General features: G+C 47.7%; 1 protein-coding gene and 1 non-coding gene across 2 annotated transcripts; one reads left to right on the top strand and one right to left on the bottom strand.

Moving 5' to 3' along the window:
• Positions 1–32,920: 32,920 nt before the first annotated feature.
• Positions 32,921–69,708, bottom strand: GALNT12 (polypeptide N-acetylgalactosaminyltransferase 12). The gene is made up of 10 exons (XM_032418499.1): positions 69,344–69,708; positions 57,804–57,973; positions 52,689–52,878; positions 49,403–49,588; positions 46,343–46,460; positions 44,800–44,976; positions 42,660–42,791; positions 37,171–37,284; positions 36,061–36,207; positions 32,921–34,086 (listed from the first exon to the last, which is right to left on the bottom strand). The coding sequence occupies exons 1-10, from the start codon at positions 69,706–69,708 to the stop codon at positions 33,946–33,948; spliced, it is 1,740 nt and encodes a 579-aa protein (XP_032274390.1). The 3' UTR covers positions 32,921–33,945.
• LOC116641457 lies at positions 39,861–39,965 on the top strand. The gene has a single exon (XR_004301176.1). It is a non-coding gene; the product is annotated as a U6 spliceosomal RNA (small nuclear RNA).
• Positions 69,709–71,743: the final 2,035 nt, after the last annotated feature.

The raw sequence follows: 71,743 nt of genomic DNA, 5'->3' as shown, positions 1-71,743 counted from the left end.
TTCTTTCTTCTAGTTTGGTGCGCATTTCCCTGCTTTTTTGTGTTTCCGGTAATTTTTGTTTATTTGCTCGACACTGTTGATACTATATTGACAGTATGGATTGTTACCTTCCTTTAAAGAGTGTCATGTCTTTTGTTTTGTTTTGTTTGTTTTGTTTTGTCTGGCAGGCAGTTAACTTTATTCTAAAGAGATAAAGGCACAGACTTCCTGGGGTCTCAACTGACAGTCTAGGCTACTGAGTGAGGGCTCTCTAATATAGCTAGTCAGAAATCCAGCATCCATCAGCACTGTGAGTCTACCAAAATCTCTGTTGAGCTCGTGCCCTCCAGGAGCTGTTTCCTGATAGGTTTCTCAGAGTCTCACTCTGTGCATGTACAGCTTACTACTCAGCAAAAAACATAAGAGGACTCCATGAAAATTTCACATCAATATATTTAAACCTCCTTTAGTGATTCCAACGCACAGCGAAGGTTGAGAACATTGACCATAATTCCCTAATTGTGAAGGAACCGGAAAAAAATGCTCTGCTACCAAAGAAAATGCAGAACACCTGCAGAAGTGGTCTGGGACAAAGTCATGAAGGATGTCGATAAAGGAGCGCTACTCTAAAATGACTCTAATCTGGGAAACATAAAGGAACAGAATCTAAGATAAATCAATGAGTGAAGTTTAGTGTACTTCCTGTTTTAATCTGAGGAGCTACAATACTCTTACTTTGCTTGAGTAGTCCCCTTTAGGACTTTCCTATCACCTAAAATGCAGACACTAAAGTGATATCTGGTTGAAAAGAATTCCTGATGCACTAAAGCCATCAGGTAGAGGAATTTAGATCGACCCTTAGTGAATTCCTATCAGTCGTCAGGTTCCAAGCTCAGAGGGCACAGAGAAGTTTAAGAGGTCAGTCCTGCCCCCCAAGTAGCTCCCAATCTAGTTGAAATCCCAGTAGATGGAGAGCTAAGTGAAATACATTTCAGACTGTGATACGTCCGTAGCATGGCAGGGATACATTCAAAGTGCTTTTAGGAGTGTAAGTTTCTAGCTTTGGGTCTGAAAGTCTTCACAAAGGAAAAGCTTTTAATCTGAGTTCCATTAAGGACAAGAAGGGTGAAGAAGGTGGGGAAGTGAGGAAGGGAAGGATATTCTAGGTAAAGAGAACATATTCAAGGAGAATAAATAGAACATTAAGGGAAATTTGGGAAGTTAAGAGTAGAAGCATAGTATATAGAAAGGCAGAAAGAAGATGACATCACCCTCCCCATTGAGTGAAACGAATCAAATTTAGGAAGTCAAAATAACTTAAAACCAGTTCCTGCTGATTTATAATGAATCACACCTCACTTAGTAGATCCTTAGCAGAAGTTTAACAAAGGCCTGTTGTAGTGGGGGACATCTAAACAGACAGTGTACATAGAACCAGAGATGTCTGACCATGTGAATCTAATCTGAAGAATGTAACCTCACTGAAGTCCCACATTGCGTTTTAGCGTAAAACTGTGGAGAGTGATCTTTACACATGGGTGGTGATCCTTCACTTGTTATGTATTGGCCCAGGCAAAATCTCTGGGTGGACTGGGACGCTTGAGGATCAAAGACACTTAGCCAGATGTGTCTTGGAGACCTCCGTGGTCAGTGAATGTGAGTCTGAGGCCTGTGGCTCCCATTTACTACAAACTGTAAAGTCCTGTGATTCCTCCAACCCTCAGTCCCCTCCTCCGTGAAATGGGCACATTAAGGCCTGCTCGCTCTACTCTCTCATGGGATTCTCAGGAAAGACCAAATGACCTACTTTGTGTGGAAAAGCCTTGTAAGGTTTAGAGCCCAATTGTGATGCAAAGGGTTATTATTACTAATAATAAACAAGAAGAATGTGGGACAATGACCAGAACTTCCTGTTGAGACAATAACTCCATGAAACCATTAAGAGAGGTAGGATGTTTGTCAATTCCATAATGAGAGTTATGCACGGGTATTGTTTCAACATCTCCAGGGAACAAAGGGTTTGACAGTAATAAAGAATGAGCCACTTTGTCCTAAAGATTCTTGTTCTCTTTAGAATCATTTCAATAGCTTTCTATGCCTCCCCCAGGCTTTTCCTGCCTATTCTGCCATGACTGATGAGAACTGAGCATTATTCAATTAATTTTTTCCTTAAAAGAATTTGTCTCTCCTTGTGCTAATACTCCCATAATACAAGTCTGTGAATATGCCGCCCTCCCCCCCAACCAGGCAGCCCTCAGGCACAATGCTGGGGCCCTGCAGAACTTGATTTCCTCAATGACTTCAGAAGTTTCTTCTAGTTACCAAGAAGAGGAAAATGCGTGCCTGACACCAAACCAGTAGGCCAGAACCTCTTCATTCCCTTCTATCAGCTCAGGATGAGAGGTTTTCCTGTGGATGCCAGTTGGCATTTTTAATTTGTTAAAGAAAAGAGTGTGGGCAAAGCCTTCTGGGGGATACACCCTGCCCTTCAGAAATGCAACAGAAGGATTCTTTCTTGTTGGTCTAATGATGCCTGGTGGTGATTTTGATGACCTTTGGGATGTCGTTTTCATGTCCTGGCTTCATACACAGCAGCCGACTGCCCCCCTCCCCCATATCGTGTCACAAAGAGCCTGTGGATTCTGGTCCCACATGGTTGATGTGGGAAATAAAGGCAGAAGGAAATGTAGATAAAATTAAATGTCCTTATCACCTGCAGCCCATTGACAAATACTTGAGGCAGGCAGAATATAATGTTCCTCCAGGAAGCTCCCAACTGTCTTAATGTTAATGGCGTGCTAGAGGGAAAACAACCTTGGTTTGACAATAGCAGGGCCTCTGGCATCCTGTGAGTCTTCTTTAGCAGATGAAAATCCTTTTGAAACTTCCCATATCTTTACTTCCCCCAACCCCAAAGTATATAATCAGTTGCCCCTCACAATCCCGGGGCAGCAGCTCCTTCTGAGCATGGGTCTTGTCCCAGTGCTTTAATAAAACCACCTTTTTGCACCGAAGACATCTCAAGAATTCTTTCTTGGCCATCGGCTCCAGACCTCACCCCACCAACACCAACACACCAACATTCAAAATCTACATCATGGTAATCCAAAGCCTCTTCTTGAACTCCTCCAAATTGACACTAAAATAATCAAACTCCTATAATAATGGGGAAAATCAGCATCACCACCAAAACCTGGAAAGCATTCCCTCTGGCTAGAATTTTTAGCACTTCTCAAATTTTAATGGGCCTGCGAATCATCTGGGTATCTTGTTAAAATGCAGATCCTGGGGACGCCTGGGTGGCTCAGTCAGTTAAGTGTCTGCCTTCAGCTCGGTTCAAGATCTCTCAGGGTCCTGGGATCAAGTCCCACGTCGGGCTCTCTGCTCAGCAGGACTGCTTCTCCCTCTCCTTCTGTGTTCTCTCTCTCTCTCAAATTAATAAATAAAATATTTTTTAAAAATGCAGATTCTGATTCAGTAGGCCTGGGATGGGGCCCAAGAAATTGCATTTCTAACAAACTCCTGGATGGTGCTCATACTGCTGGGCCTTGGACCACACTTTGAAGAGCCAGATATCAGAAGACAAATTCTGAGCAGCTCTCTCAGAACTCAAAGGAAGTGGTTAAGGAGATACACATGGAGAAAGAAAAGTTGAAAAGGGAGCCAAGAGCTACAACAGAGCTTCTACATATAGAAAAGAAAAGAACAGGAGTTAGAGAAAAAGGACGGAAGTTGCATGTATGCTTCCACTGCAGAAAAGCTTATTTGTCAAATTCAGCATATTACTCTAGCAAAGCAGAAATGCCACACAATTATTTTGATAAATGACCAAAATCATTTGAGAATATTCAACACTCCATCCTCCTCCTCCTCCTCATTATCACCATCACTGCCATCAGGTGAGAGTAGAATATTTTCTTAAAGTGACAAATGTACTCTAGGTAAAATCAAGTCCAGCAGGATGCTTAGTGGTGAGATCCTAGAGCCATTCCCATTCCCATCAGTAACCAAAGAGATGTCCATGCCTGTCAGTGTGATTAACCCTGTTCTGCAAATCCAGACAGCCAAATACAAAACTGAAATTAGGGGTGATAACAGTGGGGGGTGATGTTCTGTTTCATGTCATCATGGCTTGGACAAAATAGAAGTGTCTTCCACTCTTGCCTAAATTGGACGGAGCAGAGCAGGCTGGCACAGCCGTAATCCCGTGACTCAGGAGACCTAGGCCTATCTGGTTCTCTGTTCAGTCTTCACGGAAAGGGCTCTCCCGCGGCAGCTCTGCACTAGCTGGCACGCGTATCTGGTATCTCAGACCTCATGAATATTTAGTGTTTCCTTGGTCCTTCCAGCTCACAGATGCTCTGCTTACTTTATCTAGAATGTCTCACACAACTATTTGCTCCTATTGCTCTCTAAGGCAGAACACAAATTTTTAAATAATATAGCAATACGCATGACATGAAATCTATTTCCTTAACCAATAAAGCTAAACAAAAATAATGAACATATGATAATAACTAGGCATTTTTAAATGAGTGATAATATAAACTTATCCTAACAAATATGAAATTGTATCATAGAAGGGCAAGAAAGTTAACAGTATGCTAGCAGCTGAAAAGAAAAAAGACAGCTCCATGCAGAAAAGAAAGGTCAGAAATAGTCCTGACTATTTATAGAAAGTAGTAGATGCTAAGGCTATTGTTTCCAAATCAATGAGAAAAAGATGTACTGTGATACAATTTGCTAACTACATGGAAAAAAATAAATCTAGGTGCCTACCTCACACCATTTACAGATTCCAGATGAATGAAAGCTAAAAATGTAAAAATGAAACCATGAAAATATGACAGGAAAAGCTGTATGACTTTAAGTAATCTTGGGTTGGAAAATGACTTTTAAACCTGCCAGCAAGAGGCGCCTGGGTGGCTCAGTCCTTAAGCATCTGCCTCGGGCTCAGGTCATGATCCCAGGGTCCTGGGATGGAGCCCCACATCGGGCTCCGTGCTCGGTGGGAGGCCTGCTTCTCCCTCTCCCACTCCCCCTGCTTGTGTTCCCTCTCTCACTGTGTCTCTCTCTGTCAAATAAATAAATAAAAATCTTTAAAATAAATAAACCTGCCAGCAAAAATGGAAGAAAAAATGAAAATGCCAATCGATTTGATTCTTAATTTTCTTTCTCTCTCTTTTTTTTAAGATTTTATTTTTAAGTAATCTCCACACCCATTGTGGGGCTTGAACTCATGACCCTGAGATCAAGAGTCATGTGCTCCACCAACCAAGCCAGCCAGGCGTCCCAATTCTTTTTCTTTTTTTTAAGATTTTATTTATATATTTGAGAGAGAGAAAGAGCACAAGCAGGGGGTGTGGCAGAGGGAGAGAGAGAAGCAGACTCCCTGCTGAGCAGGGAGCCCTACAAGGGGCTGGATCCCAGGACCCTGAGATCATGACCTGAGCTGAATGCAGACACTTAACCGACTGAGCCACCCAGGTGCCCCTATTCTTAATTTTAAAGGTCTGTATGATTCTTGTAAAAGGCCACAATTGAACTGGAGTAGTGAAGAAAGAAGGATCTGGAACAGGCCTAGCTAGACTAGCCTAGTTCTTCAGCAGGTCCATGAAGAAGCATTGGTAGGTCACACCAAATGGACGCTACAGTTTTGTGTGTATGCTAGCTAAAAGTTGATACACATATATAATTTTTAATTGTTCAAAAAGTATGTGATCAACATGGGTGAACCTTGAAAATAGTATTCTAAATGAAAGTCAGACCTGATAGGCCACATGTCATGGGATTCTTTTTTTAATGAAAATTCCAGAATAAACAAAACCATAGAGACAGAAAGCAGATTAGTTGTTGCTGAGCCTGGGGGGCTGGGGGGCTGGGATGTGACTCTAATGTATATGGGGCATCTTTTGGGGATGATGAAAATGTTCTGGAATTATGGGTGATGATTGCATAACTTTGTGAAGATACTAAAAACCGTAAGTTGTACACTTTAAAAGGGCATGTTTTAGGGGCGCCTGGGTGGCTCAGTTGGTTAAGCGACTGCCTTCGGCTCAGGTCATGATCCTGGAGTCCCTGGATCGAGTCCCGCATCCGGCTCCCTGCTCGGCAAGGAGTCTGCTTCTCCCTCTGACCCTCCCCCCTCTCATGTGCTCTCTCTCTCTCTCATTCTCTCTCTCAAATAAATAAAATCTTTAAAATATATATATATATATTAAAAAAAGGGCATGTTTTATGGTATGAGAATTATATCTCAATAAAAAAGAAGAGAAAAGAGAAGAGTATGCTACAATTCACTACCAAGAGTGGATTCCATTCTTCTCAACTGATCCTACTGCCTCTATAACACAGTGAGTTAAAAGAACTCCCTTAGGTTCATTAAGACTTGGTGCCTGAGCAAGGCTCATTGAAGGGATCTTTTCAGCCTGATGGCCAAGGGGACATGTCTCCTCACTCTATGATGTGGGCCTCATACAGGATGAGCCAATCCATAAACCCCCTACCAGGTTAGATCTAGCCATGCATCCTCTAAACCACTCAAAAAACTCTGCTTTTAGTTTACAAATTAGAGTAAGCATGTCTGAACTTCCAGTGGGTGGATTTGGCCATCTGTGGTTTCAGAGCATTTCTAAGCTTTTGGTTCCAAAACCATGGCCTTGAACTCATGAGGATTGGGATCCTCTCCCAGAACTCCATCCACATCACTTTCCAGCAACTCTGTGTCAGTGGGCCTTTTGTCCATTGGATATCGTGTAAGTTACAGACATGGCTTATCAGAGCAGGAAGGAAACTCAGACATAATCAGTCTGACTACCCTAACTCCCGCCTCCTACAATCACATTTAATGGATGAGGTCCAGAAAGGAGAAGGAGCCATCCACAGTGTACCCGCACAAATAAGTGCGGAAACTAGAATCAAGTTAAATTTCTGTGTCCCAGTCCCCAAAGCCCATGTGGTTGTATATCCAATTATTTCTGTTGCAATATTGGCCTTAGTAACTCCAGTTGCAATTAAATAGTCTCCCACACAGTGAAAAGCAAATGGAAGGGCACAAACCCAGCATGAGGACAAGGGTTTGAACCCTTTCAGGATGCTCCTGACAATACAGCAGTTTGAAAGCCCAGGCCTAAAGCCTTAGGCAGACACTGTGAGAACACATACCTTCTCCAAGTTTCCTAGGACTCAATAAAATTATCCTTATTCATAGCTACAGATGGAACTAATAGGAGGGACCCAAGTACCTGCAAAGCAAATCTGATAGTCTCATAAAATTTCCTCCTCCTCTCCCCTGTCAATGAAGCGGTTTCTCCTACATTGCCAGATACCCATTCATTCATCCATTCCACCAACAAACACTTTCTAAACATCGACAGCGCGCCTGGCCCTGTGTTGGACACTGAGACATGGAAATGGATCAAGCATAAACCTGCCTTCAAGGAGCCCCCAGTCTACTGGGAGATGCTGCTTACAGGACCAGCCCTGACAGAAGGGAAAGGTAAGGGTCAGAGAGTTTACGCAAAGCACCATGGAGACACAGGAGAGGTCATGATTCTGGCTTGCAGGTCAGGAAGGCTTCCTGATGTTGATGACATTTAAGCTGCACCTTGAACATCTTCAAAGGGCAGAGTGTGGGGAAAGCTCTTATGGCACAGGGAACAGATGAGCAAAGGCACAAAGCATGAGGAACATGGCGTGTTCAGGAAAGGTGAGGAGACTGGGGTCCTTGGAGCCGTGTTATGTTGACCTGTTCCCCGTGGGTCTCCATCACTAAAATATAGGTTTCTTGGGTCAGCTAGGGACTGTGCATTATCCCCTTCCGAATCTCCATCACCTGGCACAGTGCCTAGCACCTAGTCAGAACTCAGCAAACTCTTTCCCAGTGAATAAATAAGAGAAAAGGAGAGTTAACAGGCATTAGGCACTAACTCCATGGCAGGCATCGTAGTGCCTAATATACACGACATAAACCTTATGGATTTGGTATTATTATTATTCCTATTGTTATAACACCGCCCCCCCCTTAACAGAGGAGATGACAAAGACACAGAGGCCTCCCACGACTGGCAAGAGGACTCTCTGGTCTTCAGACCCAAGTCTCTGCCAGATGAACGTCCTCTCCTGCTTCGGGTCTGTCTCTCCACTACCCTCGCAGCCAAGGCTACATCTGGTTCCTGGACTTTGCTCTCTTAAATGCTGCTCTCTCACTGTAGTGGGGATGAATGGTGGGCGAGAGAGGCAGGGCCCAGGACGGAAAGAGCCTTGGCCGCTAGGCGTGGTGTCCTGGCCTGAACCTTAAAGATGATGGAAGGTTCAGCACAAGCCAGCACACGTGCCCAGTCCTTTTAGTACCTAGCCTGAGCCTTGCCATGGACTCGGAAGCCAGCACAGATTTCCTAGGAACAGGGAAATGGAACCCTAAATTCCTTTGTTCTGTGTCAACGCAGTACAACCAGATATCTGAGAAGTGGTGAGTGGGACCAAAGCCCCCGTGGGTTAAGGCTTTCTCCGCGTGATAGTCTCAAACATCTGGCTCTTTCCTATGCTCTAAATTTAGAACAACTAGATACCGACTTCCTCCTAATCAAGATAAGCCCAGGGCCGAGAATCCAGACAATTGTGCTAGGTCATTTAATTGCCTTCCTTTTGGAAACCTTGAGCCAGCCATAGGGAAATTCTCCAGCCAAGGCAAAGAATAAAGGTCAACACCATGTCGTATCGTGATGCCTTTTACAGACCCCAGGAGCCACAGGAGAAATCAATTCCAGTCAAACGAGTTGTCATTTTTTTTTTTTTTTTTTTTTTTTTTGAGTAGAGCCAATATTTTAAGATTCTCCAGGTCATGGAAAAATATACACTGAGAACATGAAAACAACATTCAGTGTCTCCAACAGCACAAAACTTACTTCTCATTGTTGTCTAAATAAAACCAGGCCGACTCCATCAGGGGGCTGTGTTCTGTAACCCACATAAAATGATGTGTTATGAAATATTAATGGAAAAAATAGTATTACAAGTTATTCCTACTTTTCCTGGCTGCCCACAGTTTTGTTATTGACCATGCTTTCTTTCTTAAAGCTTTTTTTTCTTATTTTTCTGACTCTGAAAGTATTAGATACTTATTGTTGAAATTCTGGAAAATAAAGAGAAAAACAAAGAAATAAAAATCACTGCAACCCACTATTAACAAGTAATTTCTTAAACAAAAATTGAGGTGACCCTGTATATAAAGTCTGAAGTTCTTTTATCATTTATAAGTAGCATAATTCTATATACCCAGTCTTCTTCAAATATGTCATTTTTATCAGTTATATGACATTGCTCAGTGCGGAAGTGCCATAACTAATTTAACTAATTACCAGCCAAGGGACACTCAGGTTGCTTCCAGTCTTTTGATTTTAGATTAATCAAAATTTAGATGAATTTTAATGAATGTGTGAATGTTCTTATACAACTATCTTTGTCCTTCTCTCTAAGGGTTTCTTTAGGAAGTAGAATTACTAAACCAAGGGATATGAAAAACTTAAGGTCCTTGATACATACTGCCGAACTGCCTTCCATTTGTTCGACAAATATCCACTGGGTGCCTAAATGCGAGGCATAGTTCTGGGCACGCAGTGAACGGGAGACAAACTTTCTGCCCTCTGGAGCTGTATCCTAGCGATGGTATCAACAGCTTCCCACCAGCCATGTATGAGCAGGCCCGGCTCCTCAGCCCCTCACCAGCGTGATGATCTGTTCATGAGTAAACCTTGGGTAATCCAATAGTCTACAAATGTTCTTTTTTAAACTGGATTTCATTTGCTAGCTTTTGATTAACATGCTTTCCCATCTACATAGCAATCATCTCCATTTGTATGTATCAATTGTGTGCTGATGTTCATTTCTGTATGAAGATGTTTGCCTCCTCTCATTGGCCAAAGCTTGTCATACATTCTAGACATTCACTTGCTGCCTGCCATCTTGTACAAATACTTTTCATCTGCATTCTGGATATTTACGGTGCTAATTTTCATTCATTTGGCAAATCCTGAGCACCTACCAGCACGGGCGATGGAGAGGTGGACATAAACAGACATGGTCCCCATGGGGGAGACAAAGTTGCTTCATGAGAGAATATGGCAAAGGACTGAGAGATGGCATGCAAGGGTCCCTCTTATGATCGAGAGCATGAGTCTTGGGGACAACTCCCGAGGAGCAGAGGCTGAGACAGGGAGGTCTTCAGGGAGTGCTCTTTGGGAAAAACCTACAGAGAGTGAGGGAAGCAGAAAGGGAAGGGGGAGCACTGGCAAGAGAATGTGTTCTCCCGTGAAGTCTCTCTCAGTCCTGATCCCTGCCAGCTCCATAGCATAACCTGCACAGCAGAGAGTCTCTCCCTGAGGCGAGGTGGGTGGTCTCTTGTGAACGCAACCACCAAGTCAGACACTGGCCATGAGATGCTTCCGAAGGGAGGGGAATGTGGCCTCCCAGGTAGGTAGCTGCCGAGAAGAGGCAGCTGTGAGTGTCAGCAGTCAAGGCTGCTGCAGCTGGAGATGGGTGTGGGGGGCCTGGCGAGGGGGATGTGGGTGGGGCACCCTGGTGTGTTTCGCATGCGTCAGAGAGGCTGAAAGACTGAGGTGGCAGGAGGGGTGTGAGGGCGGCAACACGTCCAGCACTGCAGTTTGCAGAGATCAGTTTGGCTTCAGTGTGGAGAATGGACAATGGGCAGGGAGAGCAGGCAGAGACGGGCTGCAGGGTGCAGTGAGTTTGGGGTGTGCATAATACCCAATCCCCCTGCCTCGGCTGGAGTCACTGGGCCCATGATTAGCATGCCAAAGCCTCTGAGAAACCCACAATACAGAAACTTGATTAACTTTGCTCAAACCCACAATTCTCAAGAAATCACAGAGGAACAGAAAGGACAGCACGACAATATAAAGGGTCAACCCCAATATAAGGAGAGACTGGGGCTGGACTACAGTAGTCCAGAACTGCGGGGAAGTGGGTGTGGTGACAGCGTATCTAGGAATTAAAGACCACAGGACCTAACTGAAGATTGGATATGGAACGAGAGGGAGGGAAATGTCAAGGACGACTCCTATGTTTCTAATTTGAGCGTCTGGATGGTGACACATCACTCTCAGAGAAGAATCGGGTCTGAGATCAAGCGGTGGGGGAAAGGACCGTGCATTTGCAGATAGATGTTACCCTTAATATTTTGAGTTAGTAAATGCCAGCAAAATGTGGCACATGGGCAGAGCCCTGGATGAAAGACTTGGGTTTTCCATCCAGCTCTACCAGCAAGTGACTCCATAACCGTGAGCAGGCCCCTTCACCCCACTGAGCCTCAGTTTCCCCACCTGGAAAACGGAGACAAGTCCTATTCTAACTACCTCGTCCTGCTGTCATTTTGATCAAATAGAATAATGGAAATAAAAATACATCCTAAATTGTAGAATGCAACCCAAACACACAAGAGTGATGTTATGATTACTACTCACAGTCTTCAGAGGGCACCCCAGCTGTAACACCCCACGGAATCAAGTCAGAGCAAGCCATGAGGCCAACAGACTTGGAGACATACATCGAGGAGGTGGCTATATTATAAAACTAATTACTCAGATTGACTTAGAATCATCCCAACATCTTTTCAGGCAGGGAACAATTTTCTTCTCTGTCATGAATGTCTCTCCTTCTCTCATTCTCACTCAACCAGGCCTTTCAAGCAGGGTCACCCCCACCCCATCAAAAACCTGCTCTCAAGGAATCACCCACTGACTGGCATTAAATACATAGTGCCAGTCAACCCCAAAGTGTGTTCTTCCCTGGGGATGCTTGCCCCTCCTCAGCAGAGAAGCAAATTCTCTGACAAAGTCAGGATTCTGAATGGGGCAGGGGAACCCCGAGCAGCAGTAGTCCAGCACAGGGGATGGAGAGGGGGACAGAAACAGACATGGTCCCCATGGGGTTCTGAGAGGTTCTGAGAGTGCAGGAAGCCGGTCACAAAGGACAAATGCTGGAGGAGTCCCCTTCTATGACACACCTGGAGCAGTCAGATTTGCAGAGACAGAAAGTCAAAGGGGGGCTGTCCGGGGCAGGGCATGGGAAGAATGGAGCATCGGTGTTTAATGGGGACAGGGTTCTGGAGATGGGTGGTGGTGATGTTCGCACAGTAATGCAAATATACTTCACACCGCTGAGCTGTGCACTTAAAAATGGTTAGGATGGTAAATTTTGCGTGTATTTTACCATAATAATGTATTGAGGAGGTTCAGGGTCACATCATTATAAATTCGCCAAACCCCTAGAATGTGCAATAGCAAGAGAGAAGCCTCATGTAAACCATGGACTTTGGGTGATGATGCCCCCACGGAGATCTCTGGGTTGTAACAAATGTCGCACTGCGGTGCGGGATAGTGGGGGAGGCTGTGCCGGTGTGGAGGCAGGAGGTTTATGGGAAATCTCTAGACCTTCTGCTCAACTTGGCTCTGAATCTAAAACTGCTCTAAAAAATAAAACTATTTTTAAAATAATAATAATAACAATAAAAGAGGTACTGAGGAGGTTTGCCCTGGTACTCAAGCAATCATTAGGCAGAGGGAGCCCGTTACCACACACGCGCGCGCGCGCGCACACACACACACACACACACACACACACACACACACCCATGTCAGCCACACGCACACAGCCCTGCCCAGCCTGCTCCCTCAGCTAGGCAAGGAGAACTGGTTGCAGTCATTTGGACTCGTTTGGGGTTCACTCTGGAAATTTTAATATTCAAAGGAATCTTTGTTCTCACCATGGAGCCATTTCTCATCCCATTTAGTGCTTACATAAGACATGCTTTGGATCTGATATATGGGGGGGGGGGGGCATTTCCTATTTTACTCATTTTGAATAAACTAAAAATAACGATCCTCCCCATTTCCTGGAGCCAATAAAGACTGCTTGGAAAGAAGAGAGGAAAGAAAGACATGGAATATGAAAAAGAACCTGAGACTGGGCATACAGAAGCCTGGGTTCAAAACCTGGCTCTGCCCTCATCTGTTGTGTGACTCAGGCACATCCCTGTCCCTCTCCGGGCCTCAGGCACCTCATCTACCAAATGAGGGGTTATGCTGGAACCTCTGGCCTTTGAGATTCCTTCAGCTCTGACATCCTACTTTTCTGTGAAAAGTAAGATGGGGAGTTGAGGCATCTTATTTTGCTAGCCCTCCAGTAGATGAATCATTCTTATTATTCAGAAACTTTTCCAAATTAATTTTGACGTGATCCTGTGTGGTAAGAAACAGCTAATGTCATCTCTCCTCCCATTCCTGTTCAAGTGTCTAGAAATAGTCATTAATACTCACAGTCTCCACTTCCTCGACTCCCGCTACCCACCCTGCAGTCCAGCTTCTGACTCCCCACTCCTTTGAAACTGTTCTTGTCAAGGTCACCATAACCTCCTGTGGTGGAATCAACAGGCATGTGTCCCAGTCCTTCGCTTCCTTCCTTGACTTCTCAGAAACATTCACCATAAAGGACCATCCTCTTTTTCTTGAGACACTCTCTTCCCTGGGGCTGAGAGGGAAAATGACTTTGCCCTCCCAGAGCCCTGAGTGCCAATGCCAGGGTTTGTACCCATGATGTTAGTGCCAAAAGCCTGGGCCTCAATGGGGTAGGTACCACATCAGCATTTGTAGGGATTTGCTTTCCCACTGGGATCATTTTACCACCAGATTCTAGATTCTCCAGGTGATTCATTCATTCATTCATTCATTCATTCATTCATCATTATTTGTCAAGAGCCAACTCTTTACCAGGCGCTGTGTAATACGGTGGGGGTGGAGCAAGACCAGCATGACCCCTGCCCTTTCAGCATTTATAACGCAGTGGAAGAGTCAGGCATTAAACAGCTAAGTACAAGAGACATGTATTAATTCCAAATATGAGGAGTTCTCTGAAGGAAAATGCCAGGTGCTGTGAGAGATGGAACAAGGGGGACCGACAGGATGTAGGCAAGTGCCATTGGGAGAGAGTGACAATGACAGGAGAGAAAGCTGGCAGAAAGGTAGAGAGGGTAGGAGGACTCCAGGCAGAGGAAACCGCACCCCCCCCCTCATTGGGGTCTGGTTGGGGGTGGTATCTTGAAAGGGGGACCCAGGGGACTTGGCCTTGTCATGTACCAACAGCCTCCTGCTTTTACTTAGATGGAGGTTTTTAGAGTGGCTTGGGGAAGCAGATGAAGACTCTGGAGGACCTAAAGGCCCATCCCCACTCCCACCCACCCCTTGGCACCGCCGCTGGGGCCAGGTCCAAAGGAGGCTGTGGCTGGACCATTTTAGGGCCTACAAGGGGCCAGAGTGACTGAGAGGGCAGAGCAATGGGCAGGGGGTCAGGCAGGGCTGGATCCCACAAGGCTCAGAGGACACCCTAAGGAGGGATCCAGTTCATGTTTCAGAAAAAATACTCTGCTGATCTATGGAGAATTGGCTGGGGTGGGGGGCACTGGTGGCAGAAGGGTAACGTGTGGAGGCCAGTTCTTTTATGCTGATCCTGCTTACTTCCAAGAGGTATAGAATCAGAAATACTCTGCCACAGAGGAAGGAATAAAACCCTTTTCCTCAGCTTCCTTATGGAGGGTAAGCATTTGTTCCTTATCCTTAATATTTAAAAAGCCCACAGGACCCTTGGAGGTGACCTGGTCCCACTCCTCACTGCACAGATAAGGAAACTGAGGCCAGCCAGCTGCAGGGACTCCCAGGCAGGATCATACCGCCAGCAAGCAGCACAGGTAGAACTGAAACTTTGTCTGCCTGTCTCCAACATCCTCACCTTGTCCATGCGTCACCTTTGGATGCCACCTGGACCAGCTGGCTTTGTCTTACCGATGAGGAAGTGGACCCTCAAGGGCTGGAACCTGATCCCTAGAAGCCTGCCCCTGCTGCTTCCCGTGCTCCAAGCGGCCTCCTTTTGGGGGGCAGAAGAGAAAGTGTCCCCCGAATAAAGGCCATAACCAGAGGGCTGTGAACAATACAGCGTCCCAAACAGCGGCCCCGTGGCGGGGAGCAGAGCAAGGCCCATGCGGGGAGAGCAGCCTTCCCCGAGCAGCTGGTGTGGGGGCTGGAGCCGCTGCTGCTGCCCCCTCTCCCAGGAACATAAAACTCAGGAACGCGCGTTGGGCAGGAGCCCGTGGGAACCGTCCTGCGCTTCCCTCTCCAGGGCCCGCAGCGGCTGATGAAGCTCCCCGCGAAATTCTGGCCCAACCTCCGCCTGCCACCAGGGGCTCACCGCGAGCCCCCCTCTAAGCCCGCCACCTCTAAGCCCGCAGGGGCCGCGTCTCCCCGGGCCACGCCCCGCCCCTGGAAATCTGGAGCGCGTTAGGGGGATTTAGACAGATGTTGCTCTCTCCAGTTTCCTGGGGAAATTCAGTGAGACCACGCACGAGGCAGCTCACTCGGGGGAGGAGATGAGATATGCAATAAATACAGGAGGTGTCTGTTTGCAAAGCAGTTGTCCCTGCCTTGCCTGGGGCTCCTCCGAAGGAAGTTCAGCTCCAGCAGGGCACTCGGGAGGCAGCGAGCCGCGGGCCAGCCCCACCCCAGGGTGCCCAGCGCGGGGAGCCCGTGGGCGGCACACTTCTGAGCCTTTCCACACGCTGCTGCTGTTTGCAGTGCGCTTCCGTACCTTCTCTCTCTGGAGAACCTCTACTGAACCCTCAGGGCCCAGCCCGGGCTCCCGGCCTCCCACCTTGCCAGGCCCCACGGCGGGCCCCTCCTCTTTCACCCTTCACCCTGGAAACATGTGCACAGCAGCCATCTTGTTACGCTGCGGGGGCTTGGAAGGCCATTAGTTATTGCACCTGTCTCCCCCGTGAGCCTTCGGCGCGTGCTGCACCTCAACCGCCTCGTATCCACAGGGCCAAGCAGAGGGCCTGGCGCACAAGAATCTCGGAGGAGAGATGCGGGGAGAGAGAAATGGAAGGACGGAAGGAAAGACGGAGGAAGAAGAAAGGCGGAAATACGGATTTCTTCAGGATATTTGCAAATCCCTAACGCTTCCTGATCAACTTGAGCCAACACCTGCCTCTCAGAATGAACAGGCCTCCAGAAATCCCTCCATGCGGCTGGGCTGAGCTTGAGCTGAGCTCCGCGAGCCCTAGTGGCTTAAAGGAGACAGGAGATCATGCCTCACTCACGTGGAAGTCGTACTGAGTATGGAGAGGCTGCTTTTTGAAGTCGTCACGAGCCCAAGCCGCTCTGTCTTGTTGCTCCGCTGTTCCAGGGGTGTGGTCCTCATCCTGGTGCTTCAAGATGGTGCACCACCACGTCCCCAGTCGCGGGAGGGGCAAAGGGCAAGGGAAGGCACGCTTCTGCCTCGCAGAGCATGGCTGGATTTTGAGCGCCTCGCGCCCCTCGGCTCCCAGGGCCACGCCCAGCGCCCAGCGCAAGGCAGGCTGGGGTTTGTGGTCTCGCGCCGAGCCTCTGTGTGCCAGGGCGTAAGTTCTATTTCAATGTAAGCGAGGGGAAATGGATTTTTGGAAACAGCCAGAAATCTTTTCCAAAATAAGAACTGACAGAAAGGTTTTTTTTTTACACATTTCAAAAAATGCCCCAGCATGTTCTTTATATATTTGTCCATCCCGACAAACCTGGGAAGAAACCGACGCTCAAGGGTGGAAATGCCTTTGGGTGAAGGCACTATGAGCAGTGAAGGAATGGGACAGATTATATGGTCTAATTTGGCATTTCAGTTTAAAACCGCCCAAATACTAGAAAGAAGAAAAGGAAGTTATGGCTGCGCAGCTACCTGTTTATAAGGAGAAGATCTGGGGGTCTGAGGTGAACCCCAGTTCAGTGCATCTGCTGTTATATGTCTGTCCCCAGAGCTACCTTAATTGAGGCTAATGTCCAGAACAAATGGGTGAGTGGTCACCCTTCCCTGAGCTAGTCGAACTGTACCTGGAATGCTGTGTTCTGGAGGCCAGCCCTTAATGGGAACACTGAGTCACGGAAAGATGTCTGGGGACTAGACAGGCTGGGAAGGGTCTGGACACCATGTCCTGTGAAGAAAGAATCACAGCTGAACGCCGTGGAGAAGGGCAAAATCTGGGGGATTTAATTCCTTATCTTCTCATCCTGTCACAGTGAGGACTAAGTGATCTCTTCAGGGTGGCTGTGAGGAGCAGGACCAGGACCAATGGAGAAAGTCACTGGGAGGCAGAGCCAGTGCCAAGAACAGGAGGTGAAGAGAGTGGAGCAATGGTGCAGGGGTGGGGGCTGTGGCAGGTGTGCCGGGGCGAGGCCTCACTGTCAGAGGGCTCTCAACCGGGCATGGAGATGCTGCAGAAAGGCTTCTTCTAAGGCAGAAGTTTCTACCTGGAAGCTCTGGAGGGCAGGTGCGGTCGGGTGTGTATGTGTGCAGGGCACACATGTGTGCTTGCGTATGGACAGGGGCCACAGCTTCCTTGAGATTCTCTAGTCTGTCAGACCCAGCAAGATTCAGTAGGCTGGACCGCGGGGCACCTCCAGGGCCCCTGCTCGCTCTAAGATGCCCCCGCCCCAATGTAGGTGCACAAACATCCCCAGTGAGGAGGGATAAAGAAAAATTCAGTGGCAGAAGGAAATAGGGGCTCTCCAGGACTGAAGATGGCACTATGAGTCCCCCCTCCCTCCCCTGCCAGGAGATGCCATGAAATCCAATTACGCAAACCTCCACCTGGCAAACTTGGAGCAGACACTCCTCCCCTTCCTGACGCTGGAGTGCTCCAGCCCCCCAACTGCAAGGGATCCAGGGGTCCTACCTTTGTCACACACCAGGTGGGGGGACGGACACAGGACCAGCCACATCATTTGTGGGGCTCAATGCCAAATGAAAATCGAAGCCCCCTCTTTCAAAAAGAATTAAGAATTTCATGATGGTGGGACGCCTGGGTGGCTCAGTCGTTAAGCGTCTGCCTTCGGCTCGGGTCATGGTCCCAGAGTCCTGGGATCGAGCCCCACATCGGGCTCCCTGCTCAGCGGGAAGCCTGCTTCTCCCTCTCCCACTCCCCCTGCTTGTATTCCCTCTCTCGCTGTGTCTCTCTCTGTCAAATAAATAAATAAAATCTTTAAAAAAAAAAAAAAAAGAATTTCATGGTGGTAATGGTAGAGTATTAAACCAAGTGGGCCCCTTTTATGTGTGGCGCCTAGGGAGTAGGTCAGACACCCAAGAAGCTGGCCTGACTGGATCAGAGATGGTTCCACAGTGAATTGGAAGCTCATTCAGTCTAAACCTCAGGCCTCCTGAGCCCTACCCCATCCCCAGCCCCCTTTATCTATCACATCCCAGCCCCTCACCCTTGCCCTCTGAGCTTGGCTGGCTTTGGACATCTAGCTACAGCCAGGGGGTGGGGACCCAGGGGAGGGAAGGCTGGTGAGGGCCTCGTGGCTCCTCACACCCCAAGGTCTCTGGTTCTGTAGTGCTAGGCAAGAGAGGCCTGACCTATCCCAGGCCTGAAAATTCCTCTGGTTCTGTGGGCCTGGTCCACCTGGGCAGTTCTGCACCACGCTCAGCTGATGGTGCACGGGGGGGAGACAGCACCAAGAAGAGGGAAGGAGGCCCCAGAGACAAGCTCTGGCAACCTCACGATTTCACACCCACTCTGCCCAGGGCCACTGGCTGCATTCAGAGCCAGGTCATTCCTTACGAGACTCAGCAGAGCCTGGGGAGTAGTTGAACACTGTCCGGGTCAGATCTGCTTTTAGAAAGACCACACTGCCAAGTGGGGAGAAGGAGAAATTGAGATGGCAAGTCTGGAGAGGAGGCTGCTTGATGGGCGATGCTGTGGGTCAGGGAAGAGAGGATATGGGTTTGAACAGACAACAGACATGGGGAGGGCAGGGAGGAGACTGGCCTGGGAGATGGCTGGCAGGACTGAGAGCCTTTCAGTACTCCCGGGATGTGGGGAGTGAGTCTGGAGGTGACCCCAGTTTTCTGGCTTAAGTGGCTAAATAAATGGTACTCTGCCATTCCGGGAGACAGATGTAGCAGAACACTTGGTTACAACTGGCTGACCTTGGTGACAGTCAAACTGACCTGTATGAAAAGGAACAGGGGAGTGGGCTGGCTCCTACAACTGAACAGTATGAGGGTGGATTTCACTCACTTTAGTCACACCTGGATCCCAGGACCCAACCCATATCATCAGTATATGCTCTCCCCTTCTCTTGGCTCAGGTACTCTGTGCTGACTGTTCTTGATGGCTCTTCTTACATTGCCACAGGATGACCACCAGCCTCATGGTCACAAGGTGGCTGCCAACGCCTCTCTGAGCTATATCCTTCGAGGTTTAAGTCATATAGAAATCAAACATGGGCTGGTGTCTTAGCATCTCCGTGAAAGCACTGAGACTCACTCTGGTTGGACCAGCTTAGATCACATGCTGGCCCCTGAACCAGTCACTGTGGTTGTGCTCACTGGCTTGGACCTGGTCCATGAGCTCTGCTGGAGCCATGTGGACCACAGAGACTAATAGGGGAAGTGGTAGATCCCAAAGACACACTGTGGCTCTTGCCAGAGTAGAGGGAAACAGATGCCAAGGGGACAAACCACATCCTCCAGCTTCGCGGACGGCACGGGAAGAACGGCAGGCTGGGGGAAGACAAGACCCGAGTCCAGGCTCGAATGAGTTATGTAGCAGCTTTGGCACAACCAGAGGGAAATGCTCAGCAGGCAGCAGGGTGGGGAAGACGCGGGCCGCAGAGACCTGCACGTTGCCGGCGTGCAGGGGCTGAGAGACAAGCTTAAGAGGGCAAATAATGCTTCGGACTCTGGAGTAATTCTGGACTCCCTGCCTCGGGAACAGCAAGTCCAGCTGAGTGAGAGCCTCTTCCTCCCTTTGCGTGCCAGGATTTGGCAGTGGAGTAGCCCCGGCCGTCCTGCACTGAGCAACACCCCAGCTCCATCTTCCAACACGAGATTGCTTTGCACCTTCCTCTCCCTTAGTTGCTATCAGGACACGAATATATCTGACAGTGAAATGAGCCACTGATGTTGCAAAGGAACAAGATCCATGCCAGGCCTTGGTGCCAGGCCATGACGTGACAGAGCCAGGGTCCCTCCAGGCTGACGAGCACAGGCCAACCCCTCACTAAGACTCAGAGGGACAGGTAACTCCAAAGGCGGACAGTGTTGGTGACTCCTCTTGCCTCTCTTCAGCCAGCAGGTCTTTTGCTCTCGTCCTTTCTCCTTCTCCTTGAATGAAAACAAACGGAATGCTTGTGGGGGGACGGGGGCAGCCATCTTGCAATCACAGTGTGACAAGAACGTATGGAAAGACAGAATGAGCCTCCCTCCCTCAGGGCACTGTGAAGCCACCATATCAGCCCTGAAATGCCTAACTCTGAGCATCCTTCTACATAGGACTAATAAGACCTGGAATTTTATTAAGTCACTGTTTTTCAGCTCGCAGCTGCATACAAGTCCTAACTGATAGACCCAAGTAACTGTTGGCATTAAAGCCATGCCTATGGGCCCCTCGCAAGAGGATCCTGGGAAATGTGGGTCAAGAATGTGGAGAGAAAACCCATAGAAGCAATTGAGATGAGTCTGGGGTGGGTGGGAACTAAGAAACATGGTAGGGTGGCCAGAACCCCCGAGGAGACCGGGCTAGAGCAGGCCAAATGCAGTGGTGAGACGCAGGGACATGTGGAGGAAACTTTTCAAGGGATTTCGTATATGAGAGGCCCTTGACCTTGGCAGGAGAGGTTCAGTGCAGGGCTGGGGACAGAAGCCAAACCACACAGTGTGATAGAATCCCAGCCCTCGGCAGCTCACTCGTGGGGGATGGGTGCTTGGGGAAGGATGATGCAATGTGAGGAAGTGGCTCCTTGGCCAGTTGCTGTCCTGTCCTGCCTGCAAAGACCATTTCCCCTCCTTGCCTCCAGGCCGAAGTCTAAATTCTTCAGTTTAGCATCTGAGCCAGCCGAGATAGGGCCCCAGCCAGGACGTGGCTCGCCCTCTCAGCCTCCCTTCCCCATGTTCCAGCAACACCACCACCCACCCTTCCTGGCCCTGCCACCCTCCCCTTGGACCACCTTCCCCTGCCAATCCATGGCCTGCTCAGCCTTTCAAGATGGCACAGATGTCACCCTTCTATGATGACAAAGAGATCGATCCCTTTTTTTTAAGGCTCCTTCCATCTCTCTGTGTCCACCTCGAATCAAAATTTCGTGGGTCCAAGTGGGTTTTACTCCCTGGGGTGGGGACAGTGTCTGATTGTCTGGCACATGTGGGGGCCAGTAGCCTTGGTGAGTCGTCCTGGGTTGGTGACAGTATGCCTTCCATGGAGCTCCCAGGTTCAAGGGGAACATGTGGGTATTCTCAGGTCCACATCTGTCCCTTCCACTCCCACATAGCTGGCTTTGGAGAGCTCAGGAAGGAAGCAGAGCAATCAGCAGAGAAGCACGAGGGCTTTCTTCCCTTCTCCTCTCTGGAGATTTCCCAGAGGGCAGCTGCATCCTCCTTCTCGTTTTAGAACAAGAAGATGCGACTGTGACCAAATTTAGAAAATAACCAAAAATTAAAATGAAATACAACCCATATTTTAAAATCCGTTCTGACAGCTCCACCCCGCTCAAAGGAGTGTCTCCTCGGAGCCACGTGGGTGAGGGATCAGCAGCAGAAGCAGCAGCAAGGCGGGCTGGGACGTCACGGGCTCGGAGGCTGTTGGGGAGCAGAGGGTCTTCCCACCAAAGACACACAGGCCTGCCCCACCAACACACGGGTGGGATGGGGAGACCCCCGGGGAACATGGGGCCGGGCATAGGGCAGAAGCGCCCCAACTCAAGGAAGCATCTTCTTGGCTTCTTATTTCTGCCAATAGCTGGGGAGGAAGGATGCTTCTGGAAGCCAGCTCAGAGACCAACCACAGTGGATGAGCTCCTCCTTAGCACAAGGCTACTTTTAGCACATTCTTCTGCTGTGTTTTGTGGGGAACAGAGGGAAACCCAGGGAACCAAACAAACAGTGTCACCCACCTCATATAATAATCATAGCAACCAGGTACTGGGGGAGTACTGTGTCCTAGGAGCCGAGCTAGGAGGTTGGTTGGGTCCTTTTTGTTTTTTGTTTTTAAATATTGTTGCCAGGAATTCTACATGAGTTATGTTGCCTCAGAGTGATTGCTATAAGGAAAAAAATGTCTTTGTGAGACAGAATGAAGGAAACGAATTTGTCGGGAACAACCATAAAGGCTTGCTTTGCATGTATAGCATTCAATAAGCAACTTTAGTAAGGTTGTCAGGAATGCTAGTGTGTCCTCTGGATATATTAATAAAGATAAAGAGGCCAGATGAAGGGAGGTGATAATCTTCTGAACTCAGTTCCCATCAGCCCAAATGAGACCCATAATCTCTGAGCCTGTTTCTTCCCCTATAAATTGGAGCTAGAAGATATCTCCTTAGAAAGGTTGTTGTAAAGATTAAATGAAGGAATGTATGAAAAGCAAGCAGTGCAATGCCTTGCAAGCCGTGCACACTTAATAAATGGCAATGATCATACTTGTAATGATAAACCCTGGCATTTAAAAATGGAGTTTAGGTTTTCCCCCAGATGTGGGAAGAATCTGTGGAAACATTGTCTTCACACATCTGAACCCTGGTATGGGCAGAGGAAGGAGACTAATTTTGCTTTTCCCCAAAGGACAGAACCAGGTTCACTTGGCAAAAGCTAATACTGAGCCAATTCCAACCCAGTGAAAGGGATGGTGGTAACAAAAAAAGAACTGGAAGGAAATAGTTCCAAATGGTGCTGTCTCTGGGTAGCGAGAACTAAGTGATTTCCTTAGATTCTTGCATAGTTTCTGATTTTTCAGCTAAGCCTGTATCTTTCCAATAACCGGGGAAAAGTGAAGTGTTGGGGGCAAGAGACCGTGTATGTCAGGTATACGCTAGTACAAAAGGGAGTCTAGACTTCATCTGAGAGTCTACCAAATATGAATCTCATTCCCAGGCAGCAAACCCTGAAATCCTTTTCCTGGCAGAGGCGATGCCGTGGGGGAGCGCCCTCCTGTGCGCTGGCCACCCCTGCCCTCACCCTCAGGGACAGAGGGCAGCTAGCGGAGGAAGGATCACTGAGTCCGGCTGGCTCTACAGGAAGGTCTCAGAGGCCCGTGAGGTGGGCAGGGAGCTCTTCAACCCCGCATTAGGGTCAGCCAGGTCTCCCTCTTGGGGTAAATCACCATCAGAGCGTGGCAGGGTGGAGCCTTCCCTCAACTTGCAATTCCGAAAACAGCCTGAGTTGGCTCTAAAAGGCAGGTGAGCGAGTGCTGGTGATGGGACAGACGTTGGAACTGACAGCAACGGACGCGGATTCTGGCCCCAGTCTCATCTCCCCGCGCTGTGTGATGCGGGGTAAGTCCCTTCCCTCCCTGGACTTTGGGATTCCCATCTATAGTTTCAAGAGATTGGACGCAATGGGTTCTAAGCTGTTTTCCAGCTCAGGATCGGCAGCTGGAAGCCGCAGGCTCTTGGCCATACTTTCTCGAAGTCTCCACGGTCCACTGGACCTCAGAAAGTCTTTCAACCCCACTGTTCTAGCCCTGCCTTTAATAGAGCCACATCTGGAGTGTATCTCCTCTGATCGCTGTTTTGTATAGTTCTTCACAGCTGGATCCCCATAAATCAATTTGTTCTGCAGATGAGTTCCCAGAACTGTCCAGAATCTTACCCAGGAAGGGCAGTTTTATCTCCCTTCAGCTTCTGGTTCCAAAAGGAGCTTGCTGAGCCCATTCCATGTCAGGGCAGGCTCCCCTGGTCTCCCCAATCCCATGGCCTGCTGGGGTTTTGCAGAGTGGCCCGGGCTCACACTCCCATCCCCTACCTGTGGGCACAGAGGATGAACCAGCCCGGGGACCCCCTTCCGAGCCCCTCTTAGGAAGCGGTGCTCTCACTGGACAGTGAAAAGACTGGACTAAAATGACCCCCCCAAGTCCCCTGCAGTTCTTGAGTTCAGAGTTTTCCCACAGATGAATAATTACAAGAAGAGACAAGTTGAAAGTTAATTTCCCTACAGATGGAGAGGAAAGGAGGCTGGGAAGCCTCCAAGGACTTTTGCTCATTTGTTCAGCCACAAGGCAGCAAACAACACAGAATCTGACTTTTATGAAAAGCAACTGTTCCACAGGCAGAGGTCCGAGATACGCCTCGTTGTTTCTGATGGCTTCCCTGGTACCCAGGAGATCTCTGAGTGCCAGCAATTCTGAGTCTTTGGCCAGTAAATGGTCCCTGAGCACCTGTCCTCCTGGGTACTCTAGGCTCCCAGCTTTGCCCACCTCATCTCATGTAATGTTCACAACCCCCTTAGAGTGATGTATGAGTACTGCCTCTGTCTTACAGATGAGGACTTGCGGTTCAGAGGGGTTAGGACACTTGCCCAAAGTCACACAGCTGGCGAGTGACCAATCAGAATTTATATCCAGATCTGTCCTTCCACAAATGCCAACCTCTCTGAAATCTGGCCTGCTAAATAAAGCCAAATCTAGGTCCCTAATTATTTCCCTACTAACAAGAGTTTGGACTGAGACTCCATTTGGGAGAATTTTTAAAGATAATTTTTACCAAATGTACTCAGTTAGCTTGAGTACATGTACTTTGCTTAAAAAGCCTAATAGTCCTCAAGGTTTGTAATAAAATCAGTAGTCCTCTGCCTACCCATCCCCACCCCATCTAGATCTGGCTCCCAAGAGAGCCTCTACTCAACATTTCAAGCTATTTCTTCCAGTATTTGTCCCTGTATTTCAAATAATACATCAGCCCTGCTTTCTCATGATTTTCCTGTTTTAGATCATTATTATTGACTTCCTATTATGGAAAATGAAGCCTCCCTTACAGCGTCTCTCCCAGTCTTGCTGCCCCCCCCCACACACACGCGCACACAGACACGCGCGAGTGCACGCACACATGCACTGCCCCGCCCTGCCCCGCCCTGCCCCACAGCCTTCCTAATGTCGTTTTATTGCTCTCAGGGCATCTGGGGCAGCCTTAGCTAGCCTTGACCTCTGCAGCAATGGAGAATGGAGTCTTTACCTTTGGTTAAATGGAGCAGATTTAATGCAAATATCCATCTTCCCTGCTCCCAGAACTCCAGTGAAAACCACATCCCGTAAGAATGGTTTGAAGGAATGAGGCTGGCTGGCCTACAGCACAGAAGACTCAGACACGTCTTCTCTCTCGTTGAATCTCCGAGGGGCTGAGAGAGCAAACACGCTGGGTGGCCTCCTAGGGGGATCCAGAGCAATACGGGAAACTTCAGGGAGACGGATTTCAGTTTCATGAGCCATTTGAGAACAGAATGGGCCGCCTGAAAAGGGAAGAGCATCCCTCCCAGTGGCAGTGGACAAGCTAGGGTCACTGACCACAGGCTGGGGGCCAGGAGGGAGTCCTGCATCGCGAGTGAGTTGAACATATGACTTCTAAAGTCCCTTCAAACTCCATAACCCAGTAGTTTGCTTCCTTTTCTAACAGTTGGCAATTAGACCCCAGTGTTGCTTTGCAATCACTCTTGAGTTAATAACCAGAGCTGCCCAATAGACACACCCTTCTGGCAATTTCTTTTTGGGATACTGAAATAACTGTCTTAATTCTAATGAGCAATCAGTTCCACTGACCTTTGCCTCGTAAAAGAAGGTTCGAGATGATTCACAGAGGAATCATGACACGGCAGATGGGACACAACTCCCTGTCCCATGGGTTTTAAACACTCTGAAGGCAGATCGATGCTGGATGGAGCAATCGCAGTTGACCTGGCCATGGACTGCAGGCCTCCCTGCTCCGCAGCAAGAAGCTCAAGGGAGAAGCTGCAGAGATGCCTCCCAAACCCTGCATTCCCTTTCTTGCCTCATTTGGAAGAGAGAGAGGGCAGACTGTGGGTGTGGGCAAAAGGGGATGGTACCTGGACAGCTGCCCATGAAGGAGCAGGTCAGAACCGTTGGCCACTCTGCACTTGGGCCCCTGTCCCCGGTTCTGCTCCCAGACTCGGCGCTTTCGAAAGAAATGAGCTTGCCCGGAGACAGGAATCCACTGTGACCTCCTGCGCCCTCCAAGCGGGACAGACTCAGTAATCCTCAGGCCATAACCGGCAGTGTGGTGTAACTGGACCAAAAGGGAAGGGACGTGGCCGGCAGGGGGTATGGGCTGCAGACTCGGGCGGGTCGTCCCCTGCCCTCCAGGAGCGAGAGGGATGGAGCCCTTATCATTGAGCTCTGGCCTAAGACTGTCTGCATTCAGATCCCAGCACAGCCATCGATTAGCTGTGTGACCTTAGACAAGTTCCCTACCCTCTCTGAGGCTCAGTGTCCTCGCCTTTTAAAATGGAGGGTGGAGAGGGGAGGACTAACACCTTCCTCACCAGGGGTTTTGAGAATTAAATTAGATCCTTTATATGAATGCCTAGAGCACTGCCCAACTCATGCAATTATCATCCTCATCCTCATCGTCATTCTCATCATTAGCAGCAATAGCTGCAGCAGGAGACAGGAGAGAGCAATCCTCATCTGGTTGACTTCATAGGATCAAACAAAATAAAACCCTTGAAAACAAAACTAAAGTTGTGTACAAGTGTGAGAGATTTTGTGTGTAGTGCGCTAACCCTCTTAGACATGAGGAGACGGAAGAGGCCGGTATTTCCAACCCCACTTGTTAAATAAATATTGTGACTCTGATATAGCGAGGCATGTGGCCAGGTCTTTAGAACTTTCTATCAAGATTGGTAACTCATTTTATTTTATAATTTAACAGAATATGGCAAGGCCAATTTCTGAAGAGACAATGTTTTTTTAAAAAGAGTACCAACTGAACACTTTAAGAAAAACACACCCAGACCAAATTTAAAATATGGGTGACCAGATGGAATGACAGGGATTGACAAAGAAAACGCTGTCCCTAACTTGCTGTGTGACCTCGGGCAAACCCCTTCCCTCCCTGGCCTCAGCTTCCCCATCAGCTACATTGGGCACAGGATGACCTCTGGGTGCCTTCCAGGTCTGCCTCCCGTGGACCCATGATTTGGAGGATTGTTTAGACCAGTAGAGTTGGCCTCAGTGAAAGCCCTGTTACGTTTCCTGAGCTGACAACACCATCTGGCGTGTGTGTGAGGGAAAGACACTAGTGACTAGCCAACCTGGAGTTTTCTTCTCTCCTTTTTCTCACTTGAATATCTGGCTACTCAAAATACGGCCCACAGACCAGCAGCATTGACATCTCCCGGGAGCTCGTGAGAAATGCAGAATCTTAAGGCCCATCCCAGACCTACTAAACATGCATCTGCCTCTTAACAAGATGTCAGGTGATCCTGTGCATGTTCGAGTGTGAGAAGCACTGTTCTCATCGGAGGGAGAAAGGAAGCTAGTTGGTGCAAGCAATTTAACACATACTCAACCCGTAAAGAAATTCAGAATTGACTCATATAAATAAAACAAATCCTTCCCAGCTGATATCTAAGGAGCTCTTCATGTGATGAAGGTTTCATTTCTTGGGAATTTTTACAAGTTTTCAAAAAGGAACCTTCTTTAAAAAGAAAAAAAAGATTTTATTTATTTGAGATAGAGTGAGAGTGAGTGAGAGAGAGCACAAGCCAGGGAAGGGGCAGAGGGAGAGGGAGAAACAGGCTCTCCACTGAGCAGGGAGCCTGATGCGGGGCTCGATCCCAGAACCCTGGGATCACACCCAAGCCAAAGGCAAATGCTTAACCGACTGAGCCACGCAGGAGCCCCAGAAAGGAACCTTCGTTAATGGTAAGTAGGCATCTGATCACAAGAATGGCATTGCTGAACTTGATTTTCAGATGCACCTGCATTATCTACATTGTCATTGCGGTACTAATCACACTGAGGAGTACGCTTCCAGAAATTCAACGTGAACTCTGTCACTCTGAGCTCCCAGAGGCCATCCTCAGTCCTAGCCACCTGGACCTATCACAGCATGGTGGCTGGCTTCTTCAGAGCCAGCTGGAGAATCTCTCAGCAAACGACTTCTAGGAGCTGAGGATCTTGTTCCTGTAATCACAAAGACCCAAATTCTGCCCACAAGAGTGAGCTTAGAAGAAGACCCCAGGCCTCAGAAGAGACAGCAACCCCCACAGACACCTTGATTTTAGCCCACGAGCCCAGAGCAGAGAACCCAGCTAAGTGATGCCCAGGCCAATGACCTACAGGTAAATGAGGGCTATTGTAAGCCACTAAGTTTGTGGTGATTTGTTACAGAGCAATAGGAAACAAATACGGATTTTGGTACCTGGACGTGAGATGCTGCTGTAACAAATACCTAGCATGGGGGAGTGGCTTTGGCAATGAACAGTGGGAGAAAGCTGGAGGAATTTTGCAGAATGTGATAGGAAAGGCTAAGTTTCCTTGAACAGACTGTCTGTAGAAATATGGATGTTGAGGACACTGTTGGTGAAGCATCAGAAGGATTGATTAGAAGAGAGTGAGGACCGCATTATTGGAAACAGGAGCAAGGGGACCCTTATTTTATGCGGCAGAAAGTTTAGCAAAGGGGCGCCTGGGTGGCTCAGTCGTTAAGCGCCTGCCTTCGGCTCAGGTCGTGATCCCGGGGTCCTGGGATCGAGCCCCACATCAGGCTCCCTGCTCAGCGGGAAGCCTGCTTCTCCTTCTCCCACTCCCCCTGCTTGTGTTCCCTCTCTTGCTGTGTCTCTCTGTCTGTCAAATAAATAAAATCTTAAAAAGAAAGAAAGAAAGAAAGCTTAGCAAAACTGCCTGCAGTTATGTAGAATTGATAAGGGATGAACCTGGTATATAGCGAAGGAGATTTCCAGGCAGTGAGGAAGGTGCTTGCTGCTCTCTTCCCACTACTCACAGTAGAACCCAAGAGGAGACGGATAGAGGTACACAAAAATGAAGTAGGACTAAATGATTTAGAAAATTTTCAGCCTCGGGGCGCCTGGGTGGCTCAGTCAGTTAAACGGCTGCCTTCGGCTCAGGTCATGATCCCAGGGTCCTGGGATCGAGCCCCACATCGGGCTCCTTCCTCAGCAGGGAGCCTGCTTCTTCCTCTCCCTCTGCCTGCCGCTCCCCCTGCTTGTGCTCTCCCTTTCTCTATCTTTATCAAATAAATAAATAAAATCTTAAAAAAAGAAAAGAAAAGAAAATTCTCAGCCTCTCCAGATGGCAAAAGATGCTAAAACTCAGAAGGGCTGCTGAACGTGTGGCACAGAGAGAAGGCCCAGTGTGTGACTGCACCACCTTTTGTTAGAACCTCAAAGCGAACGAAAGGTCAGGACGTTCAGCCCCACCGAGGGCCCTTTCAAGAGATTAGGGGTGTGGGCACCTCAAAGGTCTTCTCAGCTGAGCCAGGGGCATCTAGGAAGCTTGCAGAGAAAAAGAGAGATCTGTGGATGTGGCTTCTGTCTAGTGGGGTAAAAAGCAACGAATTCATACAAGATGCCCAAGTTCTCAAGAAAATTATTTCAGCAGAAAGCCTGCCACCTTGGACTAAAAAGGGACAGTGAGAGTACACAATGAAAGGAGAGTCTTGGACCCCCAAAACTCCACTGGGGGGTGCAGATTGGTAAAACTACTCCATCGCAACCATGTCACCTTTCCTAAAAAAGGAAGGAGGGCAAGAGTTGGGGAGCTGTGTGCCCAGAAGAAAGAGGCAAGAGTTCCAGAGGATTCTTCCCAGGTCTTGAAGCTGAGTCCAGAGAAGCAAAACATTTACCTGGCTAGATTTCAGAAGCGTTATGGACCCATGGCTCCTTCTGACCTTCATGTCCCCTGTCTGAGATGGAATGTCTGTAACCATTGTCCCGTGCCTTCCCACTGCTGTGTGCTGGCCGTGGCAGGGCTGAGAACCTGTCCCTTGGCTTCCCAGGCCCACGAGTGGAGGGGAACCGTGTCCTGGCCGCTGCACCTGCTGGGGGACACCCGGGAGCCCTCATCTGGACCTGGACCTGACTTAGATTTTGGACTTTCAGCTGATTCAGATGATTAGATTCAGATGATGCAATTTTGGACTTTGTACTCATACTGTAATGAGATGAGACTCAGGAACCTGGGGAGGGAGTGAATATATTTTTCACATGGAAGGGGCGTCAACTACTTGGGGGCCAGAGGGTGGGCTGTGGTAGGCAGAAGGCTTAGATGAGCTCCACGTTTCCTGCCTCCTGGCGAACATGCTCTGTGTGGTCTCCTCCCCTGGAGTGGGGGCAGGACCTCGGAATGTAATGGGATACCACTGCACTGGAGAAATTTTGTGGATGTAATTCATGTCTTGAATCAGATGACTTTTGAGTTAAGAGATGGAAGATTATCCTGGGTCAAACTGACCTAATCAAGTGAGCCCTTAAAAGAGCTAAGAATAAGCAACAGGCACTCTCCCACAGGCCTTAAAGAAGCAAACCGTCACTTTGTGGAGAAGGCCACACGGCGGGGAGCAGGAAGTGACCTTTTAGAGCTGAGGTCCTCAGTTCTGTGGCCCCAGGGAATTGAATTCCACCAACAACCAGGGAGCTTGGAGGAGGACCCTGAGTCTCAGATGAGATCACAGCCAAGGTGGACAGCTCAACTGCAGCCTTGGGAGCCCCTGAGCAGAGAATCTAGTCAAGCCATGCCCCAAATCGGACCTACAGAAACTGCAAGATAATGTCTTTAATGTTTTAAGCTGCTATGGTACAAAGGCTTCAAAGTAGTTATTACAAATATATTCAAAGAATTTTTAAAAACTGTATTCAAAGAACTAAAGGAAAATGTGCTTGTAACAATGAGTCAAATTTCAAACACAGAAACTGGATACTACGAAAAAGAACCAAGTGGATATTCAGAGGTGAGAAGTACAATAACCGAAATAAAATGACTGTGTAACCTCAGGAGCAGGTTTGAGATGGCAGAAGAAGTCAGATGAACTTAAAGAAGACAGATAGACTTTATTCAATTTGAAGAATAGAGGGGCAGAAAAAATAATGAAGAAAAAATGGCTGTAGACCTTCCCAAACTGATTTTAAAAACATTATATTCCCCAAAGCTCAACAAACCCTAAGTATGATAAACACAGACCACATCTAGATGTATCTTAAACCACTGAAAGCCAAAGACACATTGAAGAGAAAGAGAATTTAAGGTTAAAGAGAAAATCTTAAAAGCAGCAAGAGAAAAATGGCTCATCACATACAGGTAACCAAGTGATTAGCAGATGACCTCTCACTCAAAACAAAGGCAACACTCGAGGTGGTATAATCTCAAATTCACAGTGCTGAAGGTGGTGGTTGGGGGGTCCCTGTCAACTAGCATTCTTTATCCAACCAAACGATCTTCCAAAAAACTGAAGGTAGAATAAACATTCCCAAATAAATAAAAACTGAGATTGTGTTGCTAACAGATCCAGCCTAGATGAAATACCAAAAAGTCTTTACACTGAAAGAAAATGACACGAGGGGACTCAGATTCACAGGAAGTAATGAACAGCATGGAAATGATACAGATGTGGGTAAATATAAGAGACTGTGTGTATATATATATATTATATACACACAGACACATATGTATATATATATTTTCCTCTTCTCTTATTATTTAAATAATTAAAATAATTCAAAGTAATAATTATATCATTTGAGTTTATAACATATATGTATGTCTACAATAACACAGAGGAGGGGGTAGGAAATGGAGTTACACTAATACAAATTTGCTAAATTTTACTGGAATTAACTCGATACTCTACTGAAGAAGATTGTGATAAATTTGGGAAGCATACTGCAATCCTTAGGGTAACTAAAAAATGTAGCTAAGAAATCAACCTTCTTAAGGACATTCTTATCCCCATGATGCAGATGAGGAAATGAGTCCAGGAAGGTGAAATGACCTGCCATAGCTAAGGCTGGCCCCCAGGACTCCTGGCTCCACGCACCGGGACTGGGGGCCAATTCACACCTTCCAGTGGGTCAGGTGGAGACACCCAGGCTCAGATTCCCCATCCATCAGTGAAGGGAAATGTTCTTCAAAAAGAAAATTGCCGCCCAGTCTGTAAAAATACTTCCCTTGATACCCTAAAAATATTTTTATTAGTTTTCTACCCTAAAAATCACCACGTTAAGTTGATAGCAGGAGTAAGAGGGATGACTCTCAAACCAAACTGATGAGTGGTGATGCCCAGTGAACGCACACAAAAATGCACGTGTAGCCTCCTTGCACTCTTTTTTTTTTTTTTAAATATTTTATTTGTTTGACAGAGAGAGCATAAGCAGAGGGAGAGACAGGGAGAAGCAGGCTCCCTGCTGAGCAAGGAGCCCGATGCGGGACTCGATCCCAGGACTCTGGGATCATGACCCAGGCCCCAAAGGCAGACGCTTAACCAACTGAGCCACCCAGGCGTCCCCTCCTTGCACTCTTTATGGATTTGGTCAGCATCCATTTTACGCCTGCCTGAATTGTCTTCCCACGCCCTGGGAGGGGCTGACACCCCTTCATCCAGCTCAGACTGACACGCAGAAAGGGTAAAATATGCAGAACATAAAATTTCTCACTTTCACCACTTACGAGAGAACTGAGCTATGCTGGAAGGGGCTCATACCATAGTCCTGCCTGCCAATGAGCTATTTAATCCCATAAAGATAAAATAACTAAAGTACTTAATATTTATTTTTGAATAAACACCCACTGATGCTTATTGTGCTTCACATATTATAACGTGTTATTTATGAAACTAGAAATTTAATTAGCCCATACTGCATGCCAGGGACTAAAGTAAGCCCACATCTGCTCTGTTATTTCATTCTCGTGACTCCCTTCCACGCTTGGTTTCATTATTCTCATTCTACAGAAGAAGAAACCGAAGTTCAGAGTGGCATCAGATTGATGCTAGCCAGGTAAGTAGGAGTCCTTCTGGGTGATTGTTAAACTGGACCCCCCAGAGAAGGCAGGATGCTTTAAAAAAGAGCCCGAGGGCACACAGGTTGATACTTTTTAGTCAAGTGCACCTGTGTCTTCATCGCTCACATCTGATTGGCTACAAAAGCAAAGATCTGCAATGTCTTCCTATTGTTCTTTGAATTGTTCACAGTGATGTCATCAGGCTGACAAGATCCCAGAAGTGGATCTGGGCTAGTTCGGCAGCAGCTACTATAGCACAGAACTGAACACGGGTGTAAGGACCAAATACTATTAATGAACACATTTGAAAACTGCGTTTTGTATAGCACAGTACATTTCTCCTGGATGCCAATGTGTAATTAAAACATAAAATGACACGAATGTGTTTTAAAGTCACGGAGGTGATTTCTGAAAGCCCCCAGCCATGACACAGCGAGGCATTGTCTGGAGGCCACCGTGTGTGCCAGAAGCCGATGGGGACTCGCTAAGTTGTGCTGTGCCTTTGAGATTTCAGCTTTGGTTAGTCCTCTTTAGCTAACAGAGACATTCGCTGGAGTCTTGACTATGGTGGTGACACATAACCAAATAGCATTCCTTATTTAAATAAACCTGGAATATCTCAACAATGTGAAGGAATCAATACAGTGTTCCCAGTGTCCATCTGTCTACACCGAGAAAAAACTAACCCAATGTTTGAGGTGTTGTCAGTTTACGTAGAGTATGCTATGTGAGTCTAATTTCCACCCACGCAAACATCTTAATGCCTGGGAATCCTTGCAGACACCAAAAATAGAATATTTACCTTTTTTGCCAGGGATTGTAATTAAAATGCATGACAGAGGAACATACATCTTGATAGAAAAATATTTAAAGGTTTTAATTCTCTGAATACCAAGAGTTAACATTTTATGACTACCCTTTGAAAATAGGGTATTTAGGAGCAATTTTGAAGTTTTCAAAATCAGTACAAAGCTTCTTAAATCCAACATCACTTTCACAGGTTGTAAAGTAACTTTCTTATGAAAGGAAAGCAGCCAGCTTTGGGGTGGGTCTGTCACTGGACTCTGCTAAGTCTCTCTTGGGCAGAGTCCAGGGGCCTTCCCACTCCTTCCATGAGCTCCTTGTACCGCGACACTTTATCACATGTGTTCCTTGAAGAACCATTTCTGATGTTCGGAGTCGATGCAGTCCCGCAAGAGGGGTACGAAACTGTCACTACTGAACGTCTTCCTCTCAGCCTGAACGCATTTATTGGACTGTACGTGAAATAACGAACCATCCTACAAGAGATAATAAACTATGGATATGTAAGAGAAATGCAAATAATTCCCCAGAAAATATCTTTTTCCTTACAATGTGTTCTTAAGAGCTCAGGTGATTTTTATCACTTCAGAAGCATTTAGTGAGCTCTAAGTGTCTTCCCTGTGCTAAGGCGACTCGGGACCACGCGTACATAGGTAGGGCCAGGCGTGCGCAGGTGTGGTAGGCTCCCCTGTCGCCGGAAGCTCAGCTCCAGGGTCCCCAACTCCACCGTCAGGGCCGGTGGTGCCACCTGCTGGCCACTCTGGGGATCTGTCAGACTCCATGTCTCCTCCCTACTGCTCTTCTTTTCGTTCAGGGAAATCAGGATCAAAGAGATCTCTTATTAACTTTCACTTCCCTCAGGTCAACTAATTACATCCCTGGTGATCTCTTTCTTTTAGGTTTTTAAATGCAGACTCAGGAAACTTGGCTGTAGTCCCAGCTCAGCCAGAGAACAGCTGGGTGAGGGGGTAAGTCACCAGTGAGGACATGGGTTCTGTGGGACCGACCATGCCCATTTCCCCAACCCCAAAGATCATGGTCCTCTTTAATGCCTTCTCTTCTTTTTCTCAACTGTTGCTGAGTTAACTCAGCAAGCCTCTCCCTCGGTCCTGGAGTTTTTTTCCCCTCCACCTGTCTCTGTCGTAAGCTTACACCCCCAGGGAACTTCATCGTGGCTGAGGAGCAAATGGGCAGAACGAGTGACATATCTGTTCTAGGGAAAGAGAAACTTTGGAAATAGAATTATATGCAGAAGAATCTCAAAAATATTAACCTTTAAAACCCTTAAGAGAGCTCCCAAGTTGCCCTCAGAGTACCAAGGAAGAAAATGATTAAATACAGCCTCCTTTCTCCCACCCTGCTAAGGAAACGTACTGTTCCTTAAATGGTCACTGAAATTTAAGATAAAATTTTAATGACATTTCAAACCAATTTTATGATTTCTAGCTTGCATGACTCTTCCTCGAGGGCTTACAAACAGCTTCCAGTTAGAAGAAAGAAGAGAAGGAGACGGGGGCAGGCGCTGCAGAGAACCACAGAACAGGGGTGTCTTCCCTCTTATTTTTTATATCAGATGGATAGCACCATAGTGCAAGGCTTGTCCAGGTGGCCTGCAGATTTCAGTGCTAATCATAATATCGTCTACAGGAAAATGGACTCCAGCTTCTAATCATACTTAGAATTAACCCATTTATAAGCAACAGAGACAATTCTTTCCATCCCTGGAGCCAGGCTGGGAATGAAAGCTTCCTATGGAGATAAAAGAGAACTAATTTTTTCTTGTGAATTATTTTCTTTGGATTTATTCCCTCATGTGCTTTTTCGTGAGTCAAAGGATCTGACAGATTCACGAGTCCCATTACGGCTGTGTGTGTGTGGGCGGGGCGGGGGGGGGGGGCTAGTGCCTCTCAGGCCTGAAATAATACCCAGTTTCAAATCCACAATAACTATTCTGATGGAGAGCCAATTCCCTCAGAAGGATGTTTTCTTATCCTGCAAGTAACAGCTGATCCCTGTAGAGCTTCATGGTTTCCAAGGACAATTTCTGCCGCACATCTAGTCCTCTATGATCGCTCCCATTTTACAGCTGGGAAAAATGAGGTTTACAGACATGGAGTAGCTCATACCTGGGTCTAACCTCACATCCTTCATCATTTCAACCCCATTTCATCTTCGAATGTGTTTGCAACAGCTCCTCTTTCCATTACTGTGGCTCCAGGCTTAAGGAGGGTGGGATGACTGGACGGGAGCCAAAGCGCTACTGATGCTGGGTGCTGATGCTGGAAGCGGGACCCCAACCACACTGCTAGCACCTTGGGGGAAGCCCTGGGTCTCCTGTACGTGGCTGCACCTCTGAGACCCGAGAGGACTAGGCTGGGGAGCTCTACTTCTACTCCCCCCTCGGCAGCCCGTGGACCAACAGTGCGGAAGGCAGGAGACAGCTCGCTCACCTCCTGCAAGATGAACTTCTGATTCTCTGGAGCAGTTTCCTGGCAGAGATGCATGACGAGGGCATCCGTTCCTGCCTCCACAGTGATGCAGGCCTCTGGCTGGCGGGTGTTATAGCGTATTTCCTTCTGGGATGTGTACTCGAAAAACTAAAAACGGAGCAACCAACATGCACCAGTTACTGTCTAATGTGGAAAGAGGGAGATCGCTGGACGAGAACCTGGGGAGACTCCAGGTTGGAAGAAACTCTAATCCCACTCCTCCGTCTCTAGGTGTCTGCCACCTCATCTCCTCCGTCCTCCACGGGCCCCGCCCTGCTGGTGTATCCGCCTGCTTGGGCTGGGGTCCTGTTCCAGGCCATAGACTTTCCAGGACTCGCTCCCCCGGCCCAGCTTGAAGCTCAGCACTTCACCCAAACAGACCTGCCCAAGCCACCGGCAATTGCCCTAAACACTGCTTTGCACAGCACTGTGCATCAAAACTCATAATTCTGTTTAAGCATTAATTCTAAGGAAGTCATCTGAAATGCAGATCTGTTGTTTTTTTCCTTTTTATTTTTTTTTCTGCCACTAAGAAGTTAGTGGCAGGGTCACTTACAATTGCAAAGACAAGCAGGCAGGGACTCAGTTATAACTAAATAGTAATATAGCTGCATGAAGGATTATCAAGAGGCCCTTAGGAATGATAGTCTCAGAGGATGTCTAATAACACAAGAAAAGTATGATGAAGTAAGTGGAAATAATGGGATAGAAAACGTATAGACATTATGATAATAACTATTTCAAACAATAATCCAAAGGCCTTGCATACAAAAAGATGGGAAGTAAATACATCTTCATTCTTATGATGGTTGCTGGGACCTGTCATTCACTTACTGCTTCTATTTTGTATTTTCCAAATGTTCTGCAATAAGCATATATTACCTGGATCATGCAAAAAATATCAAATGTTTTATTTTTTATTTATTTATTTTTTTTACTCTGATCTTTATTATTAAATGTTTAATTTTTTTAAAACGGAGAGATTCCTACCAATAGTCCCTTGAGCATAGAGCCTCCTGCTGTCCGCTGTCCCTTGGCCCAAGAATGTCAAGCTAGAGAAGCAGCACCTACCTGGTTCTGACCCATTCCATGACAGAGGTATAGAAGGACCTGGTGTCCTACGATTTGGTTTTCACTGGGAGGGTTATAATCAAAGCAGTAATCTTTCAGTCCTTTGTTCTGGAGCTAAACAAAACATAAAGGTGGCATTTTGGTCCAGATTTATATGCAACATACGATCCCACCCAAGGCTGTGAAGGTAATGACTCCATCAGAGAGGAGTGTCTGCCTCACGAACTGAACTTAAGGGTAAGAGCCCCTTACATTTCAAGTTTAGAAAGTGCTTTCCCATTCTATACCATAGGCAAGAAGCATAGCCCCCGTTTTAAGATGACAAATCTGAGTTGCAGACAGTTTAATTCTTTATGGCCTGAAAGGTCGTATCTCTCCAGTTCTCATTAGTGAAGCCTCATTGCTGCACTAGTCCAAGCACAGCTGGGTTGTTGCCTCAAATATGTCCCAAGGACGCCTGCGAGTGTGCATCTGCAAAAAGATATCCCGACTGAGAGACTCACCAGTCCACAGATCAGAAGTCCACCATTCTACGCTACAAGAATAGCATCATACAGAGCCAATGACTTGCCCAAGGTCACACAAGTAGAGACACCTGAGTCTGAATCCAGGACCTCAGCTCCAAGTCCAGTGCTCTCTCCATCACTCAATGCTGTCTAATCTAATGTCATCTCTAAGGTACCTTTTAGATCCAAAACCCTTCAAACATTCTAAGAGCAAAAAACCATGCTCCCTCTTCCCTTTCAGGAGCCTCTAGGGAAAGACACATACCTTTCCAAATCCCTTTCTGGAGAGTTCAAAGACCCCTCAACGAACTCCTTGTGAACCCCACTCCTGTCCTGGCCCTTGTCCACCCTTGACTAGTCTGTTTCTGAAGATAAGACTCAGCTATATAGAAAGAAGTGTCCACAGTCCACCAGCTCATAGAGCACAGACTTCCGTGTTCTTAGAGTCTCTTTGCTTTGTGAATGAATCTGGGAACAGGAGATGTTTAGAATAATCAGAGCATCTTAGACTTGGAAGGGTTCAAATGTCATCTAGCCATGTCTTGACCACCAAAGGACCCTGACCTCAAATGAGCTCCCTATGTTCAGAAAGATTTGAAACAAACTACAAAAACACTAAATGAGAGGTGGGAACCTCTGAAGATTAAAACTGAGATTAACTAACCAAGCTAGCTGTGTCAAGTTGGTGAGACACAGAAGAAACATTAAATGACTTTAGAACATTCCATGTTTTTTTTTAACTATCCCATATTTGATTACATTTTCTTAGTGAACTATATTCTATAAACAAACAGATCTGCAAAGAAATCTTAAACCTCATTCAGTATCACACTGTCAGTGGTAATGGTGTGTTATTATTTTGAAACTACTTTAAATATAGTTTAAGATAAAGCAAATAATATGTGAATATTTTTTGAAACTAAGATTTTCAGTGTAAGAAAAAAGAAATACAAGTATCAGGGCACCTGGGTGGCTCAGTCGGTTAAGTGTCTGCCTTTGGCTCAGGTCGTAATCCCGGGGTCCTGGGATCGAGCCCCGCATTGGGCTCCCTGCTCAGCAGGGAGCCTGCTTCTCCCTCTCCCTCTGCTGTTCCCCCTGCTTGTGTGCACTCTCTCTCTTTCTCTGTCAAATAAGTAAATAAAATCTTCAAAAAAATAAAAGAAAAAGAAATACAAGTATAATATCAAAGAAGAAAAAAAATCCTGTAAGACTACATTTGAATTTGAGGTATCAGTATGAGCTCACGATTTGTTTCTCAAAAATATGCATTGCCTTTCTCTGCCCACTGAAAAGCTGTAGTGTTGTGCTGTCCCACGTGGTACCCACTGGTGGTGTGTGGCCACAGGGTACCTGAAATGGGATTAAGTCCACACTGAAATATGCTGTAAAGATAAAATACACAGCAGATTTCAAGACTCAGTATGAAAAGAAGTAATGCATCTCAATAAATTTTTACATCAACTACATGTTGAAATGCTAATATTGAGGATATATTGAATTAAATAAAATATGTTATAAACTTCACTTGCTCCTTTTTTAAAACATGGTTACTAAAAAATGTCCCATTACTTATGTGGCTAGCATTACGTTTCTGTTGTGGAGCGTGCTCTAGAGACAAAGACCACCGCTGGTGTCCAGACTGTGGGCTCTGACCACAGCTCCCCACGGAAAGGGTCGGGGCTTCCGGGAGGCATGGCAGCAGATGTAGAAAATGAGTGTGACCAGAATCAAGGAGGCGATCAAACCACTATAAGGAGTTAAGACCATAGAAGCCAAAATAAAGAGATTCTCACTAGCCAAAGATGGGCAACCTGAACAGATCAAAGAAACACACACACACACACAAACACACAACAGGTTAATTGATTGAAGAACACTGGCCATATAAAAACCCACTGGTTTACAATGATGCTCAAGAAAAGAAAAAGCCAAGAAGCAAATGAGCGAACAAACAAAAACAACCCATTCTGCCCAGCTGGAGGAAAGTAGAGTGCCAACTCTTACCCTAAAAACAGGCAAATAAAGAAAAAGACTTAAAAATGTGTTATGCCTTTTCTGAATGAACTCTAAATTTCGTAGACATCAAACTGTCCTGGCTAACAAGGGAACATTCTTTTTTACAGAAGAAATGAAAGGACTAGAAAAAGCACCGTTTGGCAATGCCATTTGAAATACGGGTCTAGGGCCCGCTTCGGCAGCACGTATGCTAAAATTGCAACGGTACGGAGAAGATCAGCGTGGCCCCTGCGCAAGGCTGACATGTAAATGTGTGAAGCCTTTCATATTTAAAAAGAAAAAAGAAATACGAGTCTAGGCAATGATTATCAACGGCCACCAAAAACAGGAGAGAGAAGGTTGAAGCAGCCCCTGATAGCGGCTGGTCCAGGACAGGCTCCCTCATCACTAGAAGCAGGATGACCAGAAATTAGGTGCTCCCCCCCGTGACGCAGTCGGAACACAGGGCACACCCGTGAAGTGCTCCTGCCATAAAAGGTCAATTCCCACTCCAATCAAACCTTTAGACCTCATTTCCAGTTTAAGAACTGTGGGGAGAGGCACAGTTTAAAAGACACCACAGGGAAACAATGAGGTAACTCCAAGGGTGAGACACTCTACGGGACAACAGATGCTGTTTTTTCAACAGGTATTAGTAAAAGGGGGGAAGAAAGGGAAGAGGTCTGCCTCAGCTGAAAGAGCCATGGGAGGAAAGACATGACAGCCAAACACAATGGTAGACTGGGTTTGGATCCCAGTTGGAACCAGCCAACTACCCCAAGAAAGATATGAAAAATTGGGGGAACCTGATAAGGGCTAGATAGTGAAGGATATGAAGAAATGATTGCTCCTCTGGATGTGATAATGGTCTGTGGTCCTGTAAGATCATGTCCGTACAGACGTGCATGTGACAGTGACCAGGAGTGAAATGACAGGATGCCTGGGGTGAGCCTGAGCAAAGAAAAATGAGAGAGGATGGAGCAGAGGAGACAGAAAGCAAGAGTGGCAATATCATGATGATTCTAGATTCTTCGGGACAGGGTTCCTTATGCCATGCTCTCTGCTTGGACATTTTCACAAGGAAAATTGAATTTAATGCATTAATGGCCTGCTTTGTACTTATTCTGTGTGTGTGATTATTTATTTAATGTCCATTTCCCTAACAGACAATACACTTCTTAATGGTGGGACAGTGGTTGTCCTTCTACCATCAAACCCCCGATGCCCAGAGCAGTGCCTAGCACAGGGTAAATTCCACATAAATATTAAAGTTGGAGTATTCTGAAAGTTACAGATACTCTTAAGAAGCACAAATATGTTGGGTGAGTAGGGGAAAATTTCATTAAAAGAGGCAGAGACTTAAAAACAATCAAGAGACCGCACATATTAGGGAGATAGGTGTTTATGGTGTTTACTTGTTTTTTTTTTTTTTTAGATGACTGAAGATGTAATTGGTTTTACAGTTGTGGAGATTTAGCTCACAGTTGTGGAGAACTTACATTCCATGCAATGTGCTTGCAATTTTCTCTTTTTTTTTTTTTTAGTTTCAGAGGTAGAAATTAGTGATTCATCAGTTGCATATAACACCCAGTCATCACATCACGTGCCCTCCTTAATGTCCATCACCCAGTTACCCCATCCCCCAACCCACCTCCCCTCCAGCAACCCTCAGTTTGTTTCCTGGAGTTCAGCGTCTCTTATGGTTTGCCTCCCTCTCTGTTTTCATCTTATTTTATTTTTTCTTCCCTTCCCCTATGTTCATGTGTTTTGTTTCTTAAATTCCACATATGAGTGAAATCATATAATTGTCTTTCTCTGATTGACTTATTTCACTTAGCCTAATACCCTCTAGTTCCATCCACATCATTGCAAATGGCAAGATTTCATTCTTTTTGATGGCTGAGTAATATTCCTGTGTGTGTGTGTGTGTGTGTGTGTGTGTGTGTGTGTGTGTGTGTATGTTTACCACATCTTTATCCATTCATCTGTCGATGGACATCTGGGCTCTTTCCATAGTTTGGCTGTTGTGGACACTGATGCTATAAACATTGGGGTGCACGGGCCCCTTCGAATTACTATGTTTGTACCCTTTGAATAAATACCTAGTAGTGCAATTGCTGGGTCATAGGGTAGTTATATTTTTAACTTTTTGAGGAACCTCCATACTGTTTTCCAGAGTGGCTGCACCAGTTTGCATTCCCACCAACAGTGTGGGAGGCTTCCCCTTTCTCCACATCCTTGCCAACATCTGTTGTTTCTTAGGATTTTGATGGATTCCTGTCTCACATTTAAATCTCTCATCCATTTTGAGTTTATTTTTGTGTATGGTTTAAGGAGATGGTCCAGTTTCATTCTTCTGCATGTGGCTGTCCAATTTCCCCAACACCATTTGTTGAAGAGAATAGCTTTTTTCCACCGGATATTCTTTCCTACTTTGTTGAAGATGAGTTGACCATAGAGCGTCCTGCTTTGTATTTATCAGACTTCGAGAATAGAACACAGGTACTTCTGCTCAACACCACACAGCAGAGGAGACCTCCCTAAGTTAGTGTAGTTCCTTGCAAAAGCCAAAGGCACTGGACATTTTAGTTGACTTCATCCCAGAAACATTTCTTTCAGGTTCTTTAAAATAACAGAAGTGACCCTTCTCCTTCCACTACTGCCTTTATGAATCCCTGAGTTGGGGATTATTAACCGGTCCAGCCACTGAAGCTTGAAGTAATGTGACATTGGACATGGAAGCACTAAGTGAGCCTTAGTTTCCTCGTCTATACAAATGGGAGGCTTATACTCACCAATTTGGAGATGGCTTCTAGTGCTGACATTCTGGACCCAAGGTCCAGATGTGGGGAGAAGGAAAGACAGTGCATGAATGCAGGGAGGGGAGGGAGGGAGAGGAAGGCCAGCAGTCCCCATAAAAGGGACCTGTCTTGGCCAGGATTTGTCGATCAGGGAACCCCCTGCCCGCCACAGGCCCGCCTCACTCACCATCCCGAAGAAGCCAGGCCTGTCTTCAGGCACGTGCAGTTCTGGGTACACGTTCTCCAAGAACCACCTGAAGTCCTTACACCGGAGCTTGGCACGGAGCTGCTTCCTCTCGGTCACATCCCCAAAGGGTTCCTGAGAAAACAGCAAAAACAGTGAGTCCCTGCGGGTCATGAACTTCCTGTCAAAGCCCCATCTCCTCGGATGTTCCCTTCCTCAACAGCATTTATTGAGCACCTACTGTGCGCTGGGCCCTGCACGGCCTCAGACACAGCTACATCACTGTGGCTGGAGAGACTGTGACACAAACATGTGCCTTCTCGGGTGTCCTCGCTGCAGGCAGGTGTGGCCCGCTATACAAGGGAAGGACACAAAGCGCCTGGTCGTGAAGTCAGGGAGCCGCCGAGTCCTGGGGCCGCGTGACCACAGACCAGGGAACGTCCGTGCAGTACGTACACCATGACGTGCTGAATTACTGCTAATACCTGAGCAGCCACTTCCAAACACAGGTTAAGTATCCTCGATGTAATCATGCTCAAAATCCTTACATGCTCAACACACTGAAGTCGGAATATATACTTCGAGCGGTGAGTGCAAAGTGCCACGATGATAAATACTTGCAGAAGGTCCGTTTTCTGGACCAGACCGATGATTAAGAACTTCCACGTAACTGAATAAAGCAAGTGTCTATTCAGCATGGCCAGGGGCGCAATGCTGAGTGCTGACATATTACTGTCCATGCACTATGACACTAAAGTATTAAAATCTGACAAGCTAAATATTTAGCAAAATGGTAATGATAGGAAAATGGCTGAGTAAAATTTCAGATTTTTTACTTATTTCCCAGTGGTTCTTTCTTTGGTGAGTCATGGCGTCCTCACCTTCAACCAAATACCCATTTTAACACTGGGTCCCGGGCATCCAGACAAAAGGCGTATGCGGTGGCCCTCTAACACGTTATTCTTTGGGAACCCTCAGGAAAAGGGAACTGGGGCTTCCAGACTGGGCAACGGGAAGGAGCGGATGTTTCCACCCTGCAGCCTTGAGCAGGACAGAGGAAGCCACGACCCTGGAGCCCAGAGGCAGAGAGGGGCCAAGGGGGAGGTCAGGGGCAGGTCCACAGGGCTCTGCAGAGCAGGGAGAAGGGTCCATGGGAGGGCACACGCCCCAGGCTCAGCTCTGCCTGCATCACCCACAAGGCCTTGGGCAAGCTCTCTGAGCTTCAGTTCTGTCATCTAAAAAATGAGAATTTCATAGCTATCTTGAAGGGCCGCTAAGTATTCAGAAGAAGAGATTTTCATCAAATGGCTGGAATCGAGAGGTTTTAGAGCACACCTCGTCTTGCCAAGCGGCCCTCTCAGTTACGCAGATGCCGGTGAGCACCCTGTCCCGGGGCCTGCAGAGCTGGCCAGCGCAGAAGCAGTGGACCTGCTTGCTGAAGTTCATTTGTAACCCTAGTATCAGTACTTGTGGTTCGACCCCTTCACCGTCATTCACAAACACGCGCAGAGCGGCCGAAAATCGCAGTCCCATGGGACGCTCCTAGCTGAGGTCACATCTCAGTCCCATCCTGTCAACAAGTGTCCTGTTCAGGGTCCGCCTAGTGCCACATTTTCCAGGTTTTGCTGCTCTGTGTTGGTGACTTCACTGGTCAAAAGCCCCCCGAGCACGGCGCTGAAGGGCTGGCTAGCGTTCCTAGGTGCAAGAAGGCTGCGCTGGGCCTGACGGAGAAAATACGTGGGTGAGATGAGCTTCATTCACGCGTTACAGTGCTGTTGGCCGTGAGTCGGATGTGAAGAATCGACAATGTGTACTTCGTAATGTCTTCCAACCGAGGTACACACGAAACCAAGTTATGTATTGATCAGTTGGCAAACATGTCAGCCTGCGAAAGGCATGCAGGAACCTGGCCCTGTTGACGCCCAGGAGCAGTGGTTCAGTAGTCTGGAAATCAGGGTTGGGACTGACCGCACAGACCGTAAGTACTGTGACCAATGAGAAGCAACTGTAAGTATTATTATAAGTGGAGGAATAAAGGCTTCCCATGCTGGTATCATGGGTGCCCGATTTATTCTCTATTTCTGGAGCCAGGTCCGCTAGGGTGCGGAGGCCAGCCGGGGTGCAGGCGGGCCGGGGAACTCACCAAGCGGGCATGCGGGTTGCGATGGTAGTAGAGCTCTTTATATTCATCCATCCACACTTCAGCGGCTCGGACGCTGTTGGCCAGAGCCTTGTTGCGGGAGTAGGGAGCTTGCTTGGGGAAAACGTGGCCAACGTGAGAGCAGGGGTGTGTCTCCAGGGTCCCACCGCACTGCCAGATCTGTGCACAGAGCAGGGAGGAGGCCGGTGGGTGAGTGAGGGGCGGGCTGCTGGTCCACAATGCCCACAGCCAGGAGGCTGGGCACACAGACGTCACAATGAATGCTGCCAGGGCCTCGCCCCCCAGGGGACAGGAGGCCACCTCCCCCAGCACACACAGAACACAGAATGCTGTCAAAGAGCAAGAACACAGCCCCGAAGATGAATAAGCCATCGGAAGTGAGACCTCCAAGTCCATGCACTAAAGCTCATGCACTTGACCCACAGGAGTACCCATAGCTGACCTCACCAGAACCCATTTACTGATCATGTAAAACACAGGCTCTTTACCTGGTCTCCTAGCCACAGAAGATAGGAAAGTGGCAAGTAAGAAGAGAGGTTTGGAAGGGGGAAAGGAAGAGCTTCTAGAGGCAGCAGAGCAGCCTGACACCTAGGGAAGAGGCAGAAAGACCATTAAAAGCACACCCTAGACCTCAATAGGCTGAGTTGTCTGAGACCATTTCATGCGGAGGCAAATGGCTGGGAACACCATTGTCCCCAGGATGTATGACCAGGGTACTTAGAATGGAGGGTGTGAGTCTTCAGTGGAGGGCCAATTCTCATGGACTCTTTCTAAGCAGGAAACCATATAAAACATGACTGAAATTTAAAATTTTCTATTAAAAAGTATAGACATTGACATAACTTTTTGATACTTCAAAATGCAGGATTTGGTGAATTGGAAACCCCAATGAAATGCTGGAGGTCTCTCCAAGGGGCATCTGTGGGTCATACGCAGCAGAATCAGTAGGCGGGCTTATTCCAAAAAGCAGATTCCTGGTCCCTACTGAAAATCCATCAAACCTGACTTCCTGGAGACTGTACCTATAAATCTGCCCTTTTTAAGCAAGTCTCCCTAACAATTCTTATACGTGGCAAAGCTGGAAAGTCACTGTACCAAACAGGGTACTTCATGAGTAATTAAGCAGATCAAGGCTCCAAAAGATGGAATCGGGACGCAGGGGCCTGTGTTTGAGCCCAGGGTCTGCCACTCACTATTTGGGTGACCCTGACCCAGTCACCTCCCCTGTCCAGGCCCCAGCTCCTCCCTGTTGTAGTGAGAGAAAAGAACTAGGTAACTTGGAAGGCCCTTCCCTGCCCCAAATCTATGAAAAGTACATTTTTTAAAAAAGGTTCAGACAAGAAGACAAGCATGTTTATGGGATGTGTGTACCACTACCATCATCTTTCAGCACTGTCAGATAAAATCTGCCAACATGGGGGAAAAGTCCACCAGGGTCTCCTGGAAAATCCCATCACTCCCCGAGGGAGAGACAGAGAGACAGAACAGGTTAGAATGAGTCTGAAGAGAAGACTGGAATACTTACCCTAAAGGAGAATTCGAGGTTTTCTCCGCCCCAAACTTCCATTCCTGTGTCATAAGACCCCAGATATTCAAAATATTTCTTACTCACAGCAAACAGCCCTCCAGCCATTGTTGGAGACCTAGAAGAGTGTGAAAACTGTATTGTAGTGTGAGCGGCAGGAAGCCAGCATGGTTGAACTCCTGCCCGCCCCGAGCCCTCCAGCCTGCCCATCCATCTCTAAGTACATCCTGAGTTCATACTCCATGCCAGGCACTAAGCTGGGCCTGAAGGCATAGATGTGTCCCACAGTCCCTGCCCTGGGGAAGCTCATGGACACCTCAAGTGGCACTGTGTGTGAGAGCACTCAGGTCAAGCCAGAGCCCTGGGGGCACCCAGGAAGAGGCCTGGGGTGGGGGGGTAGGGCTCAGCTTGAAGAACACAGGGGAGTTGGCAGAGAAGAGGAATGGGATGGTTCTCCAGGAAGACACCAGCATGAGCAAAGGCCCGAGCGTGAGAGAAAACCTTGTCCTTCTAGAAGCACAGACAACAAGGAAAGTCAAGGAGAGAGATGTGCTCCCCAAGAGGATGGCTAGCACCAGGCTGCGGTGGCCTTGGCCGTGCAGTCACAGGGCGGGCAAGCACGGATGCCCTTAGGGCTATAGAAGACCACGAAAGGCAAGTCCATCATCTCAAAGCTCCCGCAGGGCCCGTTCCTCTCCTGCATGAGTGGCCTCCCCTGCAGGACCCAGACGGCTAGCATTGGCCTGCTTCTTCAGCTGGCCTGATGTTCTCCTCACCAGGCTCCTCTAGAACCACTACAGGTTCCAGAAAGGGCCCAAGGCTTCTGTCCTACCACAGCAGAAAGCTGTAGGGTCAACACACCAGGAGATGCAGATGCAAAAGGTCGGAAATGGAGACCTATACTTCATTAAGAGTCTAACTGTCTGCAGATGTTAAGGTCTTCCAGCAGCACTTCTGGCCCTTGACAAAGTATTGGCTTTCCCTGCGCTCCAACCTTGGGGCCAATGAGAAAAGGGCAGCAAGATTCTTTGTGGAAGGGAAGGCTTTAGACTACAAAGCACTTCCATGTGTGTTCTTCCTAAAAGTCTAAGAAGTAGGCAGGGTGGATATGCTTGTACCTAATTCACAGGTGATGAAACTGAGGCCCAGGGATATTATAGGAAGGGAAGGGGAGTTGCCCACGACATTCCTGAGTTCATGTGTACACATGTGGTGGGGGCATGAGAGTTCATGTCAGCATCCCAAGCTGGATATGTGACCCTAGATAGGATCCTTCCTACTCTGAGCCTCAGTTTACAAAAATCCGTGAAAGGTTGGGTAGGATGTCCCTCAGGGCTCCTACAGAAGCCTGGGCATCACCCAACCTCTCCCTTCCCCATTCTCCTTCAGCCTCCCTCAATTCTTCCACTGCAACATCTCTGGGGTCCTCCATTCGCTCCATCTTCTCCTGCACCATCCTTCCTGCCTAGAAGACTACGATGCCTCCTAACGATGTCCCTGCCCCCTGCCCCACCCCCTGCAGGCCCCTCACCACGTGGCACCCAGCAACCTTTAAAGAATGCAACAGGCAATGGTAATTTCCAGCTCAAATCCCTTTGGCGGCTTCTACCTTCTCAGGGTAAAGCCCAAAGCCCTGTCCTTGGCCTTCCAGGCTGGACGTGACTTGGCCCCGTTCATCTCTCTTCCCCCATCTCTCAACACTGTCCCCACAGGCATTTCCCTCTGGCCAGAAGTGAGTCATCTCAGGGTCAGAGCTCGGGTGGAAGATCCAGAAGCCCACCTGCCAAACATGGGTGCAGATCTAAGACACCATTTCCAGCTCGGTACACCAGCAATAAAGCTGATGTTTGACCTCCATCTGCCTGATTCCTGTATCTGCCTCCCATCTGGTCCTGAACTTGGAAGGAGAGGAAGAAGCCATACTATTACTTCAACACCTCAAAAAATGAGAGCAACTGAGCCCCCTTTGAGCCCACTCTTCTCAGACCCAGGCTCACTCACTGGCCAAAGGTGGCCGATTCAGCCCCAGGCCCACCTACCCCCCAGTTGAAAAAGGGCCTGACAGCATGTCCTCAAAATGTTAAGCTTGAAATTACCATATGACTCACCCAATTGCGCTCCTAGGTATACACCCTCAAAAATGGGTAACAGGGACTCAAACAGATAACAGTACCCCAATATTCACAGCAGCATTGTTTACGATAACCAAAAGGTAGAAACAGGGCGCCTAGGGGGCTCAGCTGGTTAAGCATCTGCTTTTGACTCAGGTCATGATCCTGGGGTCTTGGGATCGAGCCCCACATCGGGCTCCCCGCTCAGCGGAGAGCCTGCTTCTCTCTCTCCCTCTGCCTGCCTGTCTGCCTACTTGTGATCTCTCTCTCTCTCTCTCTGTAAAAAAAAAAAGAAAAAATCAAAAAAAAAAAAAAAAAAGATAGAAACAACCCAAGTGTCCATCAGTAGGTGAATGGATAAACAAACATGGGTGTATATACAATATTGTATAACCATCTCAGCCATAAAAAGGAATGGGCTTCTAGAAGAACCTTGAAAACATTATGTTAAGTAAAGGAAGCCAGACACAAAAGTATAAGTATTGTGTGATCCCACTTAAATGAGCAATCTAGACTAGGAAAATCCGTAGAGACAGAAAGTAGAATAGTAGTCACCAGGAGTTGGAGAAGGAGAGAAAGGGGAGTCATTGCTTGATGGGTATAGAGTTTCTGGAGAGGATGATGAAAATGTTCTAAAGTATGTAGAAGTGATGGTTATACAATATCGTGAATGTGCTTGATGCCACTGAACTGAACACTCAAAAATGGTACAAGTGAGAAATTTTATGTTATGCACATTTTACCACAGTTTTTTAAATAAGCAAATCAATAAAATATACCAATATAAAATTCATGTGTGTAGTGAAGATTTTTAATAAAAGTAAGCAAATGCTCTGGAGAAAACAAGGGAGCAACAGCCAACCAGCCTCCCACGGGCTGACTCCCTGACCCAGCAGCCAGATGCGACGAGGCATGCTCCAAGAGTGAGCGCCTGGAAGTCACCCCTCACCTGATGACATCAATGGGGGACCGCATCCGCATCCTCTCCCTCTCGGGGACCACGTGCCACGTGAACACCAGCCTCCAGTCGAAGCCGCCGATCTGAGGCTCCCCGGAGTTGCCCAGGTACTCAAACGTGTTCCAGTCGATCACATCGATCACGGGGCACACCACCGCCGACTCCTCTTCGTGGATTCTACGAACACCAGGATGCCCCATGTGCCTCTCTGCACAGAGAGGTGGCCGGGGGACTGGAAGGGAACTTGGGGATGAACTCTCCTCCTCCTTCCTAGCCCGTGTGAGAAGGCCTGCGCCTTCTCTTGCAGTGTCTGCAGCCATGTCAGGCCCTGGCTGGCGCTCAGCAGAGGGAATGCTCAGGTGATGGGGGAAGCTGAAGGAGGAAGGATTCTGGCCTGAAGATGGAAGGTCCCACAGCTTTCATGTTCTGAATTCCACCTATGGCTATTCTGCATAAACTTGAATCCCTCCATGAAAGTCGAGACATGTGAAAATCAAAGGTCACTTTTAAAACAGAAAACAGATTTTCAGTTTCTAAAGACGGCAAGAGGTTTCTTCATGTAATCGCAATGAAGCATCTTCATGTCAAGAAATAATTATCCCCCTTCAAAACAGAGATGCACCCAGACCAGAGGATCAGCTTTGGAGCTCGAATAAAAATTCGAATCCTGTCCCTTATTTGCTGTGTGACGTTAGCCAAGTCACCTAACCTCTCAGAGCCTAATCCCTGTGGGTAACACGGGGGCATTGATACCTACTCAGAGGGTTAATGTGAGGACTCCCTGAGGGAATGTTTGTAAAAGATGGTTGACAGAGAACCTGGAACTATTGCTATTCTTTTAATTCTTGTTATTGTGCAATGTTATATGGTATTACAGCGAAAAACCCTGTGACTTCCCGCCGCAGATATCAGCCCGCGTCTGCTTCAGCGGCTCTCCAGTCACAGCTGCAGACCCAAGCATCCTTCAGCACGCTGCCATGTCGTGTCGGTATTTTGCATTTGACGGCACACCAGGAAAGATGAACCGGGACTAGGCTGTGTGTGAACACTGGATTTCTCTGGGTTACATTTCGGGGGCTTTTCTCTGGGATTTGAGACCTAAAAATCCTAAGTCACACAGAGCAAGGGTGTGAAGAAACAGAGATCAAGCAGACTTGAGCTGTGTCTTTAGAATAATACCAGAAAACCAGAGGGGGTGTTGTGAATATCACACTTAGGTAAGAATTACACTATTAGGTGAAATTGCACTGTTCGGGATAGATTGCATGAATAAAACCTGGGAATTCTCTAAAATGAGGGAGACGTAGACCAGGTACCTATCAACACCCAATTCTTTAAATAAACTGAGGGTGCTCTTAAAGGGCTTGAGGGGACCAACGGCAGACCCGCTGGGCAGGTTCAAAGAAGCTGCTTAGCCCCTGGCAGAGACAAGAACTTGTGACTTGGAATCAAGCTGGTCGGAACCATGGGGAGCCTAATTTTTATAGGAAAAGGAGAACTAGGGGGAGCCAGCCTTGGCGTAAAGGCCCCTGGAGCACGGTCACACAATGAGCAGGCCCAGTAGCAGTGCGCCCCACAGCGGGGGGGCGGGGCAGGCATGCTACTGGCATCTGGGGCAAACCATTCTTTGTTGTGCGGGGCTGAGCTGCACACTGTGGGCTGTCCGGCATCCCTAGTCCCCAGCTCAGAAAAACGCCAGGAGCACGACTCACCTGACTTGAGAACCAAAGAACATCATCTATATCCAAAAGCCCCTGGAGGAATGGGGTTACTGTTCCTGTTGGACCGTCTAAGGGACCAGTGTGAGCCAACTCTGGTGCCCACCGAGGTCCCTGGGGAGCTCCGGAAACATCCAGAAGCCCAGGCCTACCCCCAGAGATTCAGATCCAAAGAGTCTGCCGTGAGAACAGGAGTTGGTATGTTTTACCAATTCCCCAGATGGGGTGCTTTTGTCTGGAGATACGGAACAAGGAACTTGTCTGTGGACAGGACTGCCTTGCTGCCCTCAGGGGATGGGCTAGAGAGGAATTCTGGGCAGCGTTAGCACATCGGCTGCCTTTAGACCGGCCTAAACGCAGCCAACTCTGTGCACATGGGGAGGGGGCAGAGGGCAAACCCACCTGTCCAGGTTCCAGAGAGAACTCTTAGCTGTCACCATATTCTAAATAACCTCAGACTCCATCACAGGCTTGGGGAACCCTGGGTCCTTGCTGCTAGTGAAGCTCAGCAGAGCTGAGGAGGAGAAAGAGGCAGCTGGGGCACCCACAGCGGACAGGACCGAGGACAGCAGAAGTGGCAGAGCAGGGGACAGCCTGGTCTCACACAGGAAGGGAGGCAAGTGGGTCCCCAGTTCTTCCAGGAAGACTCCGGCAACCAAAGCACTAGAGGCCATGGGAAAGCAGTTTGCCAACTGCAGAGACTCTGGTCCTCCGACCCTTCGCCAGCTCCACAGGGAGGGACCAAATGCAGACCCCCCACCTTGGCCCCTCCTCCCCCACCTGGAAGAGCTCCGAGTTGGCCAGCCCAGCTCCTGACCGCTATGATGCAGAATCAGGAGAGTAGGGAGATCAAGAGGGAAGAGAACAAAAGGCCCGGCGACTGTAGTTTTGGAGGACAGGCAGATTGGGAGGGTCAAGGTAAGACACTGTGGGACAGCAGGAGACATGCCCTTGAAGACAGGGCTGTATTATGACTTTTCATGGCTCCATAAAATATATATATATTTAAAACTATATTTTACGACTATGTTGGTATAAGGACGAACACCATCCAGGCTAAATTCATTACTGTACAGTCATTATTGATATTCATTTTTTTCCTTCTGATTGAAAAAAACAATTACTGCAAAAACATTTTTGTGGGTCTGTTAAAGGTTCATGGGTCCTAAGCATTGTAGGCACTGGGTATAATGGATAAGACAGCCTTGCTTGAAGGAAATATGCCAAAATATATATTCTTTAGCAGTGCAATGCTATAGGATTGATTTTTTTTTCTTGGTTGATCATACTTTCTAAGGTGTTCCACACTAAACACATAAAATAAGTAGGAATAAAAGCAAACACTCATAGGGCCTCCTACATGCTAGCATGTTCTAAGGACTGTATGTGTATTAGTTCACTGAATGGCCTCCGCAGCCCTGTGGGGCACGGACTGTTATCATGCCCAGTGACAGAGGACTGCCCAAGGAGCATCTGAACCCAGGCGCCTGGCAGCTCCCTATGCCCAGGTAAGAAGTTTCTGCTTCTGCACCACGTGGGGCCCCCGGCTGCACGCTCACCTCTGTAGCAGTGGCTCGAGCCACCCCTCGTGGCACTCACAGTGGCAGTCCAGGAAGGTCAGCACTTCGCCTTTCGCCGCGGAAGCGCCCAGAAGCCGGGCTCGCACCAGGCCCTCCCTCTTGTTGGCACGGATCAGACGCACCTTGGGCAGCCCAGACAGCTCATCGGCCAAGCGCTCCTTCAGGTGTTCTGGGGAGGCGAGCAAGGCAAGCAGGGTCACCGCCACACATCCCGAGCCATGTCCTTCCGGGGCCTCACTATCCCCAAAAAAGAAAACTGAATAGACAGAAGCCTCCTTTGCTCTGCACCTGGGATGTGCCCGCAGAAAGGCCAGGGGAGGCTGGGGCGGAGGAATTCCAGAACCCCGGAATGCTCCCCTTCACAACACATGCACACTGAATTGTATGTTTGAAATGGGTGCATATGGTATGTGGATGTATTTCAACAAAGCTGTTACCCCCTCAAAAATACATCACACCTTGATTTGTGAACATTTAAAAATGAAGAACACAAAAATTGCTCAACCACAATTTTTCAGAAAAATTGGCTTCATATAAACTTGGTTTATTTATGTTAATTATGTAATAAAATTTTATGTGGAATTAAGTTAACAAATTTTATTTATATTTATGTTAACATAAATTTTCTCAGGAACACATTTCACTGGACACGGTAATAGTAATAATAATGGCAGCTCACACCAGAGGGCCTCCTGTGCTAAATACTGTCTAGGGGATTTATCTCTAAGTCACGTGAGCCTTATAACTTTTCCATGAGGTAGGCACTACAATGATCCCCATTTATAGATGAGAACACTGAGGCCAGGGAGGCTAAGTAATGTGTCAAGGTCCCAGAACAAGTGTGCTAAGGAGCCAGGATTTTAACCTGGTGGCCCTGGCTTGAATCCTCAGGCTTAATTAACACTGCCTCCCAGAGCTTTCTTGTATAATCTCTCATCCTTGTGAAACAAATCAAAATTTGTCAGGAGGACGTGCTCATCCCATTTTGCAGAAGAGGAAAAGAGGCTTTAAAAGTTGAAAGGTCGTGCCCTACCTGGCCCCAGGACTTGTGACTCCACACACATACTGGGACTGGAGGCCCTGGTTCACATCCCTCCGTGGGTCACGTGAGGTGGGTGGGAACCCATCAGGCAAAATAAAAATAAAGAGGATCTACCCATGTTGATGTGGGCTTTGTCTGAAAGTCCTCAATCATCAGCAAAAGGGAAATTTTTTTTTAAAGAGTTTTTATTTATTTATTTGACACACAGAGAGAGACAGCGAGAGTGGGAACACAAGCAGGGGGAGTGGGAGAGGGAGAAGCAGGCTTCTTGCAGAGCAGAGAGCCCGATGCGGGGCTCGATCCCAGGACCCCAGAACCACGACCTGAGCCAAAGGCAGACGCCCAATGACTGAGCCACCCAGGTGCCCCAGCAAAAGGGGAAATTTTATGAACTGTTCTAGGTTGCTTCATTGTTTGTAAAAATGTTTCTCTAAATATTCCTGACACTCAAAAAAAAAAAAAAGAAAAGCATTCATTGGTTGATTTTTTTTTTCAATCCTAAATATAACTGCAAATAAGCTGACAGCACAAATAAGGGAGGTGACTTCCCAAGCAAAGCTAATTAGTGGCAGTGCCCAGTAAACATACACGAAATTGCAGGTGCAAAAAAAAAAAAGGCGGGGGGGAAAGAAAGAAAAAAAGGAAATGCCTGTGTAGCCTCCTTGCACTCTTTATGGATTTGGTCAGCATCAATTTTATGTCTGTCTGAACTGTCTTCCCATGCCCTGGGGGGCTGACACCCCTTCATCCAGCTCAGACTGACACGCAGAGAGGGCGGCGGGGAGGGGGGCAGGGCAGGGCTCCTATCTCATTACAGGCTGAGCGGGCATGTTGCCCACTCTACAAGTTACCACGATGGGGAGGGAGCCTCGGCCCCACGGCGCCTTATACTGGCATCTTCGAGAGAACGGAGCTGCACGGGGAGGGCTTCATCCCGTAGCCCTGCCCACTGAGGAGCTGTTCCATCCCATGAGGACAAAATAAATAATCTGATCTTTGCTTCTGAATGAATGCATTTCTGAAATGTTTTCGGTATTCCACAGTTTTTTAATATTTCATAAAAGGACAAGTTACCATTTACCAAACACTAACAATACGCCAGGCTCTGGCCTAGCACATGACCCACCTTTCTCTCAGTCCTCCCAATGACCCTATGAAGTAGGAACTGTTATCCCATTTTACGGGGGCTGAGGCAAGGTTGACACTGGACTTGCTCAAGGTGCTGTAGCTACAAAGTGTTGGAGCTGGGATGCCTGTGCAGCGTAATCCAGAACCAGTGCCAATGCCGATTTAAAACAGCCCTGGGAGGAAAAGACCAGAGGAAACGGAGATGCATACCTACTGTGTGCCGGCTGACATGGGGTTTCTGTCCTGTGCACGATCTCATTTATTCCTCACCACTTTCTGATATAAGTGTGGATAAATCCATTCACAGATGAGAAATCAAGGCTCAGAAAAGACAAGTGACTTGTCCCAGGTGCCATGACAGGTTCACGGTAAAGCTCACCTCAGGCCCAGGTGCCCTGACCCCAGAACTCAGTGCCAGGTGGGCATCACTCCACGTCAAGCCCCAGACTGGCCTGCATACTGTCATGGAGAAGGCCAGCTGAGGCCGAACACACGCTCTCCCCGTGGGTGCACATGGCCACTCATCATATAGCTTCCCGTTCCCAGCCTCCCTTGCAGCTAGGTGCGGCCAAGTGACCCCGTTCTGCTCAGTGGGATATGAGGGCAACTTCCAGGTCTGGCTCCCCAGCCCCTGGAAACCCTTCTGCCAATGGGAGCGAGCAGAAGGTGAAGAACCAGCCTGGAGCATGCAGACAAGGCAGCACAACATCCTGGAGAATGTGAAGCTACAGGGCAGAAGGAACTGGGGCCCTGACGCTGTGAAGCCCGCCACACCAGCCCTAGACGGTTACGCAAGATGTGTGATGTGGGAGACATCATTTTTATCCCGTGTAAATCACTGTTATTTTGAGTCTCTGTGAGAACAGCCAAACACACCCCCCAATTAGGACACATACTCCAGGCTCTGAAGTCCAACAGGCCAGGCCCGGAGCCTGAAGCAGCAGATGCCCAGGAAGCAGGAGCTGCTATCCTTATGCGTGGCCCAGGGATGGTAATTTGGCTTGAAACGGGCTATGGCCTTGACATGTCCCCTCAGTTGAGCCTGCCCTCACTCAGCTTGTCACGTGGCACAGGGCATGGCCACAGCAGCCCCGACGCCCCCCCCCATCCATCGGCAATGCCCCACGGGGCAGCGCAGACACCCCAAGACCGAGTGACCTTCCTGTTCCCTCAATGGCCCTCAGACGGCTCCCATCAGGCTCCTATTTTAGCCTACACCCCTTATGGTGGCCCCCAGGGCCCTACTGGCCTGGCTTGCCCACCCCTGCAACCGCGTCTCCCATGCCGCCTCCCCACCGGCCAATGGTCGGCCCCGAGGAATGCCTGCTCACCCCAGCTCCTTCCCGCACCTGCGGCTGCTGGGCTGCCTCCTTCTCTACATCCCAGCTTCTGGCTTAAAACCACCTCCTCAGGGAGGCTTCCTGCCCTCCACCAGCTAGCGGAGGGCCTGTGCCCAAGCTCTACTTATTCTCCTGCTCCCACTTTGTTTCACAGCACTTCCCACCTTGCTATATTACATTTGCTGCATCATTATGTTATGCTATGCTATTTTACATTGTGTTGTGTTGTCTTATATTATTCTTTACATGTTCATTGACCATGTCCACCCACATCTCCACCCACCAGAATGTGAGTTTTATGAGAGCAGGGACTTGTGTTTCCCACCGAATCCCTGGTGCCTAGAATAGTGCCTGGCACACAGCAGAAACTCACAGTGTTCACTAAATAAATCAGGGCAGCCCTGGACTGCATGTGAATTGCTGGACCCCAGGTCACTGGTCAGGCCTGTAGGGATGCCAGCCACCCTCTCAATGGAATGTCTCTCCCTGGCTTCAGTTCTTCTCCTGTCTGGGCTGCCCCCTCCTTTTTTAAAATATTTATTTATTTATTTATTTGAGAGAGAGAGAGAGTGGGACAAGGGGGAGAGGGAGAGAGAGAATCTCAAGCAGACTCCCTGCTGAGCACAGAGCCTGACGCCGGGCTTGATCTCAGGACCCTGAGATCATGACCTGAGCCGAAATCAAGAGTCAGACGCCCAACAGACTGAGCCACCTAAGCACCCCTGGGCTGCCCGTTTTTGATCTCATCTCAAACTCAACACATCCAAAGCCAAATGCCCCCCTTCCTCTCCCAGACCTGTCACTCCTGCCCTGGGTGGCTTTTCCAGCTCTGGGACAGCACCACCACTCACCCAGAGACCCAAGCCAGAAGCCTGCAGCTCCTGCAGATGTCATGTCTCGAATGTCCCTCCTCCCCCTCCCCACCCCTCCCCTCTACTCCCACCTGACTCCCAGCCTCCATCTCTCACCTAGGCCACCTCTACAGTCCCTGGCCTCCCCGCAGAGCTCCCCCGTACACCATTCTCCACCCACAGGTATCTTGGGCCTAGAGAGATCCCTCAAAGTGCAAAACCGCTCTCCTGTTTAAAATCCCACCTCTGGTCTCCCTGCCCTCAGGACAAAGTCCCAGTTTGACCTCATGTCTAATGCCTGCACCCTTCCCCATGTCTCACCTCTCTCCTCTGCCTGCTCCCCTTGAAGCAGCTGCTCCTCTGGCCTTCCTGAACTACCTACAGATCCTACACAACCCATGTGACACTGTGCCTCTGAGCCTTCCCACCTTCTGTGCCTCCATCAGAACCCCTCCCTCCACCTTTGCTGCCCACAAACTACTCACCCTCCAAGATGTAAAGTCAGCCCCTATTCCCCAGTGCCCCATCTTCCTGCAGCACCATGTGGTAGAGCTGTCAGCACCCGTGCATCCCCAGCAGGCTCGGAGCCCCCTGAGGGCAGGGGCCGGGCCCGGGGGGACACAGGAAGCCCGTCCTGCCCAGACACATTCCACCCCTCCGAAGTCATGCTTTTGCCTCCCAGGCACCGCCACGGAAAGCCAGGCCCCTCCAAGAGCCCACGGCGGGGGCTCACCTCTATCACTGTAGTCATCTACAAGGATGACTTCTTCTAGCAGGATGTCTGGGGACGTCTCGAGGACACTGTAAACTGTCCGGAGGAGGGTCGACCAGGCTTCGTTATAAAACGCTATGACAACAGATGTCGTGGGCAGATTATCATAATCATATTTCTTCTCTTTGCACCTGCAAATACAAGACAGTTTCAGGAATCGAGAACCCGCTGCGGACCATGGGTACCAGGCCCAGGCTGGTGCTGGGGAGGGAGGCGCAAAGGGGACACCGGTCACAGTCTTGAGGCCTCTTCCTGGGAATGGAAAATCATCTGCTGTCATCTTCCAGAGCCCCCCATCCCCACCCTGTGTTCCACTAGGAACCCTAACAGATTCGAAGAAAGACTCTAAAATGACACCCTATAAGCTTGAACGGTGGGACGCTGTTTTTAAGCTTTAGAGCAATTTTCAGATTTGAGCGACAGACAAGCTAAGCAGACCAGAAGGGAGGGAGACTGCCACTCTCTCACCGGTCTGCTCCCTTCTGACCCCATGGCCAACTGCCAGGCCTGTGCTCAGACCGTGCCCTCTGCATGGAGCATCCTTTCCTCATTTCTCTACCTGGCAAACTCTCTGTCCTCCTTCTGTCCCTGGGCCTGAGGGTGCAGGCAGCTGCTGGCTGCAGGAGGGGCCCCCAGCCATGCGTCCCTTTCAGCAGGTGTCGCTCACCGTGCTCTGGCCCCTGGCTGGAGTCTCACTGCCCTCCCAGCACCACCCCAGCTGCGCACCTCTGCTCACAAAAGCAGTGCGCTGGCCGCAGAAACTGGAGCTGCCGCTAGAATGCTAGAACAGTCTGGAAGGGCTCCGGAGAGGACCCTGACTAACCCCCCCTTGAGTACCCACGCCACCCCTCAATCCACTCTGTGATGGCCTGGGGGGGGGGGTAGGGTGAGGGGATGTGCCTTGACTGGCAGTGACAGGAACCAATAAGCTTCCTCTTTCTTTAGTAGGGTTTCCTGTTACTTTACAGGGAAGTTTCCCTACTTGACAGAGAATTCTCTCCTCACAAGAGCTGATGACAAACTCCCAGGGTCATCCCAGGAACTGGGCCGTGCCTGGAACTCATCAGCGAGAAATGGCCAGAGAGGGGCAGGAACGGAAGCCCAGGAGGGGCACCTGCAGGGCCCCGGGGCTGGAAGGGTGGGCTGGCAAAGCAAGAGGGGCACGCAGGCTGAAGAGAGGACAGGCTGCCTGGACAGAAAGGGGGCCGGGGGCACATCGAAGAGATGCAGAACGTAGCAGCATGAGGAGTGAAGCTAGCTCTGTGAACTGTCTGCCACGGGCCAGGCGATGTACCAGGGGGCCCTTACCAGTCAGTCACCAAATATCTCCTGAGAGCCTACTAGGTGCTGGGTTTAAAAAAACAACAACTCCCCTGCTCCCACAGAGCTTACATGCAAGGGGACAATAATCAAGTAAGCAAACATATCAGTAATTTCAGTAGGCGATGGTGCTAGGAAGAAAAGCAGGATACGAAACAGAGCAACTGTTGAGGGGTGTGGGAAGGGGGAAAGGGAGTAACCACAGAACAGGTAATCAGGGAGGGCCTCTTAGAGGAGGTGACATGGAGGATGAGACCTGAATATTGAGGGACCCGGTCCTGCAAAAAGCAGAGAGAAAGCCCTTTAGATATGCACTTTATTTCTTTGTGGTTTTTCTCCCTTTATTTCATTATGAAAATTTTCAAACATACAAACGGTAGAGAGAATATTATAAGAAAGTCCTGGGACCTTTGGCCCGACATCAACAATTCTCAATGCATGGTCAATCTTGGTTCACCTAAGCCCTCACCCACTCCCTCCATCCCAGACTAGTGTCAAGCAAAACCCCACATAGCACAGCATCCATAAATATTTCAATAGACCTAAGAGATAAGGACTCTTTTTTATAATAAAACACAATAAAGCTGAAACACCTTAAAAAAACTAGTGATTCCTTAGCGCTACCATATCTCCAATCTACAGTATTTCATAAAAATTAAGATGCCAATGGTTGGAAGACACACCATTCTTTTAAGAATCTCTAAAAGGACACATGTCGCCTAACTGTAGGATGTGTTGATTTTAAGATGTCTCCAAATCTCAGAAATGTTTAAATATGAAAAAAAAGACTTAAAATTAATGACATTAATACTTTAACTCAAAAACACGTGCTATGTTGGCATTTATTGAGACGGGGCTCAGCGAGGTGAATAACATGGGCAGTTCACAGAATGCCGGAGGGTGTGTACCTGGCCGAGGTCCTTGGGCCCAGAGCCCTTGTCGTAGGGTTCTGGCTCGCTCCCGCCCCCCAGGGCATTCAGGTAAAGATCCCAATACCATCCCTCCCTGCCTAGCCCTCCTTCCGACAAGCCATGGGCAATTTCTCCTGTGCTTCCTCTCAGGGTCCTGCTCCAGGCCCTCTTCCTGAACGTCAGGACAGCTTCTGCAGAGGGCTCTGCTGTCACTGGGATGGCTTTCGCACACCAACAGCCTTCTCCGGGAGACTCTGTGGGAGGCTGGCTCTTCTCAGCCACCTTTACATTCTTACTCCTGCTGCGTTTGCAGGCCCGGCTCTGGACACTTGAGGAAAAGTCAGCCGAGGCTGCAAGCGTGGCAGCTCTGGTATCGTGAAGCGAGAGGGCATCCCCGGCAGCCCGAGCAGCAGGACCTGAGTCCTTGGACACCATGGGCTTCCAGCCCAGTGCATAGAAGCCGTCACTTAGCACTGCGCTTCCCAGAGGAGAGTCCAGCCCGCACTCCAGGGGAGGAGAAGGCGGCTCCATCCTTTGAAGGGAAGGATAGCAAAAACTTTGTGGATATGTTTTAAAACCACCGTGCAGGGTCAGAATGTAGCAGAAGTGAGATATGAGTCTTCTGATATCAGGTCCTAAGACGCTGAACTTTCCTCTTTGTTCCTGCCCACGGACCACCCATTCTGGGGGAAGCCATCTCCATGCAGTGAAGCGAGGAGACTCAAGCATCCTTTGGGGAGGTCTCTGGTGAGGGCCTCCAGCCAACAGCCGTCCCAACTGTCCAGCATGGGATGAGCCCTCTTGAAAGCAGATCCTCCAGCCCCAGTGAAGCCTTGAGATGATGAAAGCCCCGGGCAGCATTTTTTTGACTGTGATCTCATGAGAGATCCGGAGCCAGAACCACCCAGCTAAGCCACTCCCGAATTCTTGACCCACAGAGATTATGTGAAATCACAAATGTTTATTGTTGCTTTAAGTTACTAAGTGTATGGCACTGCATACGCCGAAATAAATCACAAGGAATCTTTCAGCTAAGCCCAAACTGAAAGATGTTTTATAAACCAATAGGCCTGTACTCTTAAAAAATGCTGGTGTCCTAAGAGACAGAGACAGGCCTAAAGAGACACAACAAATAAATGTCACCCTTGATTCTCAATTAGATACCGGGTCAGGAAGAAAAACCTGCTCCAAAAATTGGCACAGTTGAAAAAATCCAGTATTGTATAAACTTCCTCAATTTGATAACTACATCATGGTATCACGAGAGAATGTCCCCGTCCCTAGAAAATGCACGTGGAAGTAACAAAGGATCAAGGGTGTTTATTGCTGAAATTTACTCTCAAATGTGTATAATATTATAGCACAGAGAGAGAGAGAGAGAGACAGAAATTAAGTAAATGGGGCAAAATAATGAATGGATCTAGGTGAAGGACAAACAGGAGTTTCTTATGCTATTCTTAAATTTTCTCTGGCTTTGAATTTTTTCGAAATCAAAAGTGTAATACAATAAGAAGAAAAAAATGTTAATGTTGCCAAGGGTATATCCAAGCACCGAGCCAATTCTGATTCTAAAAATATGTATCTCGAGCTTAGTGGCCCTGACTAAGGCCCTCTCCTATCTCATTCTTTCCCACTTCTACCAAATTGCTGCCCTCCTCCAAATACATGTTACAACAAATGGAAAACATATATATGTATAAACATATTAATAATGCATCTTCATTTTAAAAGCCCCTGACTCATAGCCAGGGTGCATGAAAAAGCTATGCAGCACTGAGTCAGAGCCCACTAGAAGATTTGGAAATAATTAATTGCTTATACTCCATGAAAAAAAAATGTGTTTCTGTGCAACCTAAAAATAAAGAGTTTTTTTATTTTAAAAAAGCAAAAATTTAGTTCCAAATGTACACAGGTCCAAGGAGGAATGAATGGAAATAAGGACAGTAAACTGAGGTTTTTAAACATCAAGTTTTATTCAATTTAAACAACTGTCCTTTCGTGTGAAATCACATCCTTACTGTTCAGTATTAAAATGTGTTTCTTCTAGAATGAGAGTAGTAGGAGGGCAGAAAAAGCTCTGTTTGACCAGATAACGCCGGGACCAGATGTCTGTCCCTCCCCAGTGTTTTTGTTTATGTGTTTTCACTGCTCTGCAAAACCCCAAAGCCCAAGGCCACTGTTCTAGAATGTCTAGGTACTCTATTTGTGTCCCTTTAAATCAGAAGAGTGCTGGGTACCAGTTGGCAAAACATACACAGAGCTTCAAAATGTTCCTCTTCTCTTTAATCTCATATCAATATATCGAAGAACTTCTCACCTAAGGGAATCATCAGAGATACCCCAAAGGAAACCTGTGATTAACAATTTTTCTTTGTAACATTATTTATAACAGCAAAAAGCTATAAACAATTCCAACAGTCTAACAAGAAAATGTGAAACACGGGGCAGCTGGGTTACTACACCATCCAAAACCACGTTTTCAGAGACTATTTAACAGTAAAGGAGAATAACTTCACTGTAACGGTAAATCACAAAAAAAAGGGTACAAATCTATAAACAGCAGCATGCGTGCACGAGCATGCTCCCACACAAACAATACACAGTAGAAAGAAATATGCCAAAAATGTTAACAATGGAGATCTCTGAGCAGCGGGATTATTGCGGATTCTTGCTTCTTTACAGTTCTCTGCATTCTAAGATTATTCTACAATAAACATGCATCATTTTTATAATCACAAAGAAAGATTACTTTTAAAAGGCTGTATCCTATTTATTTAGCTTCCCATAGCCAATGTCCTCTTTGGGCAATAATATCACACTCTGACCACTCCTTTTCTCTTGGCCTGATAGAGTTTCTCCTTCTTTCTTTAAACATACCTTAAAGGCATTCTCTTTCATGAAGTTCAATATATCCTTCTGGAATGTCTAAGTTTGTTTCCAGGAAAAATACTTTCCCTTTTTCCTTTTTTTTTTTTTAAAGTAAGTTTCCAAAAGTTCAGATTGTAAAACAAACACTGCTGAAAAAAAATAAGCAATTCACTTTCATTGCATGATCAAGTTGAAAGACTTTTACAAATGTACAAAGTCTAACCTTCTAGGATTGTGAATTAACTGTCTTTGATTCAATTATCCAACTTCAGTTTGAATCAATTAACTGAAAAAATTATTAACAATTCCTATGTGCCTATCCCTATCCTAGGCGTTATGATGGAATATAAAAGAATTATATGGCATTGCTCATTCTCCCTCTCCTGACTGATAAAAAGTGGTACATCCTCTAATTAGACAAGAACGGCTATGCATACATCACTCAGGGTTCCACTTTTGCCTAGGGGACAAAAGGAAGCTCAGAGCCAAATTCACTGCTAAATCATAGTGAGCTGTCCTCTCTTTAACTTTCTGGTATAATTCATGGGCTTTGTAAGGGCAGTGTCTGAATTCTGGTTTTTGCTCTATTTTCTGCATGCTTTGTACTGTATCTGGTAATAATAACATGTACTGAGTGCTGACCACATCACGGGCAGTGTGCTAAGCATTTTATACGCACTATTCCACTCTCCCTCCTCAACAACCCTATTGGGTGGGGACCATAACCTTCACTAGCACAATACATGTCTATGTATTATAAGGATGTGAACGAATGGGTGCAGAAAATGCCTCCTCATCTTCTTTTATGTTTGTATTCATGTTATCACATAAATGTCCTTTAAAAAACCCATATCCTTCGCAGAACAGGCCAGGGAGGTCATAATGTACCTTGATGTGTTTTGCCTGCCCAAAATCCTTTCTCCTTTCTTCACGTTACTGCATTTTGATTTCTCTTTCAGGAACCATGTCTCCCGGACTCTCAGTGTGCATGGTCTGTGCAAGGCTACACACACACACACACACACACACACACACGTACACACACCCCTCTGGGAAGGTCACATGCCCCCTAGGTCTGACCAATGAACATTCTCCTGATGACATCAGGTGAGTCACTGAATCCAGGGCCCAGAATAATCTGAACCTAGTCCTCATCCCAGACTTTTCTGTGATCAAAGTCAATATATTTTCTTTCATATTTAAATCAGTTTGCATTGGGTTTTCAGTCACTTTCAACCAAAAGCACTATGACTAATAGAGAAATAGGTCTTTTTTTTTTTTTTTTTTTTTCCAGTAAATGTAGGACTTCCACTTCTGGCAATATGGAGGATTTATAATGCCTGGGGAAACCCGCTGGAAAAAATTCTCGATAAAATACTTTAAAAAAAAACTTTTAAATGCATGGCTCAGCTTACAGGAAAGGAAAAAAAAAAAGTCCTCAGAGTCCAGAAACAACAAGAAAATACAAATCTAGATATTAGAGTTATGAGACACAGAGCATAAGTATGCTTAAGATGCTTAAATAAATAAAAGACACCCTCGAATGAATGACAAAGAAACAAGAATGATCGGCAAATCTCACTCAGGATTGACATCTCACAGCCATGGTGCAAGTCAGGGGACAATGGAATATTCTCTTCAAATGCCAAACTACCAATATAGAATTACATACCCAAATAAAATTATCTTTCAAGAACAAGAGCAAAATAAGAATATTTTCAGATAAGCAAAACTGAATTCACAACATTGACTTTCTCTACAATAATGAATACATGACATGCTTCAGGAAGGAAAAGAACCCCAGAAAGTTCTCTGAGATCCAAAGACCACCCAGCATTCAGGAATGAATGAAGGGCAGAAAAAAATGATAACCTGGTGGGTAAATGTAAACAAAAAAATACCACATTTTTTAAATGTTTTAATGTGTTGGTTTAAAAAGCAAGACAGAATTAAAACCCTGGAGTAAAATGGCACGTAAGTTGGGAAGGAAGGTGACCAATGTTAAAGCACCCGAAGGTCCATAGCTAGTGATTAACTTTAGATCCTGCTGACTTGAATATGTACTTTCAAACTGACTGCTAAAGATAAGAATAAACAATAGAACTGCCAAATTAGTAGAGAAGAAAAAGTGGAGTAAGAGGGGGAGAGAAAAGCTTCTATCGACTCAAAAAGCAGCATAAAAAAAAAAGAGGGGGAAAGCAAAAACAATTAGAAAGTATAAAATAAGATAGCATAATCCAAATAATCAGAGCTAAAGTGTCTTGTAAGTACGAGGAAAAAAAAAAATATATATATATATATATATGGACATACTAGTTAAAAGTCAAAGATTGTCAGTCTGGATGTTTTCTTTAATGACCACACAAAATCAAGTGACATGCTATTTAGAGACACGCCTACAACATAAGGACCCAGAATGAATGAGAGTAAAGGGATAGAAAAAGGTATCAGGAAAATACTAACTAAACCTAACATGTTCTGCAGACTGAAAGCACTGATTCAAAGAAAGGATGTTACTCTGACAACCACAGATGGGTCTGGTAAAAATTAATAAAATAACCTGCGGTTTACAACCTCGTTGGGGAAGCAAAGAAACATCAGTCTAATCTCCGTACCATGGGTGATGTTGTTCCAAAGATACCGTTGTTATGAGAACAGTCAGGCAGGCTACCTCTCTGCAAGAAGGGAAATCCTAACCAATTCCCTCCCTCCTGCCAAGCCCAGCAAGACACGCTTTCTTTTGCTGAATTACCTATTTAGAGCTATTTTGAAACTCTTCACCATCCCAGCACCCAAGTCCTGACCCCTGAACTCAGATACACATCTGCAAGTATAGCATTAATGAGGCTAACACCAGAGCAAGCATTCAAGGGACACCTATGTATTGTTGGCACACTTTCCTAAACAGCTGTTCAAAATCCCTCTGCTATGGCAGGGAACGTCTGATGTTCACACATGCCATCTCCATCCACGTGCCTGTGGAAATGCACAGACCCAAGGGCACTGTCACTCCACAGTGTCTTTCTCACTTGCTAAATGGGTCAGAATGCAAACAAGAATGACATTATAGTGATTATCTCAAGGCTTCTCTGAGCTATAAAAACTGAAACTCTTTGCAAATATTGGCACATTAGCAATCATTTACTCGTGACACACCTTACAACTGACTGTGATGTCATCGCTAGTTTCAACGACAGGCCATCTGTTTTGAATCCCTACTTTGCCTAATTCTGGTATTCTCCCACTTGCTCAAAAGCACCCACCCTTAATCTTCTGAGTAATTTAAACCCCACGGACTCTAAGACAGTAGCTTTCAACCCTAGTTGCACATCAGCCTCAGCCTAGGCCCTACCTACAGAAATTCTATTTAATTGTTCTGGGGAAAGTCCTTGGCATCAATATTTCTCAAAGTTCCCCTAGGCCACAAATCCAGCTTTTTGGCTCCCCACTTTGGCCTACTGCCATCTTGGAGTGAAAGTTCCATCTCCTTGCCTGGCTCAAAGGAGATGGTGTTTGTGAGTTCTGCAACAGAAATAACAGAAATAAAGCTGTGCTCTAATCCACTGGCCTGTGAATTATCAGACTCACAGAAGAGCTGGGGTCTACACCAAGTTGCAAGGAATTAGAGCCAACGCTGAAGCATCTCTACGGGTCTGGCCTGTCCAAGAGAGCGGACACAGTCTCAAGGCTTGCAGTCGCCAAGAAGAAGAAGCCAGAGTCCCTTCCTTGGTAGTTCCCGACTCCCTGCCTATGGTAACAGGTTCATCTGTTGTAGTATAAAGCCCGGTTAAAACTGCGTGTGAACCTATGTACATACCCATGTTTGAATATGTTCTCATTCACATACCCATACGTGTATTTTTCAAAATCTATTTCTATACCTGGAAAAGTCTAAAAGGATACACAGCAAAACGTTAACAGTGGTTCTCCTGGGGCAGTAGGTTTATAGATGATTTTTATTTATTTATTTATTTTGCCTCTCTGTATATGCCAAAATTTCTAGAGTGAACATGTGTTGTTTTTATAATTAAAATAAATAGATAAATCATTGCCTGCATCCCAAAAGGGAGGAGGGAAGAAAAGATCTGGGTTTTAGATCAGCTCTGCCCCGGATCTGCACGTTACTTTGGGGGCACGGCTTTTACTCTCTGGTTAGACTGGATCTCCCTCAGGGCCTTTCCCTTTCTGACATTCAAGGATCTTAACCATCCCTCTGCTTATCAGTTAAAGTCCCAAGCGACTCCCCCACATGCACCGCCACTCCAATTATAAATTTATATTCTACCATTCTGATTTCTCAGGCTAAAACCGCAGACCCTGATTAGGTGCTCACCTTTGTATGAACTATAATAAAAGTGAGTCTCAGGGTGCCTGGGTGGCTCAGGTGGTTGGACGTCTGCCTTCGGCTCAGGTCATGGTCCCAGGGTCCTGGGTTCGAGCCCCGTATCAGGCTCCCTGCTCAGCAGAGAGCCTGCTTCTCCCTACCCCTCTACCTGCCGCTCTGCCTACTTGTGCTCTCTTTCTATCTCTCTGTCAAATAAATAAATAAAATCTTAAAAAAAAAAAAAGTGAGTCTCTATAAAAGGCCCTGACCTTACGGGCCACACTGAAGTTATGCCTCACTGCCTGGCCTGGCTGAGAGCAACACAGATCAAGCTCACCTTTCTCTCCAGCTAGGCAACAATAATCCAACAGGCCTTGCTGCAGGAATTAAAGGCAGGAGGCATTCATACTTCTTATCACGCTGGGTTTGGATTAACTTCCCAGAGTCAATGCAACAGCAGGATCTATAAGCAAATCCTGATAGGACACAGGGCAGCTGTGTCACCATGGAGACGGGATACCATACGCCCACAGGTTATCCACTGTGTTTAAAGAGATTTCTCAACCTGGGACAATAAAGGAAGCTGGAACCCGGAAAATAAACACTTTACAACCAATCCCTGGATGACTCTTAAAAGCAACCTCGTGAGTACCTTGTTGGCAACAGGGAAGGGGGGAAAACTAGGAAGAATTGAGTGCACGGTGTGTTCGATGTTTTATTAATTCCTAGGCTGTGTTATTTTTACTCATTCCTTATTTTGCAGACAGGGAAAGTGGAGGAAACTGCTACCAACACTAACAAAGTTCTACTCAAAAAGAGTAGACAGTGTAGTAACAGTGAAAATGCCTCAGACAAAAGCATGAGGCTAGACATGAACAGACACCGGAAAATAGGGAGGACTGTGAAGCCCAAGTCCTTCCCAGCTCTGCCAAAAGGGGGTGGGGAGCAACTCCTGGAGCAGGTATTCATGCTTTCCCTAGCCAAGGATTCACCCCCCCGCAAATCCCGAAATCAGCACAATGCCTAGGGGGCCAGGAGGGTCCCATCCCCCCCAGCCAGTTCCACCACTTACCAGCTGTGGGGCCTTTAGGTGAGTCACTGTCCTCCCTGAGACCTTTGCCACACCTCTAAAGCAGGCATGCCAGGGAACCGGGAGGAACAGCAGGTGCTCGGTGCACACAGGAGGCTGCCCCACTGGCTATTCCCGCCCCCCCCCCCCCTTCCTTTTTTCCTCAAAGTCTAAGAACGGGTCTCAAGTGGGGGCCTGGAAGATCCCCACCAACGGAGGGAAGGAGAAAGAAGGCCAGGAGGTCTGTCCTTTTACCAGCTTGTTCCCTTCTCACTTAGGCGGGGGAGGGGGGCCACAACCCACCCAGACAGCAGCTCTCATAGGATTTAGGCCTCTGACCACACGGGCTCAGGGCCTGCACCATCCACAGGAGTGAGCCCAGCTGGACCTCGGCCAGAAGGAGCCTTTCCCACTACCTCCTTCCTGCCTTCCTCTGCCTAATGCTCAGGAATCCAGCTCCCAGTGAGGGGGAAACCTCGGACTTGGCCTTCCAGCGACCTTTTACCTCTCCTGCTGGAGCGCCCCCCCCCCCCCCCCGGTTCATTCAAGGGCCTGGCACACACAGATAAGTGAAAAGTGGAGCCTACCTCGAAACCTCAGAGTCCTTAGTTTCACCAAGGTAAGGCCATACTGGCAGAGCTGGACTGGGGGTGCTGTGAAACCAGGAAGAGCACCCAAAGAGGGTCTCATCTTACACCTGTCTGCTTAGCCCCAACCCTCCCGCTACTTTTTTAGAGCCGAATGACAGAGCTTCTCAAGAGGGAAGGAGACAAGAGTCAATTTCTGAGGGTTTTTTTTCCTATTTTCATTTTTTAAAACTTTCTTGCGTCCCCCCATCCCATATGACCCCTTCCACTGCCCACTTCCGAGAAAGACTCAGTAAGACGCGCGATCCCCAGGTATTTCGAGACCCCGGTTCCACCCCGCCACTTCACAGATGCAGAAACTGAGGCCCGGGGACCTCGCGGGCAGTGTCCCCCTCCCCCCACCCCGCCACCTGCGGACTCACAGCGGGTTCCAGCGCTCGGGCAGGCGCCGGTGCAGCGAGATGCGGTCGCTAAGGTAGATGTTGATCTGGTGCAGCTGCACGCTCTCCTCCTGCAGCCGCAGCTCCTCGTCCTGCAGCTGCAGCTGCACCGCCTCGCCCCGCGCGCCCAAAGCGTCGCCGGGTACCGGCGGCCGCGGCAGGACCGGGTCGCGCCGCCCCGGGCGCGGGGTGCGCAGGGGTCCCGGCTCGGCCGCCCTGGCCCCGCGCCGCTCCCGCAGCACGGAGCCCAGCCCGGCCAGCGCTAGCACAGCCAGCAGCGTCAGCAGCGCCTCGCGGCCGCGCCGCAGCCCCCGCGGGCAGCGCCTCCAGGCCGCGCGCCCCCACATGCGCCCGCCAGCTCGGGCCAGCGCTCGGCTCGCCCGGAGGCGGCGGCGCAGACCCGTACCCGGATCCCGGAACCGCAGCGCCGCGCCGCCCCGCCCCCGGCCCGCCCCACCTGCGCCCCGCCCCCTTCCCGCCCACCCCGCCCGCAGGAGCGCGGCCCCCACGCCGCGGAGCGTGGCTGGTCTTCACCGGTCCCCTCCCGCGGGCTTGCTGGAACTCGCACCTTCCTCGTTGGGCTGTGTGCATTATGAACAAAGTGACGGCCGTAAAACCCTCAGCTCAGCGCCTGGCATATTGTAAGCGCTCAGTGAATACTGGCTGAGTGCGCCCTGTAGGGTGCTATGAATTTTACTCCCTTATCTCATAGGACTCTTAAGCAGTCCAGTAACAGGGGTAGTAGGATTATCAACTCCATTTTACAGATGCGGGGACTGAGGCACAGTGAGGCTAATACATGAGGCCTGCAGGCCTACCAAAGACGTAATACTGTTTAGATCCCTTGAATAACAAACCTTCCTCTGGCTCCCTGTTAGTCAATCTCTGCATTTCTTAGTCCTCACTTTACAAAGGCGTCCAATAAACTGATCAAAGGAATGACCCCCCCCTCCCCGCGAGAAACACATGCATAGGCACCGGTAATATGATCGCACACACCCAGGCCATCCATTCCCCTGACCTTGGCTAGAGGTTTCCTTTGAGGGGATTGAAGAAATGAAGGAGCCAGTGGGGGTGCTGGAAATATTTAACAGGGTCAAGACTAAAGTGAGGCATGAGGCTGTCTCCAAGGCAGAAAATTATAGGACGGGCAAAACAAAACAAAATCAGTGATCAAACATAAACAATACTTTTAAAAATCAAAATGAGAGCAAAAAATCCCTGAACAAAACACCAAAATTTTAAATAAAGGCAGAATCTGACACTGTGCTTGCACAGCTCAGGTCACTGACCTCACTCACCCTTATCCCAGCCTTGATTCCATGTTTGATCTCAGTGGGGATTACATGGATACATAAGTAAAAAATCATCATGTTCTTCTTTTAAAAATATGCACTTGACTTATGAAAGTTATATCTCAATTCAAAACATAAAAAATAAAAGACAGAACTAAGAGAAATTAAAAAAAAAAAAAAAAAAAAAGGAGAAGCCCTGGCCTCCAGCACCAACGCTCAAGTCCTCAACTTGACAGGAAGAGGTCCTCAGAATGTGACTCCAAGGCCTACCCCCACAGCACTGGGGTGGAGGGGAGCGGGGTCTCACCATTCCAAACCTTTGCATATGGTGTTCTCCCTGCTTGAAAGGCCCTGCCCCACCTGGCAAACCCCTCTCTACCCTTCAAGGCCCTGCCAAAAGCCACCTCTTCTGTGAAGCCTTGGACAACTCCACAGCCTTTTAGGCAAATGCATTTCAAGATTGCATCATCCTTTTGTGAATTAGTTAGGGTTCCACCAGATAAACAGAACCAGGAGATATATTAAGAGATTTATGGCAAGGAATTGATCTACACAATTGCAGGGGCTGGTTAAGCGAATCCAAAATCTTTAGGGCAGGCCATCAGGAAGGGAAGGCTGAAACTCTGGCGTGAGCTGAAGCTACAGTTCACAGGCAGAATTTCTTCTTTTTTAAGGCAACCTCAGTTCTGCTCTTAAAGACTTTCAACTGATTAAATCAGGCCCACCTAGCTAAATCTCCATTAGTTAAAGTCAACTGATTATAGACGTTATATCTACAAAATATCTTCATGGCAACATCTAAGTGTTTGATTGAATACACTAGGGATTAAAACCTAGATAAGCTGACACATCAAACTGACCATCTCTATTTGTTTCCTAGGGCTGCCATAAGAGAGTACTACAATCTGGGTGGCTGAAAACAATAGAAATGTATTCCCTCTCAGTTCTGGAGGCTAGAAATCCAAAATCAATTAGTTCTATCAGCAAGGCTATGCTTTCTCAGAAGGCTCTAGGTGGGGATCCATTCCATACTTTTCTCTTAGTTTCTGGTGTTGCTTGAAATCCTGCCATTGCTTGGTTTATGCAC

The sequence above is a fragment of the Phoca vitulina genome, unplaced genomic scaffold (genome assembly GCF_004348235.1).
Source record: "Phoca vitulina isolate PV1807 unplaced genomic scaffold, GSC_HSeal_1.0 scaffold21, whole genome shotgun sequence".
NCBI classification, from domain to species: Eukaryota; Metazoa; Chordata; class Mammalia; order Carnivora; family Phocidae; genus Phoca; species Phoca vitulina.
Note: the sequence above shows the minus strand (reverse complement) of the source record. Positions and strands in the feature narration are given on the sequence as shown.

Coding starts and splice junctions, on each gene's coding strand:
- GALNT12 (XM_032418499.1), bottom strand. CDS start 69,708: ATGTGGGGGCGCGCGGCCTGGAGGCGCTGCCCGCGGGGGCTGCGGCGC. Junction 46,461..49,402: donor TCCCCCATTGATGTCATCAG/GTGAGGGGTGAC, acceptor ACACTCTTCTAG/GTCTCCAACAATGGCTGGAG. Junction 34,087..36,060: donor AGAAGTTCATCTTGCAGGAG/GTGAGCGAGCTG, acceptor TATCTCTTGTAG/GATGGTTCGTTATTTCACGT.